General features: G+C 38.6%; 3 protein-coding genes across 3 annotated transcripts; 1 reads left to right on the top strand and 2 right to left on the bottom strand.

The window, feature by feature from the left end:
* Positions 1-38,680: 38,680 nt before the first annotated feature.
* On the top strand, positions 38,681-40,928 carry pou3f2b (POU class 3 homeobox 2b). Its single transcript, XM_077721821.1, has one exon. The coding sequence runs from the start codon at positions 38,777-38,779 to the stop codon at positions 39,929-39,931; it is 1,155 nt and encodes a 384-aa protein (XP_077577947.1). The 5' UTR covers positions 38,681-38,776; the 3' UTR covers positions 39,932-40,928.
* Positions 40,929-48,380: 7,452 nt separating this feature from the next.
* Positions 48,381-60,068, bottom strand: fbxl4 (F-box and leucine-rich repeat protein 4). The gene is made up of 9 exons (XM_077721373.1): positions 59,686-60,068; positions 58,197-58,818; positions 56,531-56,858; positions 55,436-55,680; positions 55,070-55,283; positions 53,306-53,377; positions 52,112-52,236; positions 51,839-52,026; positions 48,381-50,966 (listed from the first exon to the last, which is right to left on the bottom strand). Exons 2-9 carry the CDS (start codon positions 58,691-58,693, stop codon positions 50,803-50,805), a joined length of 1,833 nt encoding a protein of 610 aa, XP_077577499.1. The 5' UTR covers positions 58,694-58,818; positions 59,686-60,068; the 3' UTR covers positions 48,381-50,802.
* Positions 60,069-60,236: 168 nt separating this feature from the next.
* On the bottom strand, positions 60,237-63,008 carry LOC144199616 (uncharacterized). Its single transcript, XM_077721374.1, has 6 exons — positions 62,853-63,008; positions 62,684-62,755; positions 62,476-62,594; positions 62,314-62,362; positions 61,379-61,473; positions 60,237-61,267 (listed from the first exon to the last, which is right to left on the bottom strand). Exons 1-6 carry the CDS (start codon positions 62,895-62,897, stop codon positions 60,607-60,609), a joined length of 1,041 nt encoding a protein of 346 aa, XP_077577500.1. The 5' UTR covers positions 62,898-63,008; the 3' UTR covers positions 60,237-60,606.
* Positions 63,009-72,089: the final 9,081 nt, after the last annotated feature.

Below are 72,089 nucleotides of genomic sequence, written 5' to 3'. Positions count from 1 at the left end.
AGAGAAAATCCACACAAGCCCAGGGAGTAATGAAAACTCTACACAGTGAGGACCCAGCTGGGATCAAACCCTTGACCCCAGGACTGTTAGGTCGATGCGCTAACCACGTGCCGCAACGGACCAGTGTCAAATGGCTTAGTCCAAAAATGTGAATCGAAGACAAAGTTAGATGCTAATTGCCACTCACACTAGGAATTTGGCAAGCATCTTACCCACGAGACCCCAGATGAAATGGTGCTTCAATCCCCAAAAGTGTCATTCTTAATGAAATGGTAATTACAAACCCAGCGGAACAGCTGAGGGGCCTGCTGAGGCCCGCAGAGCCAAACTACCAGAATAAACCTGCTACAACATCCCGCTGAGAAGCCAGCGCTCTGGGAGGCGGCGTACATGATGGCAGTGGGAGTTGTGGGGAGTGGGTACGAGAAGAAGGGCAATGTCAACCAACAGGAATTTCTTTCAAAAGTGATATGTAATGCACATACTAGGCCTAGCGGACTGTTCACGAGGACCCTCATCAATAATACCGACTGTGTGCAAGGCAGCAAGCGGTGTGTTGGGGGAATTGGTGGGCATTGGTTAAAAGCGCCCTCACAGCCTGGGTAATTGATTGCTTTGTAAGTGAACGTGTCTTTAACCTTTGGGAGGTCAGGCTCAGTTGGAGACCATCACTCCTGCCTGGGGTTGAACTGCTTCCAGCCGTTTGTCTTCAGTCGCTCCCTCGTCTCAGGGCCGATTTGTCAAGCATGAGATGTTTTGGGTGTTTAGATTAGATGCGAGATGGGAAAACAAAGGCAAAATGCCACCCCAAACAAAAGGCCTGGGCCCGGATCTCCCACTGATCTACGGACCGGGCATGGGGCCAGCTACCTGGGGTGTTGAAACCACATGAGCGTAGTAGGTTCCTCGATGGGTAGGGGTTTGTTGTGGTTTGGAGCAACACAATGAAGCCCCTGAAACACGTCGAATGTGGTGTTTGAACCAGAGCCAGAATGGAAGCTGAACAAGAGCCAGAGCGAAAATTGAACGGGCGCCAGAGCAGTGACATGAGATAGAGGCAACATATCGCCTTGAGATGTAGCCAAAATGGCAGCCATAGACTCGCGGGGGATAAGAGGGAGCTAGAGGCTTCCGACTGTGCTCTTGGTTGTAATACGGCTCATCACGGGAGATTTTAAAGTGTTCCTCTGACACCCACCCAGGTACTTAGTCTTGTCTGTTTGTCAGGATGTCAGACAATGACTCTAGCGATTTATCTCCTAAATTGCCATTGCTGCTGGTTGAACTGTAGCTCATCGGATGTTGTGACAAGACAAGCCAGAAGCTAACAACACATCCTGAAATGTCTCATACATTTTTGCATAGGAAAAATATGTACAGCCGTGGAAGTGCGCCTTATAACTGATCTCCACCTATTAACACTTTAGCTGCACGGAATCACACTGAAACCCTGTTAAGTGCACGTGCAGCAAGAGTGTTAAATTCCAGTCATGATTTTTCGTAAAGGCGGACCGGTGGAGCGAGTGGTTAGGCACTTAAGACTCACTGCTCTGGGGTCCTGGGTTCAAATCCAGGCCATGTCCACCTGTGTGGATTTTACATGTGCTCCCCGTGCCTGCGTGGGTTTCCTCTGGGTACTGCGGTTTCCTCCCATATTCCAAAAAGATGCATTGGAGGCTGATTGGACACTCTAAATTGCCCCTAGGTATGGTTGTGAGTGTGAATGGTTGTCTGTTTCCTTGTGCTCTGTTATTGGCTGAACACCGATTCAGGGTCTCCCCCACCTTTGGCCCGGAGTCAGCTGGGATAGGCTCCAGCACCCTCTGCGACCTTAATGAAGATGAAGCAGTTCAGAATATGAGATGAGAGATTTTACGTCATTACTGTAGTCAAAAACGGTAGTCAAAAACGGTAGTCAAAAACGGTAGTCAAAAACGGTAGTCAAAAACGGTAGTCAAAAACGGTAGTCAAAAACGGTAGCTTCTTCTTGTTTTGTGTCTGTCTTTTGGAATCTACTGTAGAAACTATTCAAGTGAGAGGATTTGCTATTAAACAGGACTGTGAGTGAATATGGTTGGTTCTCTCTGTGTGTCCTACAGCTCACTGGTGACCAGTCGAGGGTGTAGTCTGACTTTCGCTCGGAGTCAGCTGGGATAGTCTCCAGCAACCCCCACAACCCTTTCGAGGATGCACGGTATGGAAGACAAATGAATGAATGTAAATATCATACAAAGATAATTTGATACAATAAGGTTATAAGTGATTTTTAAAGTGATAGTTTTATTGGATACTGGAAAAAGAAGCTATTGCCGTTGAACCGGATAGCTTGTTGGGACAGCAGCATCAAATAAAATCATTCAATCAATTAATCATTCAAGCAAGCAGGCAATCATCATAACTGATTATGAGTCTTTCATAACAGCATTTCTGCATTTCCATGAACTAAAGTTCCTGAAGACGAGAAGGATACTGATTAAGAATAATTCTTGTATAGCCACACTGCATTATTTAGTCGCAATAAATGATATTAATAATCAATCGCAAGCCTCATAAGAATAAACTGAATGACGAAAAAAAGAATGAATAATACTTTTGGTGACAAACAGCATTGTAGGTCTTCCCCAAAACTCGACTGTATGAGGAATTGAAATGGCGTGTGACTCTGGAGAAGTGTTGACAGAGGAAAAACTCAAAGTTTATTGAGTAAAAGCTGTTCCTCACCAGGTTAAAACCTAAAACTCAGTTGCCAGAGAAAGTGACAATAGGTTTTGCTCACACCTTTTTTATAAAATGCTTCAGTTTACCAACTCAGGTTTTTATAGTTCCCTTTGTGTACCCTGAACATATGCATTTCCCTTATTCCAGATTTTATAGACTCTGATATCTCATTAAACCTGCTTTGTGAAATATAATGGGGAGCTGTGGTTGTGTTTCTACAACATATAGATGAATTCATTATTCGTATATCTATTATTTTGGCCTACTTCACCATGAATGAGCCTGTAATCTGTCTATGTTTTTGCAAAAGAGAGAAAGTGCCTTTAGTATGTCGGTGATGTGTGTGTGTGTGTGTGGGGGGGGGGGTTGTTTCTTGTATGAATGTGTGTATGGGTATGCACATATTTGATTGATAGGTCAGCACAGAGCCTAGATGAACATCGCCAGTGTGTATTTTTCTGTATGACATACACTATGGTGCCTAAGGGACAGGGGAAGCAAAGCTCTGCATCTCCTGCAGAGGGTGCCGTGTCTCCCAGCAGGGGGGTGCAGCAGGCAAACAGAGGGGTGCCTGTACATGCCTCTACCCAAACCCCTATACACGCAGCACCACCACCACACTCCATCCCACTGTGTTACAAGAGAGGCGAAACTGTTGCTGGGACCCTGTGCTCCTCCAAACCACCACACATACATTATTCATCTGCAAATAGCAATTTCGATATTTTGCTGTGGGGAGATGGGAAAAAAAAGAAAGAAAATCCAAAATAGAGTTCTGGAACAATCTCTACACCCTCGTTATTCCGATAACAGTTATTATTTTACAGCCAATTTGAATAAACCTAATATACTCAACCTACCTCAATGTTATTCATATCCAGTTCACTTTACGGCACACGCTGAGTGTGTTGTGTTGCACATCTTTTGGAATTCATGAAGTCCAACGCTGCCTGTTCTTGGGTACTGGTTAATCAGCAGTTTTATTTTATACAAAATGGAGGAAGTGATGATATTATATATAATTACTGTATGTACACAAAAGTAAGGTTTGCTTGATATTCCTGCAATAAAACATGAATGAAAAATTTGAGATTAAATTGTTGATACTTTAGCTTTTGTCAGTCTTTTGCAGGTATATCAAGCAAACCTTACTTTCGTGTACATACAGTACTTACCACTCTTCATCGTACTAGTGAATTAGGTTTATGTAAGAAAACTGATATGTTAACTCATATATCCATGCTTACAAATTAATTAGAATTCTACTGAAAATAAAAAGATACAATAGCTCATTAGTTTGCACAAACTAATATATATATATATATATATATATATATATATATATATATATATATATATATATATATATATATATATATATATATATATATATACATACAAATATATATTTAACTTACCTTGCCTTCTAAGCTTGAATAAGACAAAGCTCTCTCGAAGAAGAAAAACAAGAAAACAATGACAAAGCATCTGAAACACTCAGGGCTAATTGTTTTAAGTGCTAATCCTGTGTTATCAGTTTTGTCATATCGTGTATCATTCTTTGGCAATCCGTCTTCTTTAACCCAAAACAAACACACCAAGGGCAAGCTTTATATTGTTCTTCTGTTATAGGGTTGAATGGCTTTTGAAAACAGATAATCAGCATCAGCACAGCATCCTCTTCTTGTCGTTTATATGGATATTAATCCTTTGGAAATTGTTTTTTATAGCTGCATATAGCAACAGATTAATCCATATTCATCAAAAAAATGTCAAGTTTTTGATGAAGTCTGCCAAAGCTTTTAATGAGCGATACTGTGTATTTTATACTGAAGTACACTTTTATTGCGTGACAGCCATCAAGAGAAAGTATTAAATTTGTTCATTGATTCATTCATTCATTTTCTGAACTTCTTTATCCTCACTAGCATCGCAGGGGTGCTGTAGCCCATCCCAGCTGACTTTGAGGACTTTGAGGCGGTGGCCAGCCAATCGCAGGGCAAGAGGAGATTGACAACCACTCACTCTCACATGCATACCTTGGGGCAATTTAGAGTGTCCAATCAGCCTACCGTGCATATTTTTTGTAATGTGTGAGGACTCTGGAGTACCCGGAGAAAGCCCACGCAGGCTTGGGGAGACCATGCAGACTCCGCACAGGTAGACCGTCTTGGATTTGAATCCAGAGCTGTGAGGCCGACATGCTAACCACTCAGGTCGCCGGGCCAAATGTTTTCAAATTTTCTTTGTTTTCTTTTCTATGTCTGATAAAATTGAGTCCTGGTGACCCCTCAAATTATGTGTGGAATGTAAGGAGGCTTTCAGTGCCACATAGGTTATCATTCGCTACACTTTTTCATCTGCTTGGGCAACACCATTTAAAATGACTTTACTTTGGTTTACATCCAACAAAAGCTCTCTCCTGAATTTCATCCTCTTTTAAATTTGTGTTTGAATAACCCTCTAGCTACAATTCAAAGGATGTCTGACATGAAGCGTTAGGTCACAGGGTATAGATCATTGTAGCTTCCAGAAATGTCTTCTTAGTGAAAAAAGAAAGGGACGGGTGCCTGCTCCCTTGACTGATGGCAGCAATAGAGAAAGAGAGTAAGGGGCTCGTTTGGTACCCATTCTCCTGAGAATACATCCAAGCCTGTGCCAAACCTCTCCATTTTTTTGCCACAAACTATTGTGTAAAGCTTTCCACTATTTGCATGGTAACTGACTTTCTGAGTCTGGATTCCATTATTTCTTCTGGCTGATGTTGACCAATGGGCTCAAACTGTGCAATAGAAAAAGAATAAAATGGATGAAGCTGTGTAGTGTCTAAACGAGAAGAACTGAGCAGGGCATGCAGCACAACATCGGTGTAGGTCCCAGTGGCACGGATATAATTAAGACCTCTTCTTAATTACTTAATAAGCCCAATTAGCAGCAGATTTAGCTCTAAGTGTGATAAGAATCAGAAGGATGTTAAGTCTATTTGTCATTGCATTTAATTCAGAATGTTAATCAAATTAGTGCAGCAAGATATAATAAGAACATCAACATAGCATGCTGGGTTTTGACCAAGGGGCCGGGCCAGCTTTTCCGGACGGTGGACATTTAATTACCTACTACGAAGAACAAGAGTGACGAGGAGGGGGTTTCGCTGGGTTATACATCACAAAGGACATCGCTTACTTATATGTCTTATACTTATGAAATCTATACAAATTGTATATTTATAAATTTGAGGTGAAGTTGACATGAGTGAGGCAAAGTGACGCAGCCCACCAATCGTGTGCAAAAGCGTCTGCTACCGCATTCTCGGCCACTTAATTAGAAGTTGTTGGTACCACAGAAGGTGTCACTAACCTTTTCAGGGGCTGAACAGATGGTGTCCCTTCTTTTTGAGGTCCTGCCAGTGCCCACTCTGTGGCTCCTGGGAAAATGACCTAACTCACAGGCAGCTGCTTAGTGCAGCTTGAGTGATTCTTTACAGCCATTTCTATTGGGGACTTAGACCATTGCAAACAATGGCTGAACCGCTGTAGCCCAATGCCCACTATTAGATGATAATTTTTTGGGGGGGGTTGCAGAATGCAGTCATAACTGTGTTTTAAAACAAATGGGTAAGACCAGTGAAGAAAACACAAATGTGTCAGGAGAGTTGTGTGCACCTTCCTCATGCTGCTGGCAGATGGTGTGGATATCAGCGGAGAAAGGAGCTGAGAGGGCAGGCAGAACAAAAAGTGAAAAGACTTCCTTGACAGTTACAAAGAGGCCCCATGGGGAGTTGGGGGGGAGTGGCCTCCCTCTTAATGGATAAAAAGCAAGGAGAACAACTTGCATGGGCGTTAGCCGTCGAGTAGCAAAAGTGGATGGTGAAAAAGCGAGGGCGCAGATTTGATATGTACGGAGGCGGGGGATCGCTGCCTTAACATGCGCCGTGCTGTGCGGACAGAAGATCGGCTGTCACTCTTTAGAGACTTGGCTCAACCTCTTTCCAACCACGCAGCAAGTTGAGGCCTGGATGACTGTTCTCTGACTAATTTCTTGATATGCATAACATGGCGTGGGTTTCAACATAAAGGCATTTAACAGGATTGTGTAAAAGTTTGAAATAAGAACATTTGCACTGACTCCATTAATAAACTGCTGGAATATATTTGGTCCTGTGCCTGGGCTCTTTTCTACTGATGACATAAATGCTGAAAAGGCCTCCGAGTCTTCTTGGAAAGTGGCTTGGTTCAGTAGTGTTTCACAGACATGGCAGGGGACATAAAATGTGTCATTTTCATCATGTTCTTTCATGGCTAAACCCGTTTCCTGCAGCTATCGCCATCAGATATATATCTACGCGGCTTTATGGCCGCGAAACAGCAGCAAGCTCAATCGATCTTTCCAGCAATAGGATTTAATAGGTGCACCGCTCTGGGGTGGATATATTTAATCACTAAAAGGCAGTAGTGTGACAAGACCTGTTTACCCATATGTTCAGCTTTATAACACGTTTGGGTATTTTGCTTTCCTTTATACTGATACATGATAGTAATTGTTAATACAGAGTCATATATTGGAGACTTCATTTTAGGTCGAATTAGATCCCGAAAACATTCCTTTTGAAATATAACAAATACATTTTTTGGACATTTTAAATGGTTCTCCAGCATAAGTTTCAATTTAAAATGTCTCTATTACTGATCACAATAGTGATACTGGATGCTGTAAATATTTAGCACTTGGACACCCTCTTTTAGGGCAATGGTCTCCAGTAGGGCTGCAATGGGAGACAACTAGGGCGAGTTACCTGCTGCCCACATTTAGGTTCTGACCACCATCCAATCTTTGTATCATACAAGTGTGGTTAGTCTTAATTTGGATCCTACTGGCTATCACTAGAATGGCATGTCCTAATTCTGAAATATCATAACGTAGTCTTTCACATTGGTTAGCTGGTGTAGCTCTTCCATAAAGAATGCTTTAAACTACTTTGTTATATACTACTTTTAGTGAAGTATACATATATATGGAATTTCCAGGTCCTCATATTTTCTGTCCAGCTGCATTTTTGAACAAATATTAACAACGGAAAAGGAAATGTCTTTATTTTTAACCACAAAATAAAATTGGTCTAGCCCTGAAAGAGATAGAGGATGCCGTCAATTCTCCATAAATAATTGAATAAAGTTTCGAAGTTTGTTGATTTGAATTAAGTATTGTTGCTATTCTTTTTAAAGACCTTTTGTTGGTCATTTTGTCATATATTATTAACAAAATGTTTTCTTTAAATTGATGGACATTCATTTTTTTGTGGAAAAAAAGGATGTCTGTTTTTTATTTTTTTATATATTTTTTTACCTTTGTTTTGAGGCATAGAAATCTTTCGATATGGAACGTGGTGCTTTATTGACGTATTCATCTGAAAGAAGTGTATACATGATTAGTTTTTACTTTTATTGTGCAAACACCAGCATTTTTATTGCTTTAAAAAGATTGAATTGATATTAGGCCAAAATCTATTATATGTGCATGTACAATTTTATTGTATTTTTCTTTATCAAAATCAAACCTTTTTTCCTAGAATGACATGTATTATCTGGTGCAGATGTCAATTGCAGGACACATTTTCAAAGCTCAGCAAAGGCTGATGTAAACTGTATGGCAAAACAAACCCAATTATGTATTTTGAAAATATTGGTGAGAGAAAAACAAAGGCTGGACTTCTGTTGACATTTTTGTTTGTAAGCAAATATATCTCATTGTTACTGCTCCTTGTTGTTTTTATTATTAAAGAAATATTCATTCTAATTTTGAACAATGCAATTATAAAAGGTTGAAAATAAAAATTCAATTGATGCATCTATTCAACAACCACCCACTGATTACTCAATAAATAGTCAATCTTCAGTTAATGCAATGGAGTGACTGCTAGCTGCAGGCCAAGACCCCCTAAGATCATTGTTAAGGTCACAAGATGAATATTTATTCTAAAATGTTAATTTACTTGTAAAATGCTGAAGGCAATTATTAAAGAAAACAAACGATAAGGTAGAGCTTTTATCCAAACTTTTGAAGGTAATGTTAACAACATATTCGGGACCAGACATCATCACTGTTTTTTTGTTTTTGTTTGTTTTTGTTTTTTAAATCATTTTTCTGGTTCATTTTCTTACTAGATCGAAAATACTTCACTTGCATTGAACTGTTGTCTGCTGTCTTGCAGCCCAGAATGACCTTGTACTTTAGTGGCGTACCTCAGTCCCACACATCCTTCTGCTAATGCTATTATGCTGAGCCCTACATGCTAAAAGTCAGTAGTGGTGATAGAGGCTGATTAGATTGTAACCATTGATCGAGCAATGTGCCGTTTGAATGTGGACAGTGTGGGCTATGGCTCGTGCTTCTCCTCCTAAGACACTCTGACAGTCTGAGAGCGAGGAGACGGCGCCCCATGCAGGGCACAAGATTGAGTTATTGATTAGCTCTCTTTCTTTTTCTTCTCCTTGTCTTTCTCAGAGCTGCTTCGAAAGACCCCTTCATCAGGATAATGAATTTCACTTATTACACATTAACGACGTAATGTCTGTATGCTAATAATGGCAGAAATCAGCTCTTTGTCAGCCCTTTTAGATGTTCAAGGGTGGTTAGTGGAGGTGGGGTGGGAACAATGGAAGTTTTTAAAGCCCTATTACTCACTTGTGATTTTTACAAAAGTGAGGTAAGAGAGACATATGCAGGGAAATGAAGACACCTCCCATGATTTCAGACTCAATGAAGCCGTGGAGGAGCATTTTGATGGAAGAGATCTGTTTGATGTGAGTGAAGGAGTGTAAAGGGGGGAGAAAAAGAGTGTGTAGCAGCCTGTGATGTGAAAAGGACAGGGCAATGAGAAGAGTGGCTGATTCAGGAGAGACAAAGGGATGGCGAAGCTGGACCGATGAAGTGGAAAAGAGAAAACAGTGCTGGTCTCACTTTCATCAGGAAAAGGCTATTCTTCAGGCTTGGCCATCGTATCTCCAAAACCCAGATTAGAACGCTGACGTGTGAATAATGAGGCTTGATTATGTTCCGTGAGTTGGTCCAGCATCAATCCACAAAACAATCACGGGCCACATAAAGTGCCTCAACCCAGGCAGAGAGACAAGCGATGGTGTCAGAGCGTAACATTTTCCTCTATAACTTGTTGCCTTCTCACATTTGAATAATGAAGCCCTTTAGTCAAAGGTGGGTCTCTGTTAGATTTGAATTTAGGCTTATTTACCACTAACTTGGCAAGAAAAACACCCAAGAAATCAATGCAGCTTTTTTGTTGTTGTGAAAAGCTGCCCAGTTTGCAGAACCCCTTCTCTGTTTATTGGGAGAACAAAGAAGGGAAGAGGTGAGGAGGCAACATAAAACTAAATACATAGATTACATGGGGGAGACATGGCCCAGGACAACGGCTGGACAGATTGATGGCGTTCTATCATACAACATACCTGTCAACTTGTCCGTTTTCCTGTATTTTATTTTTCTTTTATAACTATAGTGCATCAGAAAGCAATGTACCCAGATAGTCAAGCTGTCAGCATCATACAACAGCAACATCTACAGAATCTTGAATTTAGTGCATACAAAAGTCGCACCGACTGATTGGGCACCCTGTCCACTTTGGAGAAAATTTTAGACTTTTAAGTGGGCCCTATGCGAGTAACTATGTGCCATGTTTGTATGTTTTTTTAATCGCTTAATAAGGGGATCTACAATCATTAATAAGAAGAACAATTGGCTGAGGTTAATCATCAAGAAACACTGCTCAAAGATAATCTGTATCATGTAGTTGCATCACAGACACATAACATAATCTAAAAAAAACAGTAGAGTTTGGACTTGGAAAGTATCAATTTATAGTTCTATAGAACTAGCAAGGCTACAATTAGACTTATATTGTTCAAAATTACTTTACGGTTATATCTGCCAAGAAGAAGTTTACGGGTGTAACATTTTACGGTTTAAGATTCTATATTTTGCAATGGCCATTGCTTATAGTGAATGAACTCCACACCACAGTTGCGTTTCCATCATTTTATCATTGATATTGTCTATGTAACCTGCAAATTGGTACAAATAATCTAAAGTTTTTTTTTTAATAAATATGTATGTTTTAATAAATATGTAGTTTTTGAGACCTTATTTAAGATTTTTTTTATTTATAGAACTTAACACTTTTGTAAAGACCAAAGAGCCAGAACAATTAAAGAACAATTTGCAAGCACTTATTTTCAAACGTTTTATACCCATAAATTTCAAAGAGGTTTTGATGTCACCCAAACTTTCAAGACCAGTTAGTTGCACATGGATCGTATTATATATATTTTTTAAAACATATATAGCACAATTTCCTGTACAAAAGCATTTTAGGATTTTCCCATTTTTATTGGTTTCTAGTATTTTTCCTTACATTTACATTTTATTTTTACTGTATACTTGGTGTACTTAGACAGATACTCTTTCATACTCTAATTCTAAAATATTCATAGATACATTTAATACTACAAAAAGCTCTATTTCCATGCCGGGTGCAGTTCTGGACAAAATTTAGGATGCTCCAAGCAGAGGACCATTTTAGACGTTGCTTCATGTTTTTGTTTACAACTAGTTGACGAGAGTGGCATTCACTTGTGTAGGCTAAATACACCAATTGCTCAGAGCATAATAGATTTTGTCCCTTCAAAATTTGGCGCATTCGACAGTCTTGACATTCCAAGGCAAGACAACTGGACTTTACTTGTGAATAACCTAATGTGAACGTCCAGAGGTCAAAGCTCACTAAGTGCTCCATTATGAAGCTTTGCTTCATTTAGTACACAGTATGTATTAGATATGCCAAAATCTGTTACTACACACAAACACGCACACACACAGCACATTTCAGTAATTCTAGTGCACGTACTAAATTAGCAATTGGTGGCTGCATGCGAGAATGTGTTCGTGATTGTGTGTATTTGTGCATGTGTTTGTTAAGCAATTAAATTGAAAAAGGCTTCATCTTTGCAGCCATCGTTGCAAAGTGTGATTGATGGATGTGTTGCCGCGGTGACACACTGTAAACAGGAGCATGCTGTCAGTCTTTTAGCTGCCTAGTGGCTCTTTCTTTCCGATGTGCTATTGTCACAACAGATGCGCCGCTTGTGATGAACGGGGACAGTAAGAGTGTTTACTCGGTGGGAATTGGGTGTTGGAGGCTACTAGCGTATCCATGCCATTTATCACTTTTGTCTTTTTTGTCTGCTTCCTCCTAAAATCTTCAGCCTTCTTCGACAGATTGTAATTGACTCCTCCACCTAAACATATCACACCATTTCTCTTGTCAACTTACTGATAAAAGAACAATGCTGTAATGGCAGCAGTAGTTGTACTAGAGCTAGTTAATAGTAACTAGCTTCTGGGATGGCAGAACAGAATTCTATTCAACTTTTACTAATGCAATGCCAAGCGAAGTACTTGTTGACTTGAACTAGGATATATAATGAACAGAATGTTTTAGTTTCCATTTAATTCCTATTTATTGCATTCCCAGTTGCAAAATGTAAAAATCATACCATGTTACAAATCTGTTCTTAAATGGTATCACGCACTTAATATACCATGCCTGGTTAATATAGAAATAAAATGTTAGGCCATTAACAATATATTATTTAGTATTAAAAGTAACATATACATATTTAAAAATAGCACAGCTCAGCTCAAATTTGGTTTGGTTCATTTTGCCACAGCACTGTGAATCATCCTTTACTTTCATCTTCAAGCTTCAGCCAAGCATAGCAATCTTCATCTTTCCTCCAGACACTCTTCATTTTTTTCCCCTTCTATATGTGCTGATGTTTGATACGGAGGAAGGCTCTAAAATGGAAGGGAAATTAAGACTGGAAGGTTAAGTAACCTTGGCCAGGTTTGACAGACACAATACTGCCGGCATCTGATTAGAATCCATACACACAGACGGTAGCGTGCTAAGGTCATTTACTGTATATGCATGTGGGTGGGTAGCAGTAGAGGTGGGGGATGCCTCAATGCGTATGTGTGCATGTGTATGCAGAGATGGGCAGCAGTCCTTGTAAACAGTTGGGAGAGGAAAAGTTGTGAAGATGAAAGACTCCCTGTCCTCTCTCACCTAGCTCCTTCCCTGTAAACCCAGACAAACATAGCCGCTCTCCTTCTCCCACGTCCTCGTGCAGATTTACTGTCCCCTCTGTGACCAATTACCAAGGCGCAGTGTGTCGCAGAGATGGGGAGGAAACCCTGAGATGTCGGGCCACACAACATTGCTACTCCTCATTATAGGGGGACTGGGATAAGTCACTGTGATGCTCGAAACACAAATTAACACTCTCATCTGATGTGTCACATGCCTTAACACACGGCTAATCAGTGTACACATTCAGAGTCCTTTCAGACAAGTTGTCAGCCTTGCAGGAGGTCAAAGAAAGACAACTGTATGAGAGGATGGAAAAAGTTACCTTTAATATTCGTTGGTGACAGAGGAAACAATAAGATGATCTTATTATTCCATTTTATCTTTTTCCAAACAGAGACGTGTGTTTTTTTTCTATACTTTTTTGTTGATGCATAGCAAGTTGCTGGTAGAGAGAATGGTAGGTAAAAAAAAAGAAACATTCAGTTTAAGAAGGAGTGCCGTACCATTTCAGTAGCAGACAGTGGCCCACATTTTTTTCCTATAAAAACTCACAACACAGTTCTAAATTTAGCAGTAATAACAAAATAGTAGGATTACATGGGAATTCGCACAAAGCAGTTGACATGTTTTTGTGTACTTGGAGAGGGGATTCGACTGTGTCCCTTGGGAGTCCTGTTAGGAGTGCTCTGGGAGTATGGAGTAGAGGACACTATGATATTGGCGGTTCGGTCCTTATACTACCGGTGTCACAGTTTGGTCCGCAGTAAGTTGGATTATTTCTAAATGAAAGTTAGACGACTAAAAGTCTTCCCCAATTCTATTAATAACTTTAGGACAGAATAGACAAGACATTGAGTGGGTTCGTTTAAGTGGAATCACAATTGCATTTCTGCTTTTGTTCACATGTTGTGGTTCTTTTGGCTCCGGTCAGGATGAGCATTTTTAAATCAGAGACCATTCGCTTTGTACTTTGTGTTTTTGCTTTGTTGTTCTGTCTAATCACCCTCTTGCTACTGCCACAATCTGACCCTCAGAAGGTAAAAGGTGGAATGCTTTCTCCGGATCAGGGATGAGGTCTTTCCCTAAATGAAGGGGTCTCATCTGCTGGAGCCTATCCCAGCTGACTCAGGACCAAAGGCAGTGGACACCCTGAATCGGTGGCCAGCCAATCGCAGGGCACAAGGAGACAGATAACCATGCACACTCACACTCTTTGGGCAATTTAAAGTGTCCAATCAGCCTACCATGCATGTTTTTGGAATATGGGAGGAAACTGGAGCACCTGGAGGAAACCCACACATGCAAACTCCACACCGGTGGGACGTTACCTGGATTTGAACCCAGGATTGTGAGGCGGACACACTAACCACTTGCTCCACTGGGCCAAGTGAAAGGATTATTTCTTTGTTAACAAGAGGAAGGATAGAATGTGCGATTTACAGGTGAACTGGTTCAGCATCTGCAGTCATGTCGACTCTGTATCGGTTTGTCATGGTAAGGCAGGAAGCTCTCTATTTACCGGCCGATCTACAGTTCTACCATCACCTATGGTCACGAGCTTTGGGTCGTGACCGGAAGAACAAGATTTGTACCGGTTTCAACTGTCCGAAATAACTTTTTTTCCACAGGTTGTTCGGGTTCTCTCTTAAAGATTGGGTTAGTGGTTCTGTACTAGGGTGTTTGCAATAGATCCGTCACTGCTCCGCATTGAGAGAAACTAGAGGAGGTGGTCCAGGCATCTACTAAGGATGCCCCCTGGATGACTTGCTGTAGCATTGTTCCAGGGGCATAAGAATAGATGAGGTTGGGAAGATTAGCTTTCCTGGGAAGTCTGGGCTTAAGATGTCGTTCCCGCAACCAAGCGGGCAAAGATGGATGGATGAGCATAGTTGTTTGGTAAACAGTTTTTATTGCACTACTCCTTCCTCGCCAGTATTTAGTATAGTAAGTTTTCAGAAGAGCAGATTTAATTATTTATTGATGAGAACTGTGTTAAACTAGAAGAAATCTTTAACTAAACTACTGTATCTCCTAGATTCATGTATGAAAACTCAAGGGCAGCACATAGAGCAGCACACAGCAAGTGGTCTGTAGAGAGTTTATATTGATTTGTCATGAAGACATTTGTCAAACAGAGTTGTGGCACAGCTGAATGAAAAATACGGCTCAAGTGAGAAGAGAATTACTGTTGTGTCTTTTGAGACTCCCCTGACCTTCCAGTGATGTGAAGGAGACAAGACATCCCGGCAGCAAAAGCATATTCAGCTACTCTACCCTCTGTTCTGTTCTTTTCTGCGTTGGCTCTGAGACTATCACTGATGTCTTTTGTCTCAATCCATTCCAGCCTTTCACCAGCTAGTCCATCCTATTCTTTCGTTTTCTGAACCACTTATCCTCACAAGGATTTCAGGGGGTGCCAGAGCCTTTCCGAGCTAACTACGGGCCACCCTATCGCAGGGCACAAGGAGACGGACAACCATGCATACTCACACTCATACCTGGGGGAAATTTAGAGTGTTCAACCAGCCTACCCTGCATGTATTTGGGATGTGAGAAGAATCCAAAGTATCCATAAAAAAACCCACCGAAGCCCGGGAGAACATACAAACTCCACACACTGAGGACCCACCTGGGATCGAACACGTGACTCCAGAACAATGACGCCAACACGCTAACCACACCTACCGGCCACCCATAATTTATTGTAGTATAGTAATATTTGAATTTATACAAGAATTTTTTTTAGCTTCAAAATTCTTTAACAACAAACCTTATACCAATCAACTTATATGCTCTAGTTCTGAAAAAGAAAGAAAACATTTTAATGCTGTTGTCCAGCTTATCCATGATTCACATTTTTTTTTGGATGGTTTAAGGTAAAATGCTGTGTGAATGTTGTGGATTCTATTTTATTTTAAGATAATCGATTTACACAGAAAGTGTATAGTTTGATGTGAGGTATGTGCAGAAAATGTCCTAGATTCTGATATAACCCATATGAAAATTAACTGCTAGAATAATTTAGAATAATTGAGGTCTTTAATTTTGATTGGACTACCCATAAAACAATGGTGAAATGTAATTAATGTTTTTTCAATTTGTGTAAAGTACATTAGGATCATTCTAATGCAATTATACCTATGTTTATTACATTCAGAGAGAATAGCACACTCAATTACATGGCTGCTTGTAATGTGGTGTCTCTCTCCTCTCATCTCATTTTCTGAACCGCATTATTCTCACTAGGGTCGCGAGGGGTGCGGGAGCCTACCCCAGCTGATTTTAGGGGACACCCTGATTTGGTGGCCAGCCAAACGCAGGGCACAAGGGGACAAACCTGGATTTTAACACAGGACTCCCACTGTGTGGTCGACGTGCTAACCACTCAACCACCGGGCCATCCGTAATGTGTACTGTAAATTTATAACACCAATAGAAAATATTTCTCCCTCTCTGTTTCTCTCTTTATCTCTCTCTGAAATTTAAAATGTTCTCTTAACACCAAGTTACTGTACCACATTAACACAATTGAATATTATTTGTACTACAGATATTTACATGTACTTTAATTCGTTATCCTTTGTGATCTGAATAAAATATTGTATACATTATTTGGAGCCATTTTCTTTTTTTTTCTATTTCTGATATGTAATGTTGTTGTTAACGATCTGTGTAATCAGTAAATTGGACTACTCCCTGCATGGCATTTGCTTGCGTATGTGCAATAACAATGTTAAGTGGTTAAACCAGGTGCAATTTGTCATTTTCTAGCAAGCATGCTGAGTTTGAATTTTAAGATTTCATTTTTTTTTTTGTTATCATTTTTAAGGCACTTTTAGGCACTAGCAGTGTGGAAAAAGAACCTAGTATCATTGCTTGATTTAAACACTGTCAAAGCATCAGGACGGCTCAGTGGATACACTCAAACTCCTCCAGCCGTGTACTTTCACCCACAAGCACACACACTAACATTCTGGCCCAAGGTGCATTTCTAGAGGTGCATATATTTGCATATATATGCATTCTTAATGAGTTTGGGGAGATCAACTGATCCGAGCTCCCCTTTGTGTATTTTCTGCCTTTCTTTTGTCAGTGTGTGTTGGTGGGGGTCTCTGAGTAAATATCACCTGCTGTGTGTTGGCACCCATCACAGATGGTGTTGGGTGAGGGCACGCTGTCGGCACAGGATACCTATTTCTAGTTTTCATTGGGCATTTTTTTATACTTTATTGTTTTTCAACTCTTTCGTGTCTCTTTTGTGTGTGTATGTGTGTGTGTGTGTGTGTGTGTGTGTGTGTGTGTGTGTGTGTGTGTGTGTGCATTTGCGTGTGCATGTGTCTGTGAGTGAGTTAGGGAATGAGTGAGTGAGTGAGTGAGTGAGTGAGTGAGTGAGTGAGTGAGTGAGTGAGTGAGTGAGTGAGTGAGTGAGTGAGTGAGTGAGTGAGTGAGTGAGTGCATGAATGAGTGAGTGAGTAAGTAAGTGAGTGAGTAAGTAAGTGAGTGCGTAAGTGAGTAAGTGAGTGCGTGAGTGAGTGAGTGTATGTTCGCATTGGCGCGTGTGTGCCTCACAGCATGCATTGTGGTGGTGACAACCCAGTTTTGTATGATTGATGTGCTGGATGCCGCAGAGGGGGATTCAGGTTGGGCCAAGGCACAGGTCTGACACTGTTGCTTCCCTGCTGTGTTACATATGTAGTCACAGCAAGACTCCACTGTTATTCCCATCTTCCATAGTGTACTTCCCAAATTCAGCCAGCATTCACTACTTTTAATAAGAAGTCATTTTTATTTAGAGCTATCAAGCTAAGTTTTCTTACCAGAATCATATCGCTTACTATTCTCTGAACTTCTTTATTTTCAATCTAAACTCTGCTTCCTTTCTCTCTTTCCGACGCTCAACCGTTTCGATATCCTGTCATCTCTCGCTCATCACTAATCCCCTCACCTATCTTTTTCCTTGGTATTTTCTTTGTCTGCTTTTGAAATCCTTTTTCTCGCTAATCCTCTCTAGTCTTGTCTGTCTTTTGTTCAAAAGTCAGTTTCATTTCTCCTCCGTTTATGTCACGGTTTGCTTGTTTCATCATGCCACTAGCACCTTTGCAAAAAGTCCAGTAAGAGTTGTTTGAAATTAGTTTGATTAATCATTGATATTCTAACAGTTTCTTCCATCTACGAGCTGTTTGTCAACCAATACAAGACATTTTGGTAAAAAAAGGCTTTCTCCACAACCCAGTGGTTTGGTCTAATATTCATTCATTCATTTTCCGTAACGCTTATACTCACAAGGGTCACGGGGCTTGCTGTAGAAGAGCAAGATGAACTTGACCGTGATTAAAACAGTAAAAAAATATTCCATTTACAAGGTTTTCATTCAGGTCACAACTTCTAGTAGAGGCGTGTCAGTCTAGTTGGAAGCCATGCTGAGAGGCATGCGAGGCATATTGATTCAACTATAACATCCAGCTGTTTGTTTACCAACAACAAATCAATGAGGGCTTGGTCGGGGGCTGCCATGCCTTGCCTCTGGTCAGCTCAGAGCACTCACATTTTTACAACACACTTTTTGCACACAGCTATTTTTTTATGTTGTTGTGTTGAATTTGAGATAATAAGGGCACAGTTCAAACAACACAGTAATACAACTACTGTGATACCTATACTTATGAATGCTTCTACATACCAAATATTCAGGTTACGAAAAGTCTCCATGGGAAACCTTTTGTTCCAAGATGCAAAAAAAATCCAAGTTAAGAAACGTCAAATTAAATCAAACATCCCTTGAAATGTAAATATACTTCCTGTATCCTGTATTTTCATGTTAGAATTGGAATTGGCGATCTCCCAACCACTCAATTGCCTCCCATTGGCTAGAAGGAAGCTGCATTTCCATGATGACTCCATGATTTCCAAGAAATTTCCCAAATACGGGATGAAATAATGTTCTAATCTAATGGAACTGTAGGTTAGCGGGCAATAAAGGGATGTAAGCGCCATATTGTGAAGAGGTAGCCTACCACGGGCTCCAACAAGGGTGAACGGTGCCAGTCCGATCCAGCTCCAAGCAGATGTCAGACCCAGCCTGAGATGGAGTAGTACGTTTGAGCGTGGCTGTCCGACCCAATGTCCTTTGTCCAGGCCTTCGAGCCTCGTGTCCATTATTATACAATTATTGTATTATACAAGATGGCGGCACAGGTGCAGTGGCTCAATGCTCTCCAGTTTGGTGTCATTCGTTATTTAATAACATCTGCGAGGCAAACTTTTTCTACAGTCGCCAGGATTGAATTACTCTCCGAAGGAGATGCGTTATATCCATCACAACACACTACCAACGGACCTACGATATCCCCGAGGATATCTCGAGAATTATATATTGGCAGAAGGAATACCATTTTTTAATTGTTACGTATATGTATAGCGCGAAAATCGAGAGAATACTGCACTTTTAAACATTTAAATGGTTTGTGGGTACTAGTAAAGATCAAGGGGCAAATTATGCTGAATCTATATAAAATATGTCTGTATTTATAAAATTCCAGGTTAAGACACCACTTCTAGAATGCATTAATTTCCTAAGAGGAGGGTCTAATGTATTTAGAGTGCTAATAATATGTAGCTCCACAAGGTTATCGTAATCACCATCCTGATAAAATGATTCATTGTTGAAAGCTGATATTCAGGACACAGTACAATTTCTCACATTTCAGTTCTTTTGTCCCTAAACCCAGTCTCATGGCATTACTCGCATCCCTCCAAGCAAATGAAATAGTAGTTCCTCAGAAGTTCCTGGGTCTAAGCTAGCAACCTTCGAGTATGATTCTACCATAAGTGATCTAGGGAAAAATACTCTTCTCATTGTGTCCAGAAAATGCACAAAAAAATTCAGCAGAAGTTAATATGAATCTTTTTGTACAAAAATTACATTTTGTGTCGCGGTCACCACAGTGACTCCACAAGTATATCCCAGCTGCAGAGGGAAGGAATTTGCACTATATGGATGAGAAGACACCTATAATACATTTTGGGTGACTGCTATCACATTCATTTCAAATGACATTTTTTGGGACACAGACTAAAGATAAGATGTTTTTTTTTTTCATCCATATTCATTAAAATCCATTCTCCGCATTCAATGCACTACAGTACAGGAAGCAGACACTATAGATTGATTGCTCATTCTTATAGTATGTCATTCTGAGTGGAAGTACGTAATAGTTTAGGAATTTTGTTACTAAGGTAATGTGCTTTAAAAGAGCAACACATATATTCATTGGGATATATGAAATAAAACACTTAACATTTGATTTGGTTTTGGCCAGTATTAAATAAACTGTATTGGTTCCTTATATACAACAAGGTTTGAAACATTCTTATAATCATTGTTAATGTCATTAGTCAGTGTGCTGCTATCTATAGAGTAGAAAGCAGCTAATCACAAATAATAAAATGGCAATCATGATTAATAAATCTCATCTCATCTCGTTTTCTAAACCATTTTATCCTCTCTAGGGTCGCATGGAGTGCTGGAACCTATCCCAGGTCACTTTGGGCCAGAGGGGGCACCCTGAAGTGGTGGCCAGCCAATCGCAGGGCACAAGGACAACCATTTACTCTCAAACCCATACCTAGAGGCAATTGAGAGTGGCCAATCAGCCGCCCTTGCATGTTTTTGTAATGTGGGAGGAAACCGTACACGGAGAAAACCCACACAGGCCCGGGGAGAACCTGAGCTCCACACAGGTGGACTAACCTGGATTTGAACCCAGGCGCTTAGACGTCCGGCCTCCAAACGTCCGGCGACCAAAAGACCGAAGACCATACGTCCATGCCAAAGCTGTAAATTTGCAAATATTAGTAAATATTATTATTCAACCAAATGACCACAAAAGCTCAGCAAAGACTACCACAAGACCAAATGAAGAGAAAAGGTTGTGGCCTTGCAAATAATTTCACTGTATACTTTTCAACTCTCTCCGCCCACACAAGACTGTGCACATAGCTTACATCACAGAACTCATGCAAACTTATCTCTGCAAAGATTTTCCGATGTGGTTAAATCATTTCCTCATCATGTAATGAAAAAAAAAACACAAGATCTTTTGTGTAAGACTAGATGTTTTTACCCCAATAGATACCGAGACATCAACGGGACACTGAGGCCATCAAGGGAGTGTTCTTGTATTCTTTGGGTTCTCAAATAACTACTCGGAATTGTATTTTCTATTCATTTGTATGCTTTAATAAAAGAATTCTTCCCACACCACCTGCTTTTTCTACTTTCTAAATTATGATTAGTATATTGCAAACTGAAGACCTTCATAAAACTACTGAACACAAAGATTGTGATGTGTAATTACACTGTGATACCGGGTCGTATTACCTTGAAACACACAACCCCTCCTCTTCCGTGGGCATCAGCTCCCTCGATGCTTGTGACCTCCAAAAACACCTTATTAGCTAGACTGGGACTAAGCCACACCACCTTCATCCCTGTTCCTGTCAGGGGTATTAAGCCTGTTAAAAAAATTCACAGAGGCTTGCTGGGAGAAAGACATCTATGCCGACTTTGTTGTTGATCTTTGTCCACATAGACTTCAACCGGTCATTGAGGTCTGAGGTTATCTGAGAGTTTGGAATGGAAGGGGAAAGTCAAGAATATGTGCTCCATTTTTTTGTCCACCTTTTCACCTCTTAAGCCTGATTTAAACTTAACCTTGCTATATGAGAAATCCGTAAGAAAACACTCAAATAGTTTTTGTGTATGTGTGCTTGTGTGTGCTGATGCTTTTTTTTTGCCTCCTTTGTCATGATGTTGATATCTCTGTTAAAAAAAAATCAATAGCCCACCCTCCCTTTTCTCTCCATCCATCCATGTTTCCCCTCTCTGTGCTGCTGGATCTGACCCAAGATCAAGCTGTTAGTCAATCTGCTATCCACACGCAACACATTTTGGAAGTTACACATATTTGCTTTCATGGTGATAGCAAGATGAGGAAGTTGTTACCACTCTTCACCCGATGCATGTGTTTCTTCATGCTGTTTTGTTAGTGAGTACCCCAAAAAAAGGGGGTGGGGTTACTTCTCTAAACCAAACTTGTTTTAACCCTTTATAGGGAAATAACTATTTTTTTAGGTACCGTATTTTCACGACTATAAGCCGCACTTAAAAGTCTTAAATTTCTCCAAAATAGACAGTGCGCCTTATAATCCAGTGCGCCTTATATATGGAAAAACGGAAAACCAAAAACGAAAAACCACCACTGTCGGATATTAAAAAAACACAAACGCCTGAACTGAAACAATACTGTGAAATATGCAGATGCCATCTTAGTTTACAACCTCTTCCATCATATAGCTCCTCCCCCACTGCAAGATTTTATACAAAAAAATCCAAAACATCAACAATGGCTGGCTGTCGAGGTGACTGTGTAGTGAGTGCTTCATACCTGGAAGTCAATAGCAATTACCGTATTTTCACGACTATAAGGGGCACATAAAAGTCTTAAATTTTCTCCCAAATAGACAGTGCGCCTTATAATACAGTGCGCCTTATATATGAAAAAAATGTCATTCATTGAGGGTGCGCCTTATAATGCGGGGCGCCTTATAGAAAATACGGTAATTTTTTAGGTTGTGCGATTCCGGAGCCTATGTCAGCTAACATTGGAGGTAAGGCGACCACACTGTAAACTTATCACACACAGAGAAAGACACTTATTCACTCTCATAACCAAATCCGCTGATCCAAAGTCAGGCAAATATATACCACTATACATCATCAGCAGTTCTATTATGACAATTATGTTATTATTTTGTATCGTTACTTTTTTGTATTTTGTATTTTTATTGATACACACATTTATCAACCTACTTGGATTGGATTGGATTAGATAACTTTATTCATCCTGTATTCGGGAAATTTTGTTGTCACAGTAACAAGAGGGTGAGAATGCAGATACTTATATTATACTTAAAATTATATTTGAAAGAAACTCACTGTAAAATATCATTTCTGGAGAAACTGTGTTCCATCCAGTCTCTTCCTGGTGTTTTTGAGTCAATTCCTTTGTAGTTTTGTGTTTACACCCCACCTACTATTGCTTTTAGGGCATTTTAAGGCCACTTTTCTATTGATTTTGAGTTACCTACTTAGTATTGAAATTAAGTAATTTCTGGTTGACTTTATCTTGGTCAGTTCCTTTTGATTTTGGAGCATTTCCCTGAGAAATTAACTCTTGTTATGGCCCTAAAAAGTTTTTGGTTAAATATTATTCATATTATGGGAATTACACACCTTAATTTGGTTACCAGACAATCAACAATTAATAATTCATACACATTCACAAGTGTGCACCCTGTCCATTGCACATTTGCCAGTCACAGGATGAATAAATACGTATTGTTGTTTTTGGTTGGTTGGTTATTGTTTTTTTTTTTAAATCTGCCTTTGACTGAACGTTTATTTGATGAAACATTTACCCTATTTTTGGACAATAAAGCGTATTGGATTCTTAAGTGCAATATCAAAGAAGTTGTTATTTCCATACATCAGGCAGAAACTGATTATAAAGCACATCAGTAGATCAATGTACTTCATTTGTCATTTCTTTTTTTTATATTTTTGAAGATTGTCTTTTTTAAATTAATTTACTAATATACTTGTTTTGCTGGACACACTAAATGAGTGTGAATGGTTGTCCGTCTCCTTGTGCCCTGCGATTGACTGACCACTAATTCAGGGTGTCCCCCGCCTGCTGCCCATAGTCAGCTGGCATAGGCTCCAGCACCTCCCGCGACCCTTATGAGGATAAGTGGTTTGGAAAATGACTGAATGATTCGTAAGGGTTTAAAACATCAATTAAAAATATTTTGTTGCTAAACCATTCTTTTAACCAAAAAGGCATATCTTTATATTGATTTACGATTTTGCATTTTGATTGATTTTGATGACATAACTAAGTCTGGTCACATTAATCAAGCAGGTCGTTGTGACGTTTCAAAATACTACACAGCCAGAAACCAGACAAATAAACACATATTAGCGTTAATCCGATGTTTTTTCTTGGATGTGTCCCTTTCCCAATGTGACAAAATAAAATGCATTTTTTTTGTTTTAGTACGTATGCTTCTTCTGCCTTTGTATTGTTTGCTTGATGCATGTTTTTGTTTGCTGTGGCAAGGGAACGTAAACTGCAGTGATTACATTGCAGTAATTGAGTGGTGATGGGGTATTTAATTGAGTTGTTCCTGATGGCTCTTCGACAGGTGCCCAGGAGTCTGTTTTTTCTTTTTGTTTTGCCAACTAAGGTTTTGTGGTACCAGTATCTCCATTAGTTTTGTTTCTCTGTGTTTGACCTAATGGTTTGTTTGACTGGGGGATGGTAGAGAGCCGAAGGTCACTAACTCCGGTCCCCAAGGGCACCTATCCAGTCTATTTTCCATATCTCCCTCCTCTACCACACCGAATCAAATGATTAACTCATCAAAACGCTGACCAGAATCCTGATAATGATCCTAATTATTTGATTCGGGTGTATTGGAGAAGGTAAATATGGAAAAAAGACTGGATCAATGCCCTTGAGGACCAGAGTTGGTGACCCCTGGTATAGAGACCGTGGGAAGTTTATCTGACAGAATGCGATATATGTGTTTATACAGAGCCTGTCTTTCAAAAATTGTATTTGATGGCTTATTTGTATTGTTCTGGCATTGTATGTTTCGCCATGCCTAAAATGCAAGTCCAAATCTTTGTGTGTGCATATATATATATATATATATATATATATATATATATATATATATATATATATATATATATATATATATATATATATATATATATATATATATATATATATATATATGTGTGTGTGTGTGTGTCTGATTTACCTCCTGGGCTCCACGACCCAAATCAAATGGTAGGAAACATCAATTTCACTATCTTATCTCCTCCTCCCCTCCTTCCTCTCTCCTTGTCTAATTTCTTTTCTCTACTTGGTCTCCCACCCTGCAGCTCCTCTCCTCCTTCTGTTTTAGAGGTGTGATTATGTTCTTCCCCTGTTTGTGTGTGCGTGACTGCTGACTGGTTAGTGATCTGAGCAGCTCGGCGCGGGGGTATTGTGTGGTGCAATTCCTAGACGGCGTCCCTAGATGAATGCCTCTATTCACAATTATAGCCTCTCCATTAGTTGCAGCTTTCACTGCCTTGTGTGCGAATGTGTGTGTGTGTGTGTGTGTGTGTGTGTGTGTGTGTGTGTGTGTGTGTGTGTGTGTGTGTGTGTGTGTGTGTGTGTGTGTGTGTGTGTGTGTGTGTGTGTGTGTGTGTGTGTGTGTGTGTGTTGTTTCCGTGCAAGAAAACGCAATTAAGGAGGAAAAAAAAACTGCGCGAACACAAACAGTGTACCTGCAAAAACACTTGTTTGAAGAGAAGAGAGTTTTGTATTGGGGCTCAGAGAGATATTTGATTGAATTTATTGGTATTCGTCATGGAAAAATTGGGTGTATTTGTGTGTAAAAATGTGTATTGGTGAAAACTAAACAAGTACAGGTGCTGTCATTATTAAAGTATGAGTCAAATGCAGGCTGTGGTTTTAATTTTTTATTTGATGAATAAAAGTACAATTAAATCATGTTAAAGGTGTGTTGCTGTTTTATTTATATTGTTTATTTTGTGTGGTCTTAAGCTTTTTTTTCACAGAATTTTCTTTTTAAAAATGTGTCAAATTATGGGTATTAATGCATGCATGTGTTTAAAAAAATGTGTTTTTTAAACCTAACTTCAATAATAATTACTACACATTAATGAACAAATTTGACTTGCTTTTTTCCATGTAATATCTTGTATACTAATATGTTATGATGCATTTTCAAAATGCAATACAGTAGTATATAAAGTATGAATGTTATCCCCTTCTTTGGATCCTGCTGATGGTCATTATAATGCCAAGTTGTTTTACCAAAAATTATATCTTAATACTAAGAGCTTTTCTCTTGATCAATGTTAAATGCAACAAAATTAACAAAACATTATAAGGTTGAGAGGCCTAACCTGTGTTATACTTGAAAATCCAAACATTTGTGCAATATGTTGATGCATTTCATTTTTTTAGCGGTGCGTACGGCAATATCGATAAAGGATGACTTGCGCGACACTGCGAGTAAACATGCGTCGTATGGTGTTTGTGCGTTTTTTGGGGGGTTTGTACGGGGAATCATAATCATTTATAAGAGCAGTTATCGGCAGAGGTTGACAGGTATGTGTTAGGCAAAATAAAATGCCTGAAATGAACTTAAATTTCAAGTCTTATAATTTCTTTTGTCGAAAATAGAATGAAACATACATTTATTAGAATTAGATAATGTCTTTGTCTTTTGTTTTTCGCTCTCCATTCAACGGTATCTTATACCAACCACTGTTTCCAAGTGCCTGCATCTTCTCAACGAAGACACATGTTGTGTTTTACTATTCCAATAAATCATTGGAGTGGCCTAATTTCCTATGGATTCCAGTTTCCCCTCAACATATCTGCATTGATCAACTTCATGTTTGGATGTGCCAGACGGTGCTCGGGGTGACACTGAGGAATGGCTTGCAATTGTATGGGGTACAAGGATAGGATTTGTGCACGTGCCGCATTTCCTTTGAAAGCCACATTCACTGTCAAGGCTTTCGGATACAAATCCTTGTCTCAAAGTAATAACATCTGAAAATGTCAGAATCATAACCACTAAGATAAGGACTGGGACAGGTGAATCAGGACTTGAGATATTATTATTCCGATGCTATCAAACACTCTATGCAGGTTTGAATACAATTAAATATCATTCATTCATTCATCTTATGTACCATGCTGACTCGAAAGGATATCCCAGACAATTTCGGGCCTAAGGCAGACTGTACTTTTGACTGGTTACCAGTCAGCCGTAGGGCATACAGATAGGCAGACAACTATTTGCACTTACTATCAACCCGCCACCAAGTGAGAATTGATCCCATGCTTGCCTATACCAAAGTCAGGTGAGTGAACCACTACACCATCAGGTGGGTCAATTAAATAGCATTTCATCTTAAAAAAGAAACAAAAAAAAAACATTTCAATATTATGTCATTCATTCATTTGCTGTACCGCTTATCCTGCAAACTCCACACAGTAAGGTTTGAACCTGGGATTTAACCCACAATTTCAGATCTGTCAGGCCCATGTGCTGACCCAGGGGTGGGCAAACTTTTCAGCCCGGGGACTACATTGACTTTTAAATTTTAACAGATGGGCCGGGTCAGCACAAGATATGATACATATAAAAAAGTGCATTCGTTAATAGTACATATGAAACATAAACAGAAAAAAAGACTAAAGTATTAACATACTCATCACTCATTAAAGTAAAAAGTATAGAGTACAAAGTAAAAAAAAGGAATGTATTAAGAAATATTAAAATGTCATTTAAAATGTCAAACACGAAAAACAAATAAGAGTGGACAGAGCTACTGCCACTGGCTTCCGCGTGACGGCACCATCTTGAGAAAAAAAAGCGGGCTGGATGTGGCCCGCGGACCGTAGTTAGCCCATGTCTGTTCTAACCACTCAGTCACCAAGCCGCCATTTGGATATTAAATCAGAGTGTATTTTCTGGTTTCAGTTGCTATATTTCTTGACTCTGTTCGAGTGTACAGCAATCTACAGCTCAGCATATCTTTGCAGGAGTGCACACTTCATGTGGCCGTGACAACATCTCTACCCCTAGTTTCTCAACGAGAGGTAGATTCAAAGTACCGTATTTTCACATATATAGGGCGCTATGAAGCAGATTTTAAGGTCGGCCATTCATTGAAGATTCACCTTGTACTCCGGTGCACCTTATAGTGCGGAAAATACGGTCATACGTGGGAAAAAAAGTGAAATTTAAAGAATTACTATCCGATACAGGCTTTCACTTGACAATACAAACACGCATATACCTGGATTCTTGCACATTTTTAGGGGCAGGAAGTGGAGGAGAGGGAAGCTCAGGAAAATACTTGGCCTACAAATGATTGTCCTTTGTTTGATCCATTAGGAAGTTGGTTGGGGGGTCGGTGCGTTTGTCTCTCAGAGAGAAATGAAATAAACATCTCCTCCTTTCACTGTGAGCCGCTTTCTCCCTCTCACTTTCACCAAAGGCTTCTCATCTAAAGTAGAAGAGAAAGATCCGCTGCAGGAAAAGATAGCTGTCGCCTGTTTGTGTTGATGAGCTAGAGGGCAAAAAAGATTGCATTGCTTGAATGAGCAGGCAATCTGTCAATGTGAAGCATTTAATGTGAAAAGGATCATTGCGTTGCATCTTTTCTTAGGCCGACATTTGGAGATTGGCTCTTGATTCATCGGTGAAAGAACCCTGTCGATTATTTTTAATGGTGAGGTCATATATAGTAACCTCAAAAAGCCAAGTTCAGATTTTAAAATATAAGTTTGACTAGCATAGATAATATCACACTTTTGTCATAGAATTTGTTATCCCCTGTAGCTACAATTCATTAACGGATTTCCAATTGTTAATTATCTTCAGTATATCAGCAATTACATCATAGGCAGTCATTGTAATGAAAAACATTGTACACAAGAATGGCAAATGTTGTGTAATTTGTCCAATTAAATGGCATTATGCATTTTCAATAGGAAGAAATAGAAGGTAGAAGTGCAAGTACAATGTCTGAAAATCATGAGAACATAAAATAGTGAGAAATATATCATTCAGAATACCTGTACATAATAAGTCAATGTCATCTGAGTTGTAGAAGTCCCTGGTAATGCAGCACTATAACAAGATGTCAGATGTACGTCAATTAATTGTTTGACATGAAGGTCAAAGTCAAACAGCTTGTTTAACTCTCAGGCTTGCACACACATACATTAGTGTGGATTTGTTATTCATTTTATTTTCTACTGTGTTCTCTACAATTGAGCCCAAATTATTTATCCTTACTGTGACCAATTTTCTTGTTAAAGGAAGCTTTATTTTTGAATGGATATATTTGAGCTTCAAATGAAACTAGTGTGCAAAAAACATATTTACAAATATCTTAAGTCACACAGACACAATACTCTAAATCGACACCTTCTTAATATACTTTTTTCCCTAAATTTTGCATGCAACAGTCAGTTTTTGTTATTCACTAATATTTTTAGGTAATCCTTATAAAAAAAAAAGTAGATATGTGATAATTTTAAATAGAAAACCCAATGAAATTGGGAGTTATTTCTAAATAAATCATTTTTATATGTGATTTTTTTAAAATTCCAAAACAAAGAGATTTTACACAAAAAAGATGAACCGTAATTTCTAGACTGAAACCTTTGGCATTATGTATATATGTATTTTATGATCTTATGAGTTTTCTGTGTTTTGTTTTACATGGTATCTCATAACACAGGGTGACACACACAAAAAAAAACTACAGGAACTTTTTAAGCAATATTTTACCAATCCAATCACCTATTTACATCTGCCAATAAGCAGTTAATTTTTATTTTTCACCCTGTACAATATGGAACCCTGTATCCTATACTCCACGGCAGTTGACCTCTGAACAAAAACAACTTTATTGTCAAATTTGGTAGTTGCACATTATGCGTGTTATAGTCTTAAAATTAGAGTATAAAAGAAATGGCCTCTGTATGAATTATTTTTCTACTTTTGCATGAATTACATTTGTTTAGCAAGAATTTTAAAACTTTTGCTTTGCTTTTTTTGGATTTCTTTATCATGGGTCAGTCCTGGTTTTTGTACCATTACAGCATGTGTAGAGACTCCACAACAATCCGTTCCCACCCAGTAGTAAGATGTTGTATGCTCAGTCTTCACAGGCCTGGGAGTTCTCTTTGCTCTGTGTCTTTTTATAGGTTTGTCTTACTGTACTCCCCATTGTGCTTCTATTTTCGTGAATGCTGTGATAAATAATTGAAAGTGTTGTGTGTACAGTCTTCGATTTTATCTCGCTCACAATTCCATGTGCCTTGTAATAAACTGTAACTGTAAAATCCCCGCTGGCTGCAGATTCCTTGGTCTTGTGAGATGGTAAACACTTGCTGCAAATTTGAGCCCAGATCAAATTTTTACCAGGCTCTGAGACAGCAGCTGATTGATTTAAGATTCAACTGTTTGTGCTTGTTTTGTAACTTTATAAAAAACACAGTCGGTCCACTTGCCTGTTTTTCCGTCTGACTGTCTATCCATATTTTTGGGGTGTAAAAGTACATATTTTCCCATTCCAAATATTAGGAATGATTAAAAAAAATTGATGTAGTCATACTCAACTTGCTAGTCTGGTTGCCTAATGATGGAATTCTCACTCCAATTAGTTTCAGTCTTATTTCAATTTGCAGACAAACTGTTTCTCTATTCTCTTTGTTGATGTTGTCGCTGTCATGACATAAATTAAGATGAATATGTCTGTCCCATAAGATACCAATTAAGCCAAAGTCGTAACAGTCCCTCAACATTTGAGCTTGTAGGGCTAGTTTGACATCAAATGGAGATCCTTTCAGTCTTTGGTCTTCAATCATTTTTTTCAATCAAGGACGGTGGATCAGATGCTCTTTGTGGTGAACCTTCTCCAAAGTTTTTATCACGCCAAACACCACTCAAAAGAACCTCTTGGCAATATGAGAATCACACTCCTGGCCAAAATAAATAAACAGTAAGGTTGTGTAGCCAAATGTTTCCAACACAACAAAAAATGAGCCTGTGGTTTTACTCATAAAAGGTATATTTAATGTTAATGTTCTGCATTGTAACACTATGCAGTTTCAATTAAAAAAAGAATGATGTGTACATGGCTAGAACTTTTATATTAATCATAATTCTATGATTATTTGTGACTATGTTCCCTATCATTCCTTTTTTCCTCAACACAGTATGTGATTTATCATTGTACCGGTTGCCATGCAAGGGCTCAAATTAATTTAATCTCTCATAACGTGTTTGATTTTCACAAATATAATCTCTCTGACTTTCCTGTCCGTTCCGCTTTTCTTCATTAATTGTAATCCATTTTACCAGAGGCTAAAAGACTATCATATAGAATGCCTTCACAGTTATGTTAGCCATTTGTTATGAATCTCAGTACTGTGACAAAGTCATTAATAGATCACACAACAAAACCCTGACCCTAACCCCTAACCCTAACTTTTACCAAAACAGATGCAATAAAAGTGTAAAATGTTTTGCTGCAACCCGGACAAACGGTGTACTAAAAGAGGGTGGTGGAAGGAACAGCAGGGGAAAATGAACAATGGTTTGAAAATAGGATTAATTCCCCATCAACAGTGCAGCAAGTCAGATGATCATGAATCAACTCCATGGCCTCGTATGTGTGGCCTAACTGTCAGCAAAGAATCCTTGGGTGGATTAGCGACTTGCTTTTAGAACTCCATCACTCTGTCATCCTGCGAATATATACAAACATAAATCATTCCTCAAAAACAAATAGTCTCCTGAGCAGATCTTTCCTACGCTCCAGGTTTCTCATCCTAGAGACAAAAATGTTTGTCTATTTCCACTTCGTTGGAGTGCGAATTCAGATCCGCAGAGTAGCAAATGGATAAGTTTTTCATTAAGGAGCCTCCGTCACTCCCCATTGGGTTGAACAAATAACAAATTAATTTCTAGCCACCTAATTTCTCTCTGCTCTCCACTGAATTGACGTTAACATCAAATTACCGATCACAGGAATGCAAACTCCCTCAAGTCTTTATCAATTCATTAAAAAAAAAAAAATATGCTGCAAAGAAGACGCCAGGAGAAAGTTTGTTTTTAATTTGACTCCAAGCCTCCTTCACTACACTTTCAAACACAAATCAACTGATATGTTTCACTCAAATTAGGATGTTAAAACTGCCTCAAAACAAACTGACAGAGAAACAAGTTACTCTAAAAAAAAGTTCACTTTCTACTTTCCAAGTAAAAAAAAAAAATGACACTTAGAAAAAAAATCTTTTTCTCTGTAGGCAGTGGTGTTTTGTAAAGAAGCAGTTGTGTATTGACATGGCCGTATTGATGTTTCAATTAGAGCAGTGTTACATTGTGCAGCAGCATGGTAACACCATGCATCTCCTGCCATCTGCTCTGCCTCCACGTCTGACGAACGACACACGTGGGGCTAATCGAGCCGCACATGAGCGATGGGACTGCAAGCTCTGACACACACACACACACACACACAAACACACACACTCGTCCTTTACATGCATCCTTATACAGACAAATGGGGGAAGGAGGAGGGTTGAGCTTCTGTTTTAACACCCTTCAGAAATCCTGTGATCGCCACCCTTTCTGTCTTCACCTGAGCATCACAAGCAGCTTCTTCATATGACAAGGGACAAGCAAAGCTGCTGATGCAGGAGCTAAAACACAACAAAAGCTCATCTGACGCAAAGATTAAAAAAAAAAATCATTTCTTTTTTTTTTTTAAGCGTGAGGAAAGACTGCTCCTGCCAGGTTTCTCGTGCCAAACTACATGAATCAAAGACCTCATTGTGTGGATTATTTTGTTAATCTATTGATTCCATTGAGGAGTTTTGCAGGTGTTAATGTGCCAGTTTCCCTCCCATTTTATGGGAGGTGTAGCGTGTGGTTGATAAGCTGTTTTAAATGCTTTCTGGGGAACGAGACATTGAAATGCAGCCAAAAAATCTGTGTTTTGGCGAGAAGCATTTCCTTGGTACAACATGGGGGAGAATGAAGCCGACGGGGATGAGTCGAAGAGCAACATGTGTTGAAATATTTGACTGTATAAATGATAATAAGGAGGTAAGAATATGATTAGGATATTGCTGAAAAAGTCCTATATTAACATCCACCCTTTAAAGTCCAGGGGTGTCCGATTCGGGATGGTTTGCGGGGCGGTTTAACATCAACTTGATTTCACGTGGGCTGGACCATTTTAGATATAATATTTAGATTTTTTTTTAATAAGTGGATTAAAACAACTGGATTAAAAGCCCTGTATATTCAGTTTTTTTATAGATCTAAAACAATGTTTATTTTAGCTTTTTTACATTTTACAAAATGATTTTTGAACTAAAAACACAGAAAATAAATGGATTAAAAAAATACAATTATTGATTTAAAAGGGGGGGAAATCATGAAATATAATATCCATCTATATTCTTCATTTTAATTTTATCCTAAAACAGAAAGTCGACACTCATGATTTACTTTCCCGGGCCACACAAAATGATGCGACGGGCCAGATTTGGCCCCCGGGCCGCCACTTTGACCCACGTGTCTTAAACACTCAACTCTGGTGCCTGTTACAGCTGATGGACTTTTGAGGTGAAAGCAAAGCAAGGGAGAAAGAGAACGTGATAAAGAGGCAGAGAGTGATGAAAGATACGTAAGAGGGAAAGGGGACAGAAAGAGAGGTAATCCTGCCTTTTTTTTATACTCCCCAGGGTGGTCTCTTCATCCAGGCCTTCAAAAGGAGGGACGCAATACAACTCCCTGTGACAATGGAGGGGACCCATAGGGGTTGCTGCTAACCGTGCGCGTGCGTGCGTGTGTGAGTGTGTGCGCTGTGGGTAGAGCTTTAAGCAGGCCTTTGAGTGGCCTAATTGCATTGGAATACAGCACTCTCAGAGCTGGCTCAGATCACGGTGGGCTGCCGCGGGGCTGAGAGCCCGCACCTCCGACAGCCAAACTCAGCAAAAGGAGAGCTCAATGCAGGGCAATTAATGCTCTCCCTCTCGTTAACTTGCTCCCCACTTTTTGTCCTCCTCAACTATTTTAGAGGCCCTTCTCACCCCACGTTCTCACCGCACTATCCTCCCCTCACGCCTAAATCTGACGTCATCGGCCGATGCATTAATCCGCCTTCAGTGCCTGTCAATCTCCCTCCGCTTTGATGCCCACAGCAATTAGAGCAGGCGTGAAAGGCGTGGGTCAGAGGCTGTTATGTAAGCCTTGCAGCAGTCATTGACAACCATTTTTTTTTGCTATCTCTAATTAAATACAGTGTATGTATCTTAACACTTTTGTGGAAGATTATCCCTCATGCTTGAAAAAAGACAAATTATCAGTGTCAAACTATCAATTATCACTGATGTAAAAAAAAAAGTCAAATTATCAATTTTATGGTATATAGATTTCTTGTCATATTTAAAATGACTTATCTGAATCCCATGAACTATTTGAGTTATGTTTAAGGTGTGCAATAATATAATACATATGGTATCGGATCTGAACCGGTTTATCCTCATTAGGATGGCGAGGGGTGCTGGAACCTATCCCAGCTGACTCCGGACGAAGAGGCGGGGGACACCCTGAATTGGTGGCCGGCCAATCGTAGGGCACAAGGAGACGGACAACCATTCACGTTCACACTCGTCATACCTAGCGGCAATTTTGAGTGTCCACTAAACCAAATTTCAAGTTGTAAAGGCGACAGCTGGCATTTTAAGCCAAACCTAAAACAAAAACTTCAAAAATCAGACTAAAACAAAGATTCAACACTCACTTGTTCACAGTTTATGCCCATATTTTCACCTATTTTCAAACTGATTTCATGTATTTAAAAGAAAATCATCATAACGACTTTATAACACTTTTAAAAGTTAAACAGCTACTCATTTAGATACCACTTGAGGGAGCCCCAGTACCACCAGTAGTACTCGTACCACACTTTAAAAATCAGACAGACATAAACTGAGAAAGATATAGGTAGTATTAATATGGTTAAAGGAGGGGTGCTTTACCTACTTCTGCATCATCGCAGTTCCCTCAGTGTTTTACAGGCCCACATTCAGCCATTCACACACCAGGAGGCGGAGCTACCATGCCCACTAGGCTCAATTTAGGGTTCAGTGTCGTGCCTGCCGAAGGACACTTTGTCATTTGGCAGTTGGAGCTAGAATCGAACTAATGACCCCTGGGTAATATATATTTCTACTAGTGTTTTCAAACACTGACACACACATCAGAGGTCTGCTAATGGGTACTGAAATAGAGGAATCAGAAAAAATAGCATTTTTTAATATAAAAATAAATGTAAATAAATAGCTCCATGATAGGAGCCTGAATAGAAATTAGGGTTTGTGCAAATATACTATAATACAGCAATAGTCTTATTTTTTTTTATTTTTATTTTTTTGTCTGCATGAGGTTCAGCTGAGAGTTTGCAATGCAACTTTATTGAACTTTTCTTAGTCTAGTTGACTCATTTTAAAAAACAAAACAAAAAACATCCATAATGGTGGCAGCTGGACTGGTGAAGAGAAACACAGGCATCTGCATGTAATGAAGGCTTCTTCTTCTCCCTGTGCTTCTATGGATTTAACCATGTGTTTTTATCCCTCTTTAACTAATACGCTAAAGAGAAATTTTGCAATGGTGTGAATCATTGTCTGTTTCAGCTCTTTGTTTTGGTGTACAGGATGTAACTACCCAAAGTTATTGATGATCACCAATGATCTTGAATATGATTAGTTCTTAAAATGGATAGAACCATACATGGATGGACGGAAAGGATGGACAGATAGGTGTCATTACATTGATTATTGTATTTTGAAATGTCGACTGAGATGTTAGTGCCTCTTTTCCACTGTGAAACAGGCATATTAGCAGATATCAATTTTGGGCACCTCACTATATGCATCAGTTTAGAAAAGAAAAACTGGCATAGTGAAAATAAAATATGCCGTTTTGATCATATTCAACCAGCCCCTCCTTTGTCTCTCTTCATTACACAAGCTGTGTCTTAATAAAATGCAATTATTTCCGCTCACAGGATGCTTTCTAGTGAGAAAATGGCAGAGGGATGTGAACTGATGTATGGGGAGACAGTTGCCTAATTAGAGCGTTAGAAATTGAATCTTTACAGCACATGGGTCATATAATTATCCCACTGTTAATTTAATGCTTACATTCTCTGCTGTTCCTCTTTATTTCCTTAAATGTTGGTTGGCAGTGGCCCTTGGTGCTCTTAAAGTGGTTTTTTTCTCCCCTTTTTTAATGTCTTTAAGGTGGTAGCTTGGCCCTTAACACTGGCCCTTCTAAGTGATTGAATAACTGCGGACCCTGCAGTCCAAATAACAAGGCTCACATCATTTATGCATTGTCAAACCATATAATTGAAACAGGACATATTTTGCATATTAGACCATTAGAATAATACGCTTTGCGTATCTCCCAACACGACTATTTAAGCCTGTGTGGCGATGTGGTAATTCCTTGAATTACAGTCTAATTACCACAATGTTCTTTTGATTTGGCCCATTTCTAAGTTATGCCACAATAATGTTCAATATTTCCAAAAGGAATTACTGAGCCGTGCTTAGAAACTTTATCTCATATCACTAGAATTCATTCAGAGGAAATGATCTACATTAATGGCCCAATCAGGTACACTTTGACGAGTTCTACTTACAAGTGGACTATACAGTGCGAGTACTTCATAGGATTTCCATTAGATTTGGCAACCTTAGGGCTCCCAAGTGTTTATTTTCAAAAGGAGTGCAGTGAACAGGATTCCATACTTTATCATGTAGGAAATATCTGGATCACGGTGTGAAATATTTCACCTCCACAGACGCTCCCAAGCTATTATGTGCTGTTATTTTTAGTATTTGCACAATTCATTCTGCACACACTGACTACAACCTAGCTACAGTGGACACTAAAGAGTTCATCTGAAATACAGTTTTAAGCAATCTATGATTTTGAGTAGTATGATTTGAGAATGTTTATTATTGTACTAGTTGTAGTATACAGCAATGGAACTCTGAATTTCTATAATTATGGCTTGGAATTACTGTTGTTTGGAAACACACATTGATGCAGCGCAGTTACAGCTGTGCAAACTCGAACCATGATAATTAATGTATTTTTTTTTTAAATTAATACTTCTGGGACTGCCATTTCGCCCTGTATAGATCTTGTTAGATGGATTTCGGTCTATACATTTTTCCTACTTTATTAGAACTCTAAAACAGTCTTCTTTTGGTGTTCATGCTTTTTTTTTAAATCAGTTTTGGGTAGTTTAATATAAGTATATCTTGGAGTATGATAAAAACTAAGGTTTTCTTCATTGTAATCCTTTTCAGTTCAGTTATTTTTTCCCCTGGAGAATTGGATTTATAGATTTGGTGCATTCATTTGGGGTGCAGTATTTCTTTTAATAAAATACTAGTTATTTTTGTTTATTTGGAATGAAATTTTTGTACTATGGGCTTAAAACCGAATGACCGTTGTGTTGCATTACTACATTTTTAAAGTATTTTGCAATGAAATACTGCTTTACATCAGGAAGTTTTTCTCCCAAAAAAAAAAAAAAATTTTTTAGGTAGTTTGTTTTCTCTCACTGAAGGGAGGAGTAGCTTTGAGGAGGGACATAATCTCTCTCATCTTTTGGTTTTCCTTCTCCAGTCTCCCTCTCAGTGCTCTTTACTCCTCCCTCCTTTATCCCAGGCCATGCTTTGTCCCCACAGCAGAGAGCCTCTCTAAATAGAGGCCTTTAGATAGCACATGAGCTTTTGGGGAGGGGGGAAGGGAGCAACGCCAATGCTGTTGTTTCATTTACGTCTCCCTATGGCAACCGGCGGTGGTGAGGCAGGAATGTCCCCTCTCCGGACAAAGTCCTGGTCCCTGAAGCTGACACCGGGGGACGACAGCTGGGCGGGATACAAGGCTGCTGCCTCTGCTGTGGACCGGAGGCCCCAATTTGGACATTAAACTGCCTCATCATTTATTTTGGGTTGTTTGTGCTTCACTGGGTGATGAGCAGCCAGTTTTCCCACACACCATTAAACTTAAGTGTTATGAATGATAGAAGTGTTGAAAATAATTTAAAGAGCTCCTTTGGTGATAGAAGGAAGTTCTCACAGCTTTTGACTTAATTTTTTTAACGCTGTCTGTGAGAAGCCAGGTGTTATAATGTTCATCATAAGGAGTATGTGGGGAATGTTAATTAATAGATACATTGAATGTGTACAGCCTGCCTTTTATTACTGACATCAATGATTTTAGAGTTTGTATTTTTCCTAAAATGCTATTGACATGTTTAATTGTATATGTTTATTGTGTTAATGTGGTTGTTGCAATAGACATTGTAGTTTACTCTCACGATCCTTTCAAATACTATAGATAACTGCCTAAAATATCTACTCAAACGCAAGGGTTTTTTTAATCGTGTATGGTGTTTTTGTTTGTGTTTTCCCCGCAAATCTAATATTGCCAGTATTTTCATTTTCTTGCTTTGGAATAAAAATGTTATGCATCACGCTCATCAGAATAATACCGTCGGTTTAACCATGTTAAGAAATACAAATGTTTTGATCCCATTCTTACGATTATTACAATGAGTGAATCATTTGGAGTAAAAAGAAATAAATAACGCTGTGCGCCTGGGCTTTTTACGAAGAAACCCATGCCAAGAGCGAGATTCAGAAGAGCGCACGATAATCCAAATAAATGGAGTGTGTCTTCCAGTCGCGCAGTGTCTTGTCGGGCGAAGCCGGCGCTCCCCTCCGCTCGGCTCCACTCGGCTCCGCTCGGTCCCGCTCGGCTCCGTTCGGGACCGCTCGGCTCCGCTCCACGCCTGCCTCGGTGCCGCACTACTCGTGGCGGCGCTCGCTCGCCTCCACTCATCCAGCCTTTTCTCCCTCTCACGCCCCAAATCAAGCGCGACACGAGCGAGCTCGTGGCGACCAATGAGCACGCCGTCGCCCCTAGCAACCCCGTCCATCAGGCCACCGCGGCCAATAAGCGTGCGGGGCGGGGCAGCGCCGAGCGGCAGGTGAGCCTCGGCGTCCACTCGCCAGAGCGCCTGGGAGGGAGCCGCCTGTAGGCAGCGGCAGAGCTGAGGATGCGTGCGTCAAAGGCGAGCTGCTTTTAACGCGAACGAGCAGTCCGGCTCCGAGCATCATGGCGACCGCAGCATCTAACCACTACAGCATCCTCACCTCCAGCGCCTCCATCGTGCACTCGGAGCCCGGCGGCATGCAGCAAGCCGCGGCGTACCGGGACGCGCAGAGCCTGTTGCAGAGTGACTATCAGCTGCAGAGCAACAGCCACGCGCTCAGCCACGCTCACCAGTGGATCGCCGCGCTGTCCCACGGCGAGGGGGGCCCGTGGTCGACGGAGCAGGACATTAAGCCGGCCGTGCAGAGCGCCCGGGACGACATGCACAACTCCAGCAGTAACCTTCAGCAGCAGCAGCAGCAGCACCCGTCGCGACCACCGCCATCCCACCTGCAGGTGCACCAGGCGGCGCACCACGACGCGCGGGCGTGGAGGACCACCACGGCGGCACACATCCCCAACATGCCCAGCACCAACGGCCAAGCCTTGATATACTCCCAGCCCAGCTTCGGGGTCAACGGTTTGATCGGTGGCCCGGGCGGAGGACAGGGGATGCACCACCACAACCTGAGGGACCCTCACGAGGACCACCACAGCCCGCACCTGAGCGAGCACAGCCATCCGGCGTCCCAGCAACATCAGCACCAGCACGGGCCCAACCATCACGACCACTCGGACGAGGACACGCCGACCTCGGACGACTTGGAGCAGTTCGCCAAACAGTTTAAGCAGAGGAGGATCAAGCTGGGCTTCACGCAGGCGGACGTGGGGCTCGCTCTGGGGACCTTGTACGGGAATGTCTTCTCCCAGACCACCATTTGTAGGTTTGAGGCCTTGCAGCTCAGCTTTAAAAACATGTGCAAGCTCAAGCCACTGTTGAACAAGTGGCTGGAGGAGGCGGACTCCACCTCGGGCAGCCCAACCAGCTTGGACAAAATCGCCGCGCAGGGCCGGAAAAGGAAAAAACGGACTTCCATCGAAGTCAGCGTCAAGGGGGCTTTGGAAAGCCATTTTTTGAAGTGCCCCAAACCCGCCGCCTCGGAAATTATCTCACTGGCGGACAGCCTACACTTGGAGAAAGAAGTGGTCAGGGTTTGGTTTTGTAACAGGAGACAGAAGGAGAAACGGATGACGCCTCCCGGAGGAGCGCTGGCGGGGAGCGAGGACGTGTACGGGGACACGCCACCCCACCACGGGGTCCAGACCCCGGTTCAATGAACCCCCTTTCCCTAGCAAATGGCTCTAAGCGCCACGGCGTGCGGGACTTGGCCGAGATTTTTCCAAATTTTACACACCGTCCTATAGAAATGGCTGGACTACGAAACGATAGTGGGTCTTTTATGTATGATGACTAGCGGTTTAACATCTGCAGTGAGAATGAAAGGAGAAGGGGGAGGAGGAGGAGGGTCGACCCCCACCCCCTCTTCATCTTTCTCCCAGGGCTCAAGAGAAACATCGACGCGTGTTCTGTTTTTCTGTTTTCTGTTCTGAGGATACCAGCCAAGCACTGTGAGTCCATTCGACGCAGTTTCAAGGTGTAGCCGGAATTTAAACAAGCCAGCAAAAGAAGAATGAATGATACACACGTCCAAAAAAATATGAGAGGAATAGCTCTGGCCACATGTTATTTATAAAAGCAATTAAAAAACAACAACAACACAATCATTTTTTTAAAAAAGCAAAGGCGTTTTAGTTGTATAGCTCCACAATTGCTGGCCACTAAGAAAGAAGCTCAGGGTGAGTGAGCATCTGTCAGCTTTGCATTCATTTTAGTGCGGAGGAGACAACAGGCCAGCTCCTATTTATTGTGTGAGGTCAGTCAGGATTTCATCAAGCAAAACAAACACGTATCGATGTTGGAAGTATGGTATTGACGGTTTTATTTGTGGGGCTTGCAGAGTTAAAAAATAAAATAGCTTGGCTGAGATGTGATCATCTCTTTAAATAAGAGGATAAAGTCTTATTAGGAATTATCAAAACCTCCCCCTCGCCTTTCTTCTCGTGACTGCAGCTTCCAAAAGAAATGGCTGGATTTACTGCAGGTCAGGACAGGCTCTTGATTTCGAGACTTTAACATTTGCATCTGATTTTGTAAATATTGTACTTTAAAATGTCATGGGTTCATCTTTCTTCTTTTTATTTTTCCACTGGGGCACTTTTTGAATTCATATTCCAGAAAGAAAGACTTTTTTAAAAAATTCAATTTCCTTCATAATCTACCTGCTGCCTTGTGTTTTTGTGTTATTTATCATTTTTGCCAATTCAAGTTGTATTTCATATTTGTATATTTTTTCACATCATGTAAATTCAGTTGGAATCTTCTTAAGACTTTATTTTTTTCGCATACTGCATAAAAAAATGTGAATTCTACTAATAATTCCAACAAATGCTTTATTGACTAAAATCTTAGGTTTTAAAACTGCACTGGTGTTAAAAATAATAGTTTTCAAATTGATAAGAACGGCTAAAATGTAAAAAAAAGAATTAAAAGAATAATTTAAAACATTCATTTGTTCCCAAACATAATGAAATGATATTCCAAAAAAGCAGCATTTGATCCAAAAGTTATTATGATAATTATTAGTATTAGTATTATTATAATAGGCGATTTGATCAATGTAGTTTCATCACTCTGAAGCCTTTTATTTGTTGTTTGTGTTTCTTATTCTTTTGTAATTTATTCTGCAATTGATTTTGTGGAGAGGATCAGGTCTGAAATAAGTTCTTTTTGTTATAAATCGTCTTTCACTATTCATTTCCTCAGCTAAATGTATATACACAATAGTATCTTTTATTGCGTAGATGGCCTTTTTTTAACCCAACATTTCCGGCATTTGCAAGGTTTAGTTCTCATTATCATTCCTTTTTTTTTACCTTCTAGAATGCAGATGAAACTCTAGTTACACCGAAGTGTTTCTTCTGTAGCTTTAATCAGTCAAAATAAAAATTAGGATCAGGATCTAGCACCAATCCAATGTTTATTTTTTATTGTTTTATTTTATATATATAATTTATTCACCTCTCTTGGTTTTATTTTTCCTAGTTGGTTATGTTACCTTCTGATGGGGGGTTTAAAACAACGGTGGTAAATGTTTGGGTGCTTCTTCACTAATGAAAAAAAGATTTGCACCTTTTTAAATAATGGGGTTGATATTAAACAGCTTTTTTTCCAATATCGGGACTAAATGTCTTTTTAAGTCAAGCGTGTGAGCTCATTCTCTATTTATTGCTTTGAGTACAATGGCTTAAACGTCCATTTTTGTTTGTGCACCAGATTGTTTTCAAAATGGTTTTGTTTTAATTATTATTATTATTATTAATATGACGTCCAAATGCCCTTTCTGCTCCACATAAATACTTCTTCATCCGTCAATGGTTTAGTCCAAAATAAAGGACACGAAAATATAAATGCCATAAAACATCATTTGAATGCTTTGTAGTATTAGGCGTTCTAAATCGTTTATATACGTTTAATCCCCTAAAAACGCTAATAATGTAATTTACTTAACAACCACAATAATACTAATACTAATTGTAAAATGTTAACATTACAATAGCATTTACATTTTAAACATGACAGGACAACAATAACAAGAATACAATTAGAGGGAAATATTTAAATAAACATGTTTTTTTTAATTGTAAAAAGCCGTTTATTTTGCTTTCAGTTCGTTATTCTTTGAAGTCATGACAATTGCTAAATTGTGATTAATATATATATGTATATATATATATATATATATATATATATATATATATATATATATATATATATATATATATATATATATATATATATATATATATATATATATATATATATATATATATATATATATATATATATATATATATATATATATATATATATATATATATATATATATATATATATATATATATATATATATATTAACGAATTGCCCCTTTAAGCTGCCTCAGGTGCGCAAATGCCTCCATTTAATAGGCCAACATAATTAGGTCTTAAATTGTATTTAATGAAGCCATAAAACAAAATGACCTTAAATATGGCTATCTGTAAAAAGTTAAGTGTTGTGTTTTTATTTTTTATTTTTTTTGCCGATCTCTTCTTCCAGTGTTTTGATAGGATTTTCTAATTTTAGCCATTGTAACAAAGTCGTTCTACGAGCAGTTAATTTTTCTTTAAAATTAGGAGTTAAAATTTCCACCATGTACGCTTAATACGGCTTTAAAACTGCATGGAATCACCAGCGAGGCCACTAATTTTGTTAAGGGTCTGCCATTGCCCCCCCCTGTCATGCAAAAAGTACACCGGTGTGCCCTTCACGTGCTCTCTATAGAAAATGCAATTAATAGTACGTCTTTTTAATTACACCTGCCTCTTTATTTAGGTGAAATTTCCCTTTAGACTTGAGGCGAGGAAAAGTGCAGTGTTTACGGCACTGAGACGAATCAAAACATTGTGTGGGAGCAGGTAGTAGCTCTTTTCCGCCACCTAGTGGTAACATGATGCCCTCTCGCTGGTAGTGACAAGAACAAAGATTGGAAAGAAGTATTGCTCTTGACATAGTTAATTCAATCAACCAATATCGTGAATAAAAATAAAACATGTATACATACATGTATGTTTTAATCTGCACATTCTTAATCAACAATAATTATTATTTTGTTTTTTTTACATGTATATAACCACAAGAATGTCTTTTATAGTTGTTTTTACATTTCGGTCTCATTTTGTTAAGTATGATTTGATTTGGAACAAAAATAATCTTATTTTAGGAATATTTTTTTATTAGGTTTTTAGTCATAATAATAGTGCAATACAATCACATTTTTTTGTGCTGCCCCTTAATTTTGAATTGTTTTCAATGTTATGGTCAATCTTAATCATATGTGATTATTATATGTGACATGGTGGGCAAATGATTTAGTTTTGTAAACTGTTAGGAAAACTGTATGTAATCCATTAAGTGCCAACCTTATTTTAATTCTTAAATCCATATACACTGTCTTCAAAGTCAATATGGTCTTTTAAAATGCAAAAAGATCATTGGAAACACATGTTGGACACTTTAGGTTACAGATTCTCAACCCTGACTTTTGCTGTGTACTTCTTCTCTCAACTGCTGCTTCTCATAAATTGATTACGTTTTGGCAACCGCTTGGATCAAGGAAAGGAATAGTGGCCTCACGCCAAAGACATTTTGACAAGTCAAGGTAAGAGAAGCACGAAGGGGGAAATGAAATTTAATTTAGATTCAGGAGTTCCTGGCACACTAACTGGAACAGCAATATTGTGACGCCTTTGACTCCTACGAAATAAACTGTTACGGAAATAATTGAACGCTGATGAGCAGATTTCGAGACCGAGCACTTGAAACATAAGTGCAAATTCTCTAAGCAAATCTTATCAGGCTGAATTGGGAGTGAAACCATTTTTTTCTTCTAAAAAGTGACAAAAAAAGGTTTTTCTGTGAAAAAGTCTTACATTTTTAATTAGATTGTTATGACAATGAGAACTGTTTAAAAGGAATATTCAAAGTACTATATATACAAGGCCCTGAGGTCATAAAGTACCCAACATTGGGTTCAACTTGTCTTTGTTTCCCCAGCATTTCCTGATAATAAATGACCTTGTACACTGTTGGTTAGTTCAAATCTACCGATGAAGCCATTTTCGGTAGCACCCTCACAATTCCGACATAGTATAACGGCACAATTTGACATTGTTGTTCTTCCATCTTGCTCAGAGGCTTTGCAGCTAATTACACCCAGCACACTTAAGCACACAAATAGGTGTATGTGTTCATTTGTAAACGAGTTAGTGTTAATTAGAATTTCATATGAACTTTGCTGATCAGTGGAGCGAATCATGTCACCCCATCGGTGCGTTATTATTCCTGCTATAATTGCTCGACGTGCTCATGCCAGCTCCAATGCTTCCCAAACCCTAGAGATAGATACTGGTGGTCAAGTTTTCACCAATCAGAACATTCTGAGACTGTAAATGGATCAAAAGCAACCAAACTAAAATGGTAATTCGATTTTCAAAGTCTCCACATATGCACGTATTTGTGGAGCAAGGCAATGTTTTCCAACCTTCATACAAACTGTGAAATCAGAAGGACACAATGACAACAGAGATTATCGGATTGAGGAAAATATGGCAAAACAGTGACGAAGGAATATGGAAATTGGGGGGGGAAAGGATGAATAAGTTTGTCAGAGGCTGCAAAGAGGTTGACATAGAGAACTAACTGTGTAATAGGCACCACAATGTTCTAACATTTCTGTGTCTGGTTTATGAAGTCGGAAGGGAAAACATAAGCCTTGTGAAATGAAGACAATCATTCAAACCTTAGTGCCTTTTGCAAAAACAAGATTTTGACATTTAATAAATCACATAATTGCATCATTCTGAAAGGTAGATGTCGTCAGGAGAACACTGTCCCTGGGTAGAGTGGAATATGGTGTCAGCAACATCATTGCAGTAAATATCAGGCAGTTTTTGCGCAAAAATATTACGTTTCCACGTGCAAAAAAACAGCAAAATGTTGAGAAAAACCCTATTAGTACATTTGAGATTTAATGGTGTTATTCAGAAGATTTTAAGACAAAACCTAGGAAAACACTGTTGCAAAAGATGATATAAAATCATATGCAGTATGTACTTTTTCAGACTATAAGTCACACTTTTTTCATATTTTGGCTGGACTTGTGACTAATACTCACTCTGATGTGACTTTAACTTTGAATTTTTCCACTGTAACCACTGACAGCCTGTGAGGAATCTGAAAAAAAGACTGTTAACAGGTGCCTAATTTCCCCATTTTAATATTAATACTTTAACATATATGTTTGCTCTTGGTTTCCAATCAAATTCAAAAATTGCCCTCCCAAAAATGCGAATTATACTCCTAGTGCGACTTTTTCCCCCTCTTCGTTGTGCATTATTTGACTGGTGCCATTAATAGTCTGAAAAAGATGGTAGTTATTTCTATTTCTCAATTGATAATATAAAATAAAATTGGATCCTATTAAATAAATAATATATTATTGTAGATATCTTATTATTTTGTATTTGTTTTGCCCAGGTAAGCACCTCAAGTTCAAAATTTTTTAAACAAAATGTTATGATTTCATTATGCTAAAATTTGTTACATATCTGAGAAAAAAAGGGAGTTGCAACATCCAGGTAATCAAGAAGAAGCAATTGATCCCCATCTCATTTCATTGACGTCCAGGCAATCAAGTGAGGTTGATGCTTGCCTCACTGGTCTTGTGATATAGACCCAAGGTTATTAGCGTTATTGGTCATCCAGCGGAGTACATGGAGCAAAAGCCCCCTGCAGCAGACGCTCGCTCAGCCATGTCTTTCGTAAATATGACAACTGACAATAAATTAAAAGTTGCTAACCATCATGTTTTCAAAAAATATTGTAACTAATTTGTCCAAACAGATTTTAATTAACATTATCAACGTGATTTATGGGCGGCCCGTGGTTAGCGTGTCGGCCTCAAAGCCCTGGAGTCCTGGGTTCAAATCCAGGTCACGTCCACCTGTGTGGAGTTTGATGTTCTCCCCAGGCCTGCGTGGGTTTCCTCCGGGTACTCCGGTTTCCTCCCACATTCCACAAACATGCATGGTAGGCTGATTGGACACTTTAAATTGCCCCGATGTATGGATGTGAGTGTGCATGGTTCTCTAAATTGCCCCTACGTATGATTATGAGTGTGCATGGTTGTCCGTCTCCTTGTGCCCTGCGATTGGCTGCTTACCTATTCCGGGTTTCCCCCGCCTCTGCCCCGGAGTCAGCTGGGATAGGCTCCAGCACCCCCGGTGACCCAAATGAGGACAAAATGGTTCAGACAATGTTTTTCGCATTATCCAGTCCCAAGGAATCATGTTTTGGGGGGATTTTGGAAGGAATGTATGTATTTTGGAAGTAATATAAGTCATTTATTTGCGGCCCGGGGCCACCTATAGAGAGCCTGAACTCGGACCAGAATGGGCACGATTCTTGTGAGGATAAAGCTTTTCAGAATAAGAATTAATGACCAGTATTTAGTGTCTAATGAAAGCAAAAGCACAAGTAAAGATTTTTACATTTAAATATTTTCAAATTTTGGGTTCAAGTGATTAAATGAGTAACAGGTGGGTAGCCTAAACACCGTTATATTGATCTTTGAGCTTTTAAAGTTTATACATTCTCTTAGCTTTTTATTGTGAGCTGAACACAAGCAATGACAACAAAACAACTGAAAATACAATATCAAGAATGCAGTAATGAAGTGTGGAGGGCTAAAAATAAATTCAAAACAACAAAATAATTTAATTGCATAAGGATATTGTTTTAAAAAAAGTATGTTTTGGATCAGGTGTATTAGTATTAATATGTGATAGGGCCACCTCTACTCATTGACACTTACGTCTTGACTTAAAGCCTTACACAATAGAGCCATCCATACAAATCTCCAACAGATTCATCAAATAAGTACAAGCTGAACAAATTGCTGTGGTTTTCCCCTTGGATAAAGCCGCCTCATAAAGAAAAGTGAGTAGGAAATCGAAGAGCAGCGGCGTGCAGGAAAGCCTCCATGAATCCTGTTTCCACTGACTGAAGAATAATCATTAGGGAGGCAGGCTAAATTAATACTCCAGTTGAGGCCGCCTAATTCTCTGCCATTAGGGCACATTATAGAGCCACAATATACATCTTTAATCCAGGCACAAACAATTCATTAAAAGGCAGTTAAGGAGACAAGATCATGTCACTTTTCCCTACAGTTTTAATAGACTGCAAAACTGCAGAGGGCCAAGTCAAAATGGATCATTCCGCCATTTACTCGCAGTTAGTCATGCTGCCTAATGGCTGGACGCCTGGTGTGAATTCACACACTAGTGTCCATCCCCTCGTAATGCCAGAGAATGGGAAATTAATCATTTTACAGTTGTTCGTCCAGTTAAAAAGGCTCATAGAGTCAGTCCTACGATTCTACATTCATATTTGGATCTTAATTAGAAGTAGGTCACCCTCCAGGATTTCATTTAATGTTTGATTTAAGGCAAGCATCCAGTTTTATGAGCACAGAAGCAGATTCTGTCAGAACAACTATCATACATCAAGGCTAAGGGAGGATGTTATGGTTGAAATACTAGTAGTAAGTATTTCATTTGCTCAGTGGTTAAATTGTAAGTATAGGCCTATCGGATTTAGGACTTAACCTTGAGGGGCGATGTGAGTGAAAAATGCATGAGCAATTTTAACTGCAATTTTCAAATGATAAATTACTCTATCCTGGTCGGGCAGAAAGTGGATGAGTCCCAAATAAAAGTATTATTGTATTTTCTGGATTGCAGTACCTTGCGGAAGTAGTATACGGCCCCCTTGAACTTTTCAACTTTTCGCCACATTTCAGGCTTCAAAACAGATGAAATTATTATTATTTTTTTGTCAAAAATCAACAAGTGGGACACAATCGTGAAGTGGGATGAAATTAATTGGATATTTTAACCATTTTTTTAACAAATAAAAAACTGTAAAGTGACAGGTGCAATATTATTAAGCTCCTTCGGTTTCAGTTCAGCAAACTCACTCCAAAGGTTCAGTGGGGATCTCTGCAGGATCCAATGAATGGGCAAGAATTTCAGTTTCTAGTGATTATTATTCACACCTGAGTTTAAAGCCATTGGTAAGGTAGCCCGAAACTTGAACAAAAAAATCTATGAGATTTTGAAGAACTAATTCATTAACATTGTATTTGTGTTTTCTTGAATGTGTGTCACATTTATTAACAAAAAAAAGCCTTGTACATATTCCATAAAATTATTATTTTAGCAGATAGTGATACAAATAGTGTAGCTAAAACAAAACACTTCCCTACATAGACATTTCAAAAATACATTATTTTGCATAAGAATAGATATAGAGCCTGTGATATGTAAAGAAGTTGTGTACCTTGTACAAGTAACTATTGTTGAAGGTACAGTGCCATGAAAAAGCATTCCCCCTTCTTAAATTCCCATTTTTTCTGTTTGCATAATATTCTGCCAAAAGTATTTCTTTGCATTTTATGTTCACTTTGTTTAGTTCTGTCTCATAACTATGTTCATTTTATGATCTTAAACATTGAAGAGATGAAAAGAAACATAAAAAGAGGAATCTACAAAGAAGCAAATTATTTTCTACGGCACTGTTCAACCCAGCAAACAGAATAAACTAAAACACATTGCCACAAAGTATTTGATCGAGAATATAAGGCACAAATATACATGCTTTTACACTTTTATGCACAAATCACTTTGTTGGGAAAAGTTTATATCCAGAAGGGCATAGTTTCAACTTTAATTTAAATCCTGTGGTGGATTTTATCATATATTATTACATATTTCTACCTGGGATTCAAATTCCATCTTGGTTGGAGGTAGAATCACGTTCCTCAAAAGTTTGAATTCTATTGGCTTAAATATTGATACATCACACAATAAATATTACATATTTTTGCATTGGATATACAGGGATTTGATGACACCATTTTATCAATTTAAAAAGTTAAGGTGATATGTTACAGTAGTAATCAAAATTCATTTATCAAGGTATATTTGATTAGGAAAGTGTGGTGTGATGTCTGCCTTGCTAGTTTGGAGCAAAGCCAGTACAAAAAAATTAAAATAAAAAAAAGTGATGAACCCCTGAGCTTCATAAATAATAAAGTGGTCAAAACAGTATTTACACAAAGTCATTTTAAGATGAAAGGTCATCTCTTAAGTGTTTCTTTGGTTGCCACAATGCTCCTAAAACGAACAAACGAGTGACTGACAAAGGCTGTTTACTCAAGACAAAAATCGGTAGCAATGTTGGGCTAAATTGTTTAAAGGAGCTTGATAGTGGTCTAATATTAAGTACAATACAGTGTGACATAATTTCTATATTTTTTTTTAAATCAGTATGACTGGAAATAGTCTTTGAGTGGAAAATAAACATTTAATTTAAGTAAATCCCTCCAATTTCTTGATTTTGAAAGAAATATGTTTTAACATTTGAATTTATTACAAGATGTAATAATTGCTAGTGATCGTTCTATCCGAGCTCACTATAGGCAGAAGGACAACTATCTAGTGATTTTCATGTCTCTCTTCACAGACTCACCTGAATCCAATGACTCCTCAACAATCTCTCTAGAAGCCTCATAACAATCTTGATTATTTGGTTCCAGAGTTTTGGAGAAGGGGTATAGGGAAAATAGACTGGATAGGTGTCTTCTGGGATTGGATTTGGCAACCCCTCATAGATAAATAGTAACCATTCAAGCACATACGGATAGGGAAAATTTGGAGGAACCCACTCAATGAACTGAAAACTCTGAGTGAATTAACAAAAGAATGGATTCAGATTATTAAGATTTTAAAATAGCTGAATCAGAGTCTAAAGAATCTGAGCAAATTGGCACGTTTTCTGCATAGAGGGCGTACACATCGACATATTAACTTGCACTGCTCCTATTTCAAACAAGCAGGATAGACTATAGGTAAAAGTAAAATTTGGAAATCTTTTGAACACATAATCAAGGTCTTTCACATACAGACACACATTCACCACAATAGCATTATGTATAATTTCTGATAAATTAGATTGTGGCTGAAAATCTTTGATGCTTGCTCATAAAATATATGGTTAACCAAATATATGGCAGATCAAATTATTCATCATACATGATGGGATTCATTAGGGAGTCCTAACAGTTATCTCAACAATTTGTACCAGTGATTGATTTTCACATGTATTTTCTATGGTGTCCGTTTATAAATTAAAAAGTTATTTATAGCCCTGAATTTTTGGCCTTTTTCAAACTATTGTTTCAAATTCAAGAGAAGCAATGTAAAAAAAACAAGTCTCACGTTTTACAGGCCTCTTGCGGAGTTTAAAGTGGTTTCTTTGATTCTAATCCACTCCAATTTTAAGACCTTCATCCTCAGTTTGACTGCTTATTTACTGAGTGCTAGCAGACAATCTTGTGATACTAAAGTGTATCTCCATCTTCAGCTGTCCATCTTTTTGCCTCCTCCAGCTTCATTGCAGCAGTGAAGGAAAGAGACCTTGTTATGGTCAGTGTGTGAAACTCCGTTTGATGGCTACACTGGGGAAGAGGCTAGAGAGCTCCTGAGCTATCCTCGTGTCTATCTGGGCACAGAAGGAAACATCTAGAAGGCGTAGCTTAGGACACGATTGGAGGAGTTTCTTCAATGAGACGCCACTCACAAGCCGTGTACCTGACATGTCAAAACAAGAGATGAATGTCAATAAAGTTAAAGGATACAGTATTGTAAGATAAGACAAAGTCTCTTTGCAATTGCTTTTTCATATTGTATTAGTTTTGTGAGTATAACAGCATCACAGTCATCCTTATGGCTGACATGTCAGCATAAACACCCAACTGTCTGACTGAATAATCAATCTTAGTCTTGTGATTAGGTTGACATGTCAGCACAAATACTCAACTGTCCGACACTGATCAATTACTTTTTGCCCTGCAAATGACTGAAATGTATCTGTCCAAAGTCCTAGTGACAACTGTCAGTTTTGCTTGTATTTAAGACTCACTCACTGGTCATTCGACTAGAGTTGCAGGAACATCGTGTTGAACAGGACCCCACTGGAGGGACACTCACTGTCCACTTTGCAGTCTGGTAATAAACCTATTTTCTTTTTAAATTGATCTCACTCTTTCTTAGCCTGGTCCTGAAGTTGTATTTTCAGACCTAACAAGTATGTTTTAGAATGGTTCTAATTTGAGAAATGTCAAGACAAATATGTACGCTCATACGTTGAGTTGTCCACATGTGCCAAATGGAATTTAATTAAATTTGACTTAATTTATGAGTAAATTTTAAGAAAGAGTGCAACACAATGCTGTACATAAGACAATTAATTTATTAATTTCTGGACAAATGTTTGAGGAAAGAGGAATAAGTCCTAATATGATAATAAATACACAAATAAATAAGAATACTGTGTACTAAATACTTTCAAAAACAAAAAAAGTAACCTCTAATCTAACTTAGCTCAATAATATAAGAAATTATTTTATCTGTGCCAACGCTAACTATACGTTTTGAATGTGATGCATAAAGAAGTAATTTACCCAATATGTCTAGATGTTGTAGTAAGGGGCAACTAGAGGCCAATTCCTCAATGTCAGAGTCACGAACGGTGCGGTTGGCTGTGAGGAAGAGCTTCCGTATGCGTGGTAAGCTGCGGGCGAGGTGCTGGAAACATCCAGTGCTGCTCTGCAGTGTGGGACACCAGCCCAGGTCTAGCTCCTCAAGCATTCTGAGCCATCACAGAGCAAACAAAAGTTGCCCAACTCTTCATTCCACCAAGCAGACTGTCATCCACATAGCTGGATTTGATTTACCTGCAGCCAGACACAAGCTCATTCAGGCCACGGTCTGTCAGGTTTCTGCAGCGCCACAAGTCCAGTGAACAAAGTGAGTGGCACCGAGCAGCCAGCATACTGGCAACAACGTCATAGTCTTCGATCTGTCAAAAAACAACCGGAGTCAGGGTACATTCGCCAGCATACGCAATGGAATAATTAAAATAAAATATTCTGTTTTGTGTGTGGCATACAGTGGTCAAACATAAATAAGTTGTGTTGACATGATCCAGAACAAACTCTTTTAATAATTAATTATAAATGATCTGAGTTTTTATATTATTCAACATTATTAATATAAATAATATAAAATTATTGTTAAAATTGAAGAAAAAAAAGAGTTGAAATTGAACAACATTTAATAATAAATGAACTTATTTACCATTTAAGATTTTTGTTAGTAAAAAAAAAAGAATGTGCATCAGTTCAATAATGACGATGTATTATTTGTTGTTGCAAATATTTAGCATGTTTTCGCAGAAAATGTTCAAGTATCTTATTAGCATGATTAATGTGTAATGTGTATTTAAATGACGTCCGAATTTTTTGGGCTTTCTACTGTCCAATACTAGGCCTTATTGGCATAGCAAGGATTCCAGTCATTCATCATCTCTCATAAGAATAATAGTAAAGCCAAGTGCTACATACACTTCCTCATATTCCCTTCTCTTGGCTTTCAGGTGACTAATGTTTTGACTCACTATCTGTGTTGCTCTCCTTTCTTTCCATCCCTGTCAAATACTTTTCCAAGGTGTTTTGTTGTGGCGACCCCTGAAGGAAAAGCCGAAAATCAGTGAATGTGTAATGCTAACTCGCCTGATAATTCTGATCTGTACTATTTGTTCTTCAATGTTGCACTCCCTGTACAAACTCCGACAGTAAGCACGGCACTGGCATTCACTGACTCAATGCGCAATTACATTTTATTCTGGTAAATAACTGTTTATCTAAGTCAGATTCTACCAAGAATTGCTGTGTACAGTTACCCCTCACCAGCCCTAGGAGGACACGCCCCACTATTTGAGAAGCAGTGGTATAAAATGAGCATTAAAATGATTGTTCCTTTACATCTGAATTCTGAACATATCATGATATGGAGCTGGTGCTTTGTGGTAAAATATATTTCATTAGAAGGGCTTATCATATTTGTATTTAAGTTGTGTTGATTCTCACCCTGATACAGCTCCCAAGGTTCAAGTGTTTCAACTCGATGCAGAAAGTCAGGATGCTAAGAATAGCTGTTTGCTGCAGAGATAACAAGGAGAAAGACAAGAAGAATGAAAGAGTTTTATATAAACTGTGCCCATCCAGAACGCAGTTCTATTTGGAGAACACTCCCAGATATCACATTAGACAATATAATAACCTATAAATTGAAATTCCCAAATTGTTTTAAATTCTACCTCCCCAAATTACATGCACATTAATTTAATAGCGCTAGATTTAAAAAAATACCTGCAGATTACCTCTAGTGAAAGTGCACATGGACAATAAAATAAGACAGCCAGTTGTGCACCAGTTAAAAATTCTAGTTTTTATGGTTGCACATTTAGCAGTTGAAAAATAGTGTCAGCACACGGAGACATCCTCCCCTCTGCCTCTGGCATCTTTTCCTCAGCGCGCAAGACATTTATGTACTGAGTGACAAGATCATGACAGCCTGACAAGAAATACTGCTCATTCTGTCTCGCTACAGAAACAGCGGAAAACTGCCAGTGTGGATCCGTAACAAACTGAACTTGTATCATTGTTTTTATATTAAAACATGACAAAGAACTAAAACTGTCAAAATCTGACACTAGTGTCAATAGTTTTACCGTTCTGAACACCTTAAACATGAGCACTGTAGTGTGTAATTGAGTCTGCTTGTGGTGAGTTAATTGACTGCTTGTTTAAATTGAATTACACTTACTCTGAGACGTGCTACCCAATTAACATTTAGAGAAACATTTTTAAACTGATATTATATATAGCCAACTAATTACAAACAACAAAATTCCTTCTTTTTTCCGATGTTCTTAACACTCGAATAGAAATGAGACATTTGCCAGGTTTACATAGTGCAGCCAATAACCCTTTCATAATCAGGGCTTGATAGTAATGCGAGTCGGTATAAACATGTTGAAAAACCTGAATTTCGTATAGGCTAGGGATTGGCAACCCAAAATGTTGAAATTGACATATTGGATGAAATAAACAAATAAAAAGTCTGGAGCCGCAAAAAGTAAGCCTTATATTGGATTGGATAACTCTATTCTTCCCATATTTGGGATGTAAGACCTATCATAAAAGCAATGCATGAATTATGTATCTTTTCTATGGTAAGGTAGGTATCTGCGTTAAATCCAAATTAAATGTGACTTCTGGGGGAAGCGTACAAAATTTGCCATTATGAATAGGTGGGTCTTTGATTTTGCGATAGAATTCAGCACTTCCAGTCTAAGCTTACAACTTACAAAAATATAACTGTATTACTTTTAGGTGGAGCAGTTTATGTCTACAGTGGTACCTCGACATACGAGTGCCCCGACATACGAGCAATTTCGTCATACGCAGCTTTGGTATGATGACAATTAGGTTTTTGTCGAGTCAATGATGATAACAAAGCCTATGTCCGATTATTATTATTTGAGATACGAGTAAAATTTAACTGTCCTGCTTAATGGGTATATACTGAGTGAGAGTACCAAGAGCCCAGAACTGAAAATACCAGGTGCCTCGAAAGGGGGATAAACAGGAAGAAGAGCAGGCATAGTGTCCCTGCCTACAGTTTTGCAGTCTGAGTGATTAATGTTTTGGCTTGGCATGGAAGGTCATGGTTTAATGAGCACTGATCACTTTTCCCATGAGCTGACAATAACTGGCGGCCGATTAATCGGCGCATCCCCCAAAAACAATACATAAAAATGTGATTTTGCTTGTGATGGGCAGTCCTACCTCAACCTTGGTACGATAGAGCACAAGTTTGCGTAGACGCGTGAGTTTGGAAATGTGCGTGAAGGCCTGTGGGTGAAGACGGTCGCACGAAGCTAGGTTTAGCTCCTGCAGCTCTGGACAAGTCTGTGCAAGAACCTCCAAGCAGGCCTCATTCAGAAAGTGGCAGCAAGAAAGCTCCAGACTCAACAGACTGGGGCCACATACCTTCATAAAACTGATGACAAAGGAGAAATAAAGTCATTTTAACAAACCTGCATAGCTTCCATATTGCCAACTACTGTACTAGGATATTTTAACTTGTAAGGTTTCGTTTAAAACTTTCAAGTTCGTCAAGGCCACTTCTATCCTTTGTACAGAAAGTCTGACCTGCTGAAGCTATTCAGGGTAAGAGCTCCACGGTTGCCAGTCCAAGAAAGGTTGAGCCTCTGGAGGCGTGTGCAGCGGCTCTGCAGGTGTCCCAAGGAGGTGTCACTCAGCCTGGCCCAGTAAGGTTGCAAACTCAGCTGGGTGTACTGCAACGGGTCACAACAGTGCTGGTGCAGCATCTTACAGCTCTGGGCCAGACGGCACAGGTCTGGCAAGGTCAGGTGGCTCAGTATCAGCTGAATGAGCTGGGAGGTATAAAAGAAATTTCCAAGAGAAGGCAACAAAATGCAGATAAATGAATATCAACTAAAGTTTAGCACAATGGCAACTTTGGGATAAGGGCAAAGGAGAAAATGCCTCACCAGAAAGTACCAGTTCTGATTTGCACAATACATCCATTAGTTTAATTGAAAAAAAAAAAAATATATATATATGTGTAAATATATATATATATATATATATATATATATATATATATATATATATATATATATATATATATATATATATATATATATATATATATATATATATATATATATATATATATATATATATATATATATATATATATATATATATATATATATATATATATATATATATATATATATAGACGAATATGAATGAAATCGGTTTCTCCCATCATCTATCATCCTTTATTAGATATATATATATATATATATATATATATATATATATATATATATATATATATATATATATATATATATATATATATATATATATATATATATATATATATATATATATATATATATATATATATATATATATATATATATATATATATATATATATATATATATATATATATATATATATATATATATATAGACGAATATGAATGAAATCGGTTTCTCCCATCATCTATCATCCTTTATTAGATCTGTTAAAAAGTTCTCATGTTTTTGTGTCACCCTGTATTTGTTGGAGTAATTCCTTGTGAGAGGTGCTTTTTATATACTTTGCTTGGGTTTAGTGTTATTAGGCCAAATTGTTGCCTGGACTTAAATCGTTGGCATTGAAAAATAATAAAATCAAGCAAAAATATCAGAACTCATCCTTATTTACCTCATAGGGTAGTTTGTCAAAGTAGCCATTTCCTGTCCTGCTATCTGCACTCTGCTTGAATGGACCTTCCAAATCAGAAAGGTCCTCCTCGCTGTCACTGAGGTCGATGATATCGATGACAGGCATTTTGTAGAGTGCAAGCATGGGCCTCTCTTTTACACCACGAAGGATGACAGCGTCCAGCTCAGTATAATAATCCAGAAGAGAACTATTGACCTCCAGCCGTAGCAAGTTGGTAGGAAAATTAATGTGCTTGATGTTGGGTGAAAACTGGCGAGCCTGGGGTGCCAGCACCTTAGTGGGCTCCCCTGACCACAACACCTCCCACCTGCATTAGAAAAATTGGATGGGATCAATATGTAATACACCTTTATTTATTTTAATAACTATACGGCTTGTCTGTATGTAGATTGTGAGGATATTTATTTTTCTTTTTGAAAAATTAAGATATACAATTAGAATTTTTAAATTCAAAGTTGTATCATGATGCTCCTAAAATTCTGCTACCCCATATGTATTATTATAATGGCTATTGATACTGGAAATCTGGAAAAAATACCTCTTATTTTAGCTCTACCAGAAGAATGGACTTGAAATCAATCAATCGTTATATACTTTAACTATATGAATCACAATCCAGTGAATAATTAAGGGATAATGTTTTTTTTTAAATTACCAATGGTTCTCAGGACAAGCCAACAGAAAAAAAAATCTAAAATATTCATTATAATTTGTATCATATTTGGACACAATGATCAAATGTATGTTTCCATTTCAGGTTATTTGTACAATGCATGTATCTGATTGTATATGTCAGCTTTTTCAGCAGGCAAAAATAGCACATTTGGAGGGCTTTAAAACCCATATCAAATATGAGGTGTTTGGGTTTCTTTAATTTGGGAGTATTTACTTCTGATGTTAACAGAGTAGAAATGATAACAATTTTTATATAGAGTAGTCTGGAAAAGTTTGGGCAGGCCTGACAATTGCCATTATTTACGTTTATAATATATTATTGGGTGTTTAGATCAGGGATTTCATTTTAATATATTAAACATGTGATAGCTGATCCAAACACCAATAATTCATCAATCAAAATGGAAGTTTTCAAACATTTTCATGCCATTGTGTTGCTTCCACTTTTTAAGAGACAAGAAATAATGGAAACACTTGGTTGCCCAGGTATTCAATAGGCAGATGTGTGTGCATCCCATTTACAAACATGTGAGATGGAAAGATCAAGAGCTCATTATAAACGGGTTATATAGTTAGGGGTAAAAGACAAGAATTTAGTAAAAAAAAAGTATTAAATTTTCATTTTCATTTTATTGAATTGGGAGAAATCCAGTGGAGGTGAAAAAAGGATTATCCAAGTGCAAAGATTTTAAATGAAGGGCATATAATACAGCGCTAAAACTAATTCAATTTAACAAAGTACATGTTTACATTACTTTCTAAAATCTGCCTGTCTGAACCACTTATCCTCACAAGGGTGCTGAGGCCTAAGAAGTGCATGTAGATAAGATATAGTAACTCTCATTAAAAAAAAGTTAGCCTAGCATATTTGGCCATAATACATTTATCAAGGATAACAAATGATGGTAAAATTACAAATTGACAATGATTGTGTTTGCAAATATTCTTCAAAACCCAATAGGTGCCTCACCTGACATCCGAGGTTGGATTTTGGGAAAAGGGGTTATGTGAGCAGGCCAGAATCTGGATAATTGCCCCTGGGTAATATGTCTCAAGCACCTCCACGGCTGTAGGGTAAACAGGCTCTTCAAAGCCCAACTCAATGTAATCCTGGCTGTAAAAACCTTTAGGGGTGCGCCGGAAACGTGGAGGAGCGCTAGCACAGTGTTCCCACCATGTTCCATAAGTTCTGAATACAGCAGTCTGTGTAAAATCCCCGGAGCTGGGGTAAACATTAGGCACACCGGCCAGATTCCACATGGTGTAGGACATACTATTCTCACTGCCATAATGAGAGCTGAAGTCCAAAACCTCCTTGGTGTACTGCTCCACCTCCACACTGACAGGCAATATTGCCCGTTGGCCTGACTCTACCGCTCGCCGACTGGTCAGTGCCTCACCCCGAGTCCCACTCCTGGAGCGTCGCCGCAGACAGATATAGTAAAACATGCTCAACAAAGTTAACATAGGGAAGTATCGGCTGTTGGAGGCAGTGGGGAAGAATGGAGGATAGATGAAGGAAGCACCTCCACCTACAAGCACAGTGGCTTTGGGGCTAAGGTGCAGGTTAGAAGCCTGGCTGCATGCATGACCTGTAAGTTAGAGACAAACATTCATGAGTGAGGAAGTGTCAAGTCCAACAGTAGCAGTAATGCTTGGTTAAATATAATGCAAATATCTACTGATAATGCAGTAATGCATGAAAGACTTTTGGCTTGTGTTCCTATATTGCATGTCTTCCTTGTAAGTTGTATAGCTAGCCTATTGGGTGAGTGGTTAGCACCACCGCCTCATAGTGGGGGTACTGGGTTCAAATCCAGGTCAGTCCAGCTGTGTGGAGTTTGCATGTTCTCTTGGATTTTCTTTGGGTACTCTGGATTCCTCCCACATTCCAAAATCATGGATGGGAGGCGGATTGGACACTAAATTGCCTCTAAGTATGGGTGTGAGTGTGCATGGTTGTCCGTCTCCTTATGCCCTGCAATCGGCTGGCCACCAATTATGGGTGTTCCCCACCTTTGGTTGGGAGTCAGCTGGGATGGGCTCCAGCACCCCCCGCGATCCTAGTAAGAATAAAGCGGTTCAGACCAAAGCGCTGTTATCCATGGCAGCTTCATCGATATGTATGCATTATGTACTGAGCGACAATGTGTAATAGTTATCACGAGCAAGTTATTACAGTGTCTCGGGTTAATATGCAGTCTATCTTTGGAGCAACAAGCATATAAGGCCGCGTTTGTAAGCCCAAGTTGTGTTAAAACAGCTGATTGTAGTTAGCCAGTGTTAGCTAGCTTGTCTCGTTAGTTCACCTTACAAAACACGGGCTGTCATTCAACAAGAACACAGAACGGCACACGCATGGGGAAAAGCATTGTGCTAAGGAGTTGTTTGCATGAGTAAAGGGGACTGTTTACATCATCAAAACACATTAACAATCAGAGTCGCTTTTCGAACGTTACCTTGTGATGCCTTCCATATCGAGGGACACTGCAGACACAGGAGTCCTCCTTAGAACTACAAACTAAACCGTACACTGGAAAATGATACTAGGACATCGATAAATTACATATTTGGAACTTAAGGGAAGAGAGAAAAAGCTACACTGTATATAAAAGACAAACGCAAAGGAACAAGGTACAATGCTGTGTAGTACAATACCACAATAATGGGAAGTTAAGATTTATATTGTTGTGGGGAATAATGTATAGCGAATTAAAAATATTTCTGGAATTTAAAACCTATTTGAATATGACTTACACAGCAAGAGGCTACATGGTAGCGAGACTTTGGTTAAATATAAAGAACAACATCCGCTCCTTAAAAGTGAAGCATTCTGGGAGTAGTAGTTCTTTCGGTTCATACAATGTATACACTGGACATATTTGAATGTATACTATACATACTCGTACGAACAGTATATCCTTCACTTTCACGTGAAACCAAATTAATAATATTCTCAGTTGAAAGACAAATAACAATCAAGATTTATAAATGTAAAAAAAGTAAAAAAGTTTATATATACATCTTGTTGAAACAGCAAAAATACATAATAATTACACCTAATGTACAATACATTTTGTGAGGTAAGGATGAAGAAAGGAAAGGTGTCATATCAGTGCCAAATAAACCATGCAAGTGACATTTTGTTGGAGACCTGGAAGAAGGATTCTTAAATCATCTCCTATTTCAAATAGTACAACAGTTCAAGATGTCTTTCATACTACTCGCTACAGAAAATGAAATTTGTACTTTTCTCCCAAGCCAAGATGCATCCAAACATTTTCAGGTGGCAATATCAGACTTTGGCACATTACAGTGTAAAAGTCAAACTATACAAACTACATTGTATTATCTGTAGTTCGTGATGTGAATCTTCACTTTCATGAAAATATTTTCATCCACTTTGAGATGATCCTGAAGATGCAACGCTTGTTTGTCTTTAAATCGACGCTATCTCTGCTAGAAGAAACCAATAGAGCTGACGATAAATCCGTAGCTTCTTCACTGTCAGTGGCGTCATCTTTGTTGATTGGCTTGTCGATCGAGTCCCCGTCATCTGGCAGGGAAGCTGTCTCTGAGGCTGAGGTCAGGTCAGGAGATGGTGAAGGTGGGAGGAATACAAAGAGAGCCGAGAGTGCACCGATTTCGTCGACAGCGACATTCCTTATGGTCTTTAAGAACTCTGGTTGAAAGCTGTGAATGCTCTCCACCAGAACATCCACAGAAAAAGTCTTTCTCACTTTTTCATGGATAGCGAGGACCAAATTGTCTCTAATGGCGTTGGAGAACTGGATTTGGATGGAAGACAGTGTCTGGCAGACGGAGTCCAGAACAGCCTGCGTCACACCGACAGCCATCTTGCTCAGATACCGGGATGGCATCGCAAAAGCGGGGCTCGGTGGAGGTATCCAAAAGATCTGAAGGACCTTTGGAAGAACCTTTATCACCAAGTCACGTGGGCTGAGTAGAGTAGCAGATGTGGCCTGCTGCTGCTTCAAGGTCTCAGCCAACTGCTTCGCTTTGCGAAGAATCCTAGTATGTCTGGAGTTTGGAAGGATAAAACCACATATTAATACACATGTCGACTGAATACTGCATCCTGTAGACATATAATTTGATTGTGCTGATAATAAATACGTTTTGGAGACTTACTTTAGCTCTATAGGGATCATCTCAGGAGATGCAAGGAGCCTTTTGGCTTCAAACTCAATGTCTCTCATTTTCATGCTTGTGTTCACCTCAAAAACCTGACAAGAACAAGATGAGCAGGTGTGAATTTTTTTTAGGATGTATACGAGTTAAGATAAACAGAAGTCCTATATAAAAGACATTGGATGCCTTTATCTGCATCTATTGTTCAATCACTGCTAACCCCCAATAAATTTGGATTGGACGTCCATAGTCGTCAATGGCAGGAAACTTTGTCACTCATTGCCAGCCGCATGGATTTAAGTGAAAATCATTTGACTGAAACCCTAACCCAGAGGCGTCCAAGTCCAGTCCTCAAGCGCCCCTATCCAGTCTGTTTGTATGGTAGAAGAGGGAGATATGGAAACAGACTGGTTAGGGGATCTCTAGGGCCGGACTTGGCCACCCCTGCCCTAACCCTTAAAAATATTGCAGACTAAATATTCAGGGAAATGTTGTTGAGGTGGTATTCAAGGTACTTAATTCAATTAAATTAAATCTAGTTTCTCATTTCATCTCATTTTGTGAACCGCTTAATCCTCTCTAGGGTCGCGGGGGGTGCTAGATTTGAACCCAGGTCTCCCACCGTGAGGCTGATGCGCTAACCACTCAGCCGCCGAACTGCCTGACTTTTGTGTGGGCAGTCTTGGTTCGATTTCCACTCGGTGGCAGTGTGAGTGGTTGTCTGTATTTTTGTGTGCCCTACAACTAACTGACGACCAGTCTACTGTGTAGTCTGCCTTTTGCCTGAAGACAGCTGGGTTTGGCTCCAGCAACCCCCGCAACCCTTTTAAAGATGGGTGGTATTGAAGATGAATGAATGAATCAATGAATGAATGCATTTACTATGGCTTAGATGCGGGGGAGGAAATATGTGTAATTAATTATGCTTTGCTTACCAGTTTGGACTCAGCCTTAAAGCAGTCCTCCACGTCAAATTCCCAAAGCCTGCAAATACAGGACAAAATATAATCATCAGGTACCTTCACAATTCCTCAAAATCATCATGGTATCTGTATGCTTATTGTTTGAATACTATGAAGCTCTGAGTTTCCTCTTACTTAATTCGAAGTGAACTATTTGTCTCCTCCACCAGCAAATCAGACATTGCTTCAACTGTTACTTCAACTGGAATTAGAGTCTTCTGTTGAAGTTTTAAAAATTCTGCCAGCAGTCCAATCTATAAAAGATAATCACAAAAATATAACACTATCTCTTTTCTACTCAATTGTTTTCTTTTTTTTAAACTTTAAATATAAACTGCCATACCTGCGTGTTATATGAGATGGCATTCCAGCAGGCCTTCACTGATTGTTTATATGCACGAGTGTGGAAAAAATCCTGCAAAAGAAAAACAATGATATTGTACTGCTCATATTGATATTGTACCACATACTGCTTCACTTAATTCAAAGTTATAAATCTGAAAAATGCGCACCATCAGGGGTTTGTAGATGCCAATGCTATCCTCAACAAAATCCATCTTGTTGTGACACAATCTAGCAAAAATAAGTATTTTTGCTTAACTTGAATAAAATGGCCGCATGCCGTAGATAAAAGACACAATTAGCTCTTTGATTGTTGCCATGCCAACCACCTCTTTCATGTTTATCAGGGCGGGGATTCTGATAAATTTAAAATACCTTGATGAGACGGGCAGGTTAAACCGTCCTCATGATTGGCCAATGATAGCAAAACTAACAGTTTTGGCACAAACCACGTTTTCATTCTTGAATATGGAATATTATATTGTCTTAAATTGGTGAGACCTGGCAACAAGAAATTCACAGCACATGGCTGAGATAAAAGACACAATTCGCTCTTTGATTGTTGCCGAGCAAACCACCTCTTTCATGTTTATCAGGGCGGGGCCTCTGATGAATTTAAAAGATGTTGATGAGGCGGGAAGGTTAAACCGTCCTGATGGTTGGCCAATGAAAGCAAAACTAGCAGTTTTTCCACAAACCAAGTTTTCATTCTTGAATATGTAATATTATATTGACTTTCATTGGTGCTACCCAGTAACAACAAATTCACTTTTAATACTTTCTTTTATGAATTTTTTTATTTTTTATTTTACATTTGTAGAAGAAACAAATTAAATGCTATGGTATATGCTCATTGTATATGATCTATAACAATTGGTAGTTTATTTTCATGTAAATTTTGAGTGGCAAATTAGGCTTGACTACCATAATAAAGGATCAAATAGAACGTCTTGATGACTGACTACATTCATCATTTGCTCCCACGCACATGGCATCTGACTTGTGATAAGAAATATCAACAAATATGAACTTCACCATTCCATAGTTAATGACAGAATCTACAAATATAATTAATGCTGCAAGAAAACACAGCCAGCGATAGCGAAGAGCGGCTGTCATGTGCTATTGTTTGGCTGCACATGTCCTCCAACTGAACTTCACCAGCCAACACATTAATTGGTTTCACAGAATCGGGTGTAAGGAGGAGCCATGACCTTCATCCTTCCCCCGGATAAATGATTTTTTCTCCCCAACCTGCTATACACGCAAATATACGGGGTGCGCCAAAGTCTGTGAGGGAAGTAAATAGATACAGATTGTCTCATCTTCTTGTGTGTTTAGTGGCTGATTAGCTGCCTAATTAAATAGAATGCTACCAAACTCAGAAGCAAACAGAGGAACTGATGACCCCACGACTTCCAAAGTACCCTGGGGATCGTTTGAATAAAGAGAATAAATACATAGTCTGATAGAAAACAGAGAGTCAGAGACTTTGAACAAACAAGTGTCATTAGGCCTTCATCACAAGGCCAATGTCCTAAATTCACCTTGCGTGTTGCATATTAATAGAATAGATGGGAGTGGAAAAGTTCAGCAAAAGTATGCATCGACTATAATGTTGTGGAAACGTAATCGGCCCGGTTAAAGAGTGGTTAGCGCATCGGTTTCACAGTTCTGGGATTGAGGTTTCGCTCCAGCAACCCCTGTGACCCCTGTGACGATAAGGGGTATGAAAAACTCTAAGTATAATGTATGCCTTTACTTTTTGAATTAATTCAGTTGTTTTCTCTGTCTTTAGTATGCTTGCCGTGACTGTCGTAACTATTTTATGAACACATTTTGACTTTTTGTTTATGATTTCAGTTCACTCATTTTACTCATTGGTGGCCATTGGCTACTCTAGATCAGTGTTTCCCAGCCTTTTTTTAGCTGCAGCACACTTTTTGCATTGAAAAAATCTCAAGGCACGCAACTAGCTTATATTATTCCAAAATCCTTTTTTCACACCAATCTAACGTCATCAAAGTTGATGCCCGCAGAACCCGAACAGCTTTCACTTCGACTGATGGTAAAATACAGGCATATCAGGCTGTGTCATTTTGTTTCCTTACATTTAAAAATATATTGAGTAAATATCAATAAGGGCGGGTGTTGTTGTCTGGGATAGGCTACAGCACCCACCACGACTCTTTTCAGGATAAGGGGTTCAGAAAATGAATCAAAGAATTAATAGATTGCCACAATTTCCTGTTCAATCTGGGTGTAAAATTAACTTAGCAATTATTTTTAGTACATTTAATATAAGAGAATACCAGGAGTCAGGTTTCCTGCAATATAAAAAAATATTGAGTTATCTTATGTTGTCTTCCATCACTAAGAAATGCTGTTATACTACTCAACTTACCCCATTAGCATATTTGTATTATTGTTATGCAGGCCAATCAGACACAGGAGTTTCCTTCCTGTGTTTCCAAGGAAACGGCATAAATTGAACGTGACTGGCTAGTGCCAAATTTTGTACTGTAGTATACTCCAAAAATTCTTCTTAAAAACAAGCAGCCATGGAGATGTACTACATGACCCAGACCAAAACAACAACATCTTTATTTATCAAGCAAGCAAGTTAAAATATCATTTTATTCATCTCTTCTCCCCAAAGAAGGAAAGTCATAACAACTCAACAAACAGTAAAAGCCTTTCTCTAGTGTTACTGGAACCTAAAGCATGCATGCATACAAAAACACATAAACACAGACATAGACATAGTCAGATGTGTAGACATACAGTGGTACCTCGAGATACGAGCTTAATGCGTTCCGAGTCTGAGCTCGTATGTCGATTTTCTCATAAATCAAACGAACGTTTCCCATTGAAATAAACTAAAAACCAATTAATTCGTTCCAACTCCCTGAAGATACACCAAAACAGGATATTGGATTGGAAAACATGTTTTATTTGTTCTAATTCGTCATCTCTTAAGAACGTAACACATAAACAGTGGTTTAATATTACTAAAATGTGTTTAATAGTACTAAAATTATATGGATTTTAATGGGGGGTGAGATAGAAAGATGGACAGAGTGAGGGGAGGGAGGGGGGTCGTCTTTTATCACCGGAACACGCTCGTAACGTAACCTTAACAAATTTAAATTAACTTGGATTACGATGCAGACACACTCAAAAATAAGTTAAATCGAACCTAACACTAAGCTTCTAATTTAGTTTGACATTTTGATACCTTTCTTCTCCCGGGTTGGCTCTTTTTGCCCCGCCTCCACACTGACTTTTAGTCAACATTCGAGGGTTGTTTGAGTTTATATTCCCTTCAAAATATTCCCAAAATTATGCACACCGATGTCCCCACAATAGGATAACCCACGACCACTTTCCAATGAGAAATAGTATATATGTAGACGTAGACATGTAGATTTTATTTGTAATATCCAAATAACAAAAATGTAAAAATAAATTTAATCACCTAATGCTCTTTCAAATGACCAACCAAAATGCATCAAATGCTTCATAACTATCGGCGTGTTATAGAGTGGGGGAAAAATAATAATAGTTCTTGCCTAAGCTTAAGGGCTAGCGGGAATCCACTCATCTTAGAATTGATATGATACAACTTAACGAGGATAAAGCGGTTCAGAAAACGAATGAATGAACGAATGCATCACATCGCAATGCTTGAGTTGCTTAGAAATTACTCACTGGCGTCAGCTTAATATAAATCCACATAGATCAAGCACCAGCAAGAAAATGTTTAACTACAATAAGCACAAGTGAAATAGTAAGACAAGTGCTTGCCACTTGATTGATTTCATTCTAAAATTAACACTTTTTAATGAACACAACATTAGAGAGAAGTTAAAAGCCAATCTGGCAATACTGTATACCACTTGTTTACTGTGACCTATTTTGCGTGTATCGCCTAATGTTTGATCTTTGCAGATTCTTTGTGTTATGAGCACACAGTTGAACAGCACAAACATTACCACTCAATGCTCGAGGGACACTTAAAAGATCCACTTAAAAAAGAAATGTCAAAGAAGCACTGATTTTTTGCTCCTGTATGGAGAGAAATATGAGTTTGAAAATCAACTCTTTAATATCCATATGACAATAGAATTTTCGACTTACACTAGCTTCTTATCAGATCCCATCTCACTGTGCACATGTACATGACACACTTCTGTTTATTTATACATTCATTTTATGCAGTGGTGTGCCGTCAGGGCCTTCAAGGCCTTCTCTGCCGGCCTAAGAAATATCTGAATCATAGACTGCTGTTAATAATATTTTGTCCATGAATACTTAAAATTAAATAATTTGAATAGTCAGCTTCCTTTCATTGCTTGTCCTCCTGGTTGCACTGCTTTTAGATGTGTGTTTTCATATTGAAGCATTCAACCAATCACATTTCAGTCATTTTGTTGCTAGGGTCAGAAATCTGCCTCAAGGCCTTCACAATCAGTTCTGCAGGCTCTGTCTGCTGCATTAAACAAGCGTCCATAAGACTTTTGCTTTTGCTGGAGCCTAACCCAGCTCACTTCAGGTGAATGGCAGCCTATACCCTAGACTGGTCACTAGTCAGCTGTTGGGAACATAGAGAGACAAACAACCATACGCCCTCACAATCATACCACCCCCAGCGGGAATCGAGCCCACACCTGCTGACAACATGGCAAGTTGCGGTGTGAATTTAACTTGCTATAAATGGAAATCTGAACGAGGATGCAATACATCCAATGTAGCAACCTGTGACAACAATGTGTTTAACTTGCACATTTTAGTGACAACAACAACAAAAACTGTGTTTAAATAATGCTGCTCATTAGTCTGGGAAGAGAGGTTATTTTTGAGAGTGCACGTCTCTGGACACTTTGCACAGGTTGCCATTCATCGCTACAATGGAAAAAAGTACAAATAAAAAATGTTCGTTTTTTCTTCTTGCGCATGATTTTATCTTCTCAACATCTCGGTCTTCACAAATATACAAGTGCCAGTTCTCATATAGTGTGCTATTGCCAAATAGAGAACTACAGAAGAAAGATGAGAAACACAAAAGAGTGCTGGAGTTGGAGAAAAGTAAAAAACACACTCTCCAGTTACGATCATACAAGAAAAAGAAAATACAGTTCTTGTGAGTGACATCTAAACAGAATGTTCCCAGTGAGTTCCAGCAAAATCCTGGAAGTGAACAAAGTTGGAAAGAAACATTTGTGCATCTAAAGGGTTTTTGTTTGGCAAGACTGGAAAACTAAACTCATGTCAGTTGGTAAATGAAATCAGCCTTTCAAGGAAAAGGAGGAGATTATGATCGTAAGAGACCAAGAGTGACAGAGAGAATAGAAAATTCTACTGAATTACATTAATTTTAGGGCATTTTCGGTTCTCTTTTTAACTCACTGACTGCCATTGATGGCGCCAGACATTCAATGTATTTGGACTGAGATTTTGTCTAATATGAGCATTCATAACCAGTCTTCCAGGTTTAAAGGAATTTGATGTCTGTCTATTAGTGTCAATGCTGGGCAATTAGTTAATTTTGGGGGCACCTTTGTGTTAACTGTAGGGTACTTAGTGCTATTATATATATATATATATATATATATATATATATATATATATATATATATATATATATATATATATATATATATATATATATATATATATATATATATATATATATATATATATATATATATATATATATATATATATATATATATATATATATATATATATATATATATATATATATATATATATATATATATATATATATATATATATATATTTTTTTTTTTTTTTTTAAATCAGCGAGAGAGAAGCCCGGCCGAACCCCACCCAAACTCGAAGTAATGATTAACATTTAAGGTCGGGCTTGGGTCGGGCTTAAGATCTTACCTTTAAATTGCGCAGACCTGGGTTACGCGAGGGGAGGAAAACCGGGAAAGCACAGCAGGTAAGACGTAAGTGCAATCACATGGATATGATACACAAGGGAAAACACAGACGAACCACCAAGCCCCAACAAAACATGACATACATAAATAAATAAATTAGTTAGATGGGAAAAAATGTAGGAGGAGACACTTTGAACGTGTATGAACAGGGATTTTTTTTAACCGCGAAATCGATAATGAAACCATTTTCATTGAATGTGTAAAATAGATTTTCAGTAAAATTGCGTAAAATTATCAGCCATATATAGCAACATTGTTTCCTTATATTTTTTTGTGGAGAATTAAACCAGAAAAAAAATCCAGCACCTGTTAAACAACATGATTTGTCATCTGCTAAAGAAAGCTAATAACTTTGTGTAAACTGATGTGGGGAAATTAGTTCATAGCCATCATCTTCTTGATGAAGAGGCATTCAAAATCAAAGTGAATCATTCCGTGTGGAAGATTGTGCTTTGGAATTCAAACAGGCAATGCTTCAAAATGACAAATCCACCTGTGCGCCGCATGTTGATTGATTCCATCCATGAAAACCTAATAGATTTAGCCCACTGTGAATTTGGCTCTCATTAACCTCGCAGCATTTTCATATGAGGATGTATTGGAACCGTTTTATCCAGCACTCAAAGGCAATTCGCTGGGTGATAAATCCTTTGGCTTATCTGGCTGCTGGTGACAGCATACCAGAACCGCTGCAAACATACACGCACACACACACACACAAGTTGACTACATGCACACACCCAGCACACTTTCTCAAAAGGGGGTTGCCGTTCTGACCTATGCCCGGGAAGAAAAAATATCCTGATCCGACCAGAACCAAAGACGACTCGACCCGAATGCTCAACCCCAACCAAAAAATATTCCTCTCGGCATTCTGTTGAGAAAATAAAGAAGAAGATGAAGAAGGAGAAGAAAGCCAAATTCAATTACACAGTGGAAGCCCAGCCCTTGCCCTCCGGGAGTGGTATCAGCACCATTTAAAAGTCTGATTACTCACAAAACCAATAATATTTTGACTCTAGTAATGGACCAGTAGATTAGAAAATTTATATTACATTTAACTGCCTGTAGATTCACCACCAATCGGTTAGAAACAATAGGTAATTAAGAGTGTAATGAAGCACAGGAGCGTTAGCACACGTCGGCTGCATACTATCCTTGTGGGTCCCGGTCTTACTTTGCACTTATCCTGCAGCAAAGCCGTAACGCAGTCTCATTTGGGCAATATGACATATCTAATTAGATTAATGAATTTTGGTGGTGTCTCTTTGGGGTTGACTGTGCTCCTTGAGGTGACAGTAAATCAACAGATTATATATTACCAGGGCCTCCGTGTTGGAGATAGTCCAAGTTGCTCCCTTGATAGTAGCGTTACGTTCAGACGGAACCTGCGTCAGCTCCGATCCCGTCAAAAACAAGTAACCGTAAACAAATGTGTTGTAGACCTCTAGATGAGATTTAGCCGAGTGAAACACATTGAATTAAACATGACTGACTATTGCAGGGAGAGCACAGAGGCAAAAACCCATGGTGATAAATAGATTAGTGCCAATATTTGGCTCCAAGCTTCAGCCACAAGTTAATGGTTCTGTGTAAAGAAGCCAAACGGGACCATAACCGCAAGTATTTACGGTGTTGACAAACAACGCTCATTTGTTCCTGTGGACTGTTTCAACAGAAATGCCTGCCACACTCAGTTACATGGTCCCAATAATGATACCATGAATGCCATATTTTGGGGGGCTATCAGTTGCTGCTGAGTATGAGTTGCACCAGCCAAAGAATACACAATGAAGAAGGAAAAAATATATAATATATAAGTCGCACTAGAGTATAAGTCAAGAGACCAAGAAAATACATGTTAAAGTGTTGTAAAAAGAAAAACAACAGGCTAAATAGCCATCTGTTAACAACAGTTTTTCAGATAACTATAGCTTAAAAAAAACAACAACAACAAAAAACATACATAAGTTACATTATGAAAAGTGCGCCTTATAGTCCGGAAAATACTGTACACTAATTGAAATGATGGTCATAACGAAGAATTGTGTAAAATTTGTAAACTGCCTTTCTCAAAGCAGGACCATCTGATTTTTATTTTACTGATTGTTATTTTTTTCACATTTTAGATCATATTGACAAAACATAATTTAAAAATCTGATCGGAGGTCATTAATTCAGCATCGGGACAACCAAAGGTGGAAGTGCTAGTATAAAAAGGTGCTTGAAATTGTAATTTGAAGGAAAAACAATTAATAAAACATCCACACATCCACAAAATAGTAAAATTACACTGTAAACAAATAGTCCTGTTGAAAAGTATTAGAAATGAGTTTGCATTTTTTTTAACATTCAAATAATTACGTTTAATTGAATTTATTCAAAATTATTTATGTATGTTTTATTGCAGGCAACAGTAATAGGATGTAAAACGGGCCCTAAGGTGTATGTCCTCTGTGACTGACATTTCGGCTTATCCGCTCAGGGGTTGCCAAACCAAAAGAGTCGATCCACATGATAGAATTGGTATGAATTTTAGGCTATATGCCCTTTCCAGACACAACTATGTGAATGTAATAAAAACTACTTAGACCAAAAATCTTTTACAATTTGTGCATGAAAGGATGAAATGAGGACCAGACTTCACATTATTATATCAGTCCTTCCAGTGCCTACTGCCTTATAATCACCATAGGATTTTCTATACCTGTGTCATAGTTACAAAGTAAAATGTTACTCTACAGCACAGTAAAAGTAGCAATCTGTTCCAGGACTTTTTTTCTCCTCCAAGAACATCTGTTTCAAAAGTGTAATTTATTGTCTTCTAATACCAAATTATTCTCCCAGCTGAATTGTTCAAATAATCATGCTGCACTGTTGTGTTATGCCAAGAAAAAAAACATGTTGTTTTCTTCTGGCAGCTACAACTAATCGCTCATATCTGCTTCAGTGAGTAAAAAAACAGCAAAGATACAATTTAAAGGGCCCTTTCTGTGATTTTTATCAAATTGTTGCCATGTCAAAAAACATGCTGGACCCCAAATGTCGAGAACATTGTTCTAGGTAATATTTTTGTCTCCTATACACTCTATTAATTGTTTCCTAAACACCATTCCCAGTAAAATAAATGGCAATTTAGTTAAATACCTAGTAAAGGGAGTAAAGTATTCCCTTTGAATGCAGATGCATTAATCTAAGCAAAAAGCTGCAACGACAGTACTTTACATGACTTTACCAGTGTTTCATATACACTATATATACTGTATATTATACACTGGTTGTTAAGAGTGATGGGTTTCCATGGTTAATTGTGTAGCACTGCCCTCTATAGGTATCACGCCTACCTGCAGATGCTCCATACTAATCACAACACTGATGACTGGGCATTCCTTGATACTAGATTACTTACTTGCTATATATTATTTTTACTGACAC

Source organism: Stigmatopora nigra, chromosome 7, assembly GCF_051989575.1.
Source record: "Stigmatopora nigra isolate UIUO_SnigA chromosome 7, RoL_Snig_1.1, whole genome shotgun sequence".
NCBI lineage: Eukaryota > Metazoa > Chordata > Actinopteri > Syngnathiformes > Syngnathidae > Stigmatopora > Stigmatopora nigra.
The sequence above is the reverse complement of the archived record's forward strand: the minus strand, read 5'-3'. Positions and strand labels throughout refer to the sequence as shown.

Excerpts from the sequence above, each read along its gene's own strand:
- pou3f2b (XM_077721821.1), top strand. The coding sequence starts at position 38,777 with ATGGCGACCGCAGCATCTAACCACTACAGCATCCTCACCTCCAGCGCC.
- LOC144199616 (XM_077721374.1), bottom strand. The coding sequence starts at position 62,897 with ATGGATTTTGTTGAGGATAGCATTGGCATCTACAAACCCCTGATG. Across the intron at positions 62,595-62,683 it reads CCATCTCATATAACACGCAG|ATTGGACTGCTGGCAGAATT; the intron begins GTATGGCAGTTT and ends TATCTTTTATAG. Across the intron at positions 61,268-61,378 it reads ATGATCCCTATAGAGCTAAA|ACATACTAGGATTCTTCGCA; the intron begins GTAAGTCTCCAA and ends TCCAAACTCCAG.
- fbxl4 (XM_077721373.1), bottom strand. The coding sequence starts at position 58,693 with ATGTTAACTTTGTTGAGCATGTTTTACTATATCTGTCTGCGGCGACGC. Across the intron at positions 55,681-56,530 it reads TTGACAAACTACCCTATGAG|CTCATTCAGCTGATACTGAG; the intron begins GTAAATAAGGAT and ends TATACCTCCCAG. Across the intron at positions 55,284-55,435 it reads ACCCTGAATAGCTTCAGCAG|TTTTATGAAGGTATGTGGCC; the intron begins GTCAGACTTTCT and ends CTTTGTCATCAG.